This window comes from Nicotiana tomentosiformis, chromosome 8, assembly GCF_000390325.3.
Source record: "Nicotiana tomentosiformis chromosome 8, ASM39032v3, whole genome shotgun sequence".
NCBI lineage: Eukaryota > Viridiplantae > Streptophyta > Magnoliopsida > Solanales > Solanaceae > Nicotiana > Nicotiana tomentosiformis.
Window position 1 is genome coordinate 145,227,976 of NC_090819.1, and position 72,089 is coordinate 145,300,064.

General features: G+C 40.8%; 1 protein-coding gene and 1 long non-coding RNA gene across 5 annotated transcripts; both read left to right on the forward strand.

Moving 5' to 3' along the window:
• The first annotated feature begins 7,674 nt into the window (after positions 1-7,674).
• On the forward strand, positions 7,675-43,681 carry LOC138896996 (uncharacterized). Of its 3 annotated transcripts, none has more exons than XR_011410710.1 (2): positions 7,675-8,207; positions 34,772-35,491. XR_011410710.1 is itself a non-coding variant. In XM_070182945.1 (2 exons), exon 2 carries the CDS (start codon positions 38,341-38,343, stop codon positions 39,499-39,501), a length of 1,161 nt encoding a protein of 386 aa, XP_070039046.1. In that variant the 5' UTR covers positions 7,700-8,207; positions 36,362-38,340; the 3' UTR covers positions 39,502-43,681. The 3 variants fall into 3 exon arrangements, 1 of the variants encoding a protein (XP_070039046.1); XR_011410709.1 differs by lacking the exon at positions 34,772-35,491 and adding an exon at positions 16,987-17,345; XM_070182945.1 differs by lacking the exon at positions 34,772-35,491 and adding an exon at positions 36,362-43,681 and having other exon boundaries at positions 7,700-8,207.
• A 25,014-nt stretch (positions 43,682-68,695) lies between these two features.
• On the forward strand, positions 68,696-71,529 carry LOC104107221 (uncharacterized). 2 transcript variants are annotated; one of them, XR_011410711.1, is made up of 4 exons: positions 68,696-69,058; positions 69,150-70,352; positions 70,742-70,867; positions 71,342-71,529. It is a non-coding gene; the product is annotated as an uncharacterized lncRNA (long non-coding RNA). The 2 variants fall into 2 exon arrangements; XR_001971431.2 differs by having other exon boundaries at positions 69,150-70,867.
• The last annotated feature ends 560 nt before the right edge of the window (positions 71,530-72,089 follow it).

Here is a 72,089-nt window from a genome sequence, read left to right on the forward strand (position 1 = left end):
GCTTGAAAGCCAATATTTCATCTCTAAGAGTATCCATGTACCTGGGAGAGAAAAACGTAGCAATAAACTTTGCCGCCAATTCATCCTAAGTATGGATCAAATGATTAGGTAAGCGTTCCAACCAATATAAAGTTTTGCCCCATAGAGAGAAGGGAAAAATCCTTAGCATCAAAGCATACTCGAAAACATTTGTTTGCTTTCTCCCCCAATACATATCCACAAATCCCTTCAAATATTTATAAGCATTTTAATTTGGTGCACCAGTGAAAACGCCTCGTTTCTCAGCAAAGTGAGCATCACATTGGTAATTTGAAAGTTTCCCGCCCTAATACGATGGGGGGTTACAATACAAAACTTGCCCTAAAAAGTATTTCTCGTCTATTTATAGTGCCAAAAATGCCCTTTGGGAGATTCTACAGTCGCATAATTTCATGTGCGGTCCACACTTTTCTTCTCATCTTCAGTTGTGAGGAATTCTACACCCGCACAATTCCATCTGCGACTACACTTCAGCTTCCGAGGCCACACTTTGTCACTGCGAACAACATTTTGGTGAGGCTTCACATTTGGTTCTTTTTGCACCTTCTCTGAACTTTTCCAATCTTGCTAGTGCGACCAGCTTTTGTGGTCGCGCAATTGGGTGTGCAGATTGTGCTTCTTAAAAACTCTTATGAGGCTTTAGGTTTCCTTCTGTGGCCGCATGTGTATTTCTGTGGACCGCATTTTGGCCTACATTTTTCCATCTTGCCTTTTTGAGCTGGAATACTCCTTTTTGAGTTATATTTCTCCGTTTAGCTCCAACATGATTGCAATTTACTAAAGTAAAAAGGTACTAATAAGTGGTTAAAATCTATACTTATCAGCGAAGGAATGACTATTATTCCTTCAGTAATTTTTTATAGTTTAGCAAAATTTTAGACGATTCGGGTCCGGTCGCCCGGATGCATGCAGATGGCATGTGCTATAGCACACAAAAATCTGGGAATTGTGTGGAGTTCTAATTGTATGACCCTAAAATGCCAAAAATTGAGGTACGGTCATGGTGAGACGATGACTATTGTTCCTTAAGTCATTTCTTATGATCTGAATTTTTTTTAGGCGATTCGGGTTCGATCGCCTGGGTGCATGTAGATGGCATGGGCTTATAACACACGAAAATCTAGGAATCGGGCAAAATTCCAATTTTATGGCCCTAAAATGCAAAATAATGAGGAACGGTCATGGTGAGGTGATGACTATTATTTCATAGGTTATTTTTTATGGTCCGACGACGAATTAGGCGATTCGAGTCCGATTGTTCAGATGCATGCAGATGGTGTGGGCTAAAACACAAATATCTAGCAATCGGGCAGAGTTCCAGTTTTATGGCCCTAAAATGCTAAAAAATGAGAAACGGTCATGGCGCAATGATGAATTTCATTCCTTAAGTCATTTTGGATGGTCTTGAAAAATATTAGACGATTCGGGTCCGGTTACCCGGATGCATGCAAATGGCGTGGGCTATATAGCACACGATAATCTAGGAATCGGGGGGAGTTCTAGTTTTATGGCACTAAAACACCAAAAAATGAGGAACTATCATGTCGAGGCGATACCTATTGTTCCTTAGGTTATTTTTATGGCCCGAAAATTTTTTAGGCGATTCGGATCCGGTTGCGTGGATGCATATAGATAGTGTGAGCTATAGCACCCGAAAAACTGGGAGTCGAGAGGAATTCTATTTTTATGGCCCTAAAATGCTAAAAAACGAGTAACATTCATGTCGAGGCCATGACTATTGTTCCATAGGTCACTTTTTATTGTCCGACATAATGTTTTGCGATTCAGGCCTGGTCGCCTGAATGCACGCAGATGACATGGGCTATAGCACACGAAAATCTGAGAATCATGCGACATTCCAGTTTTATGGTCCTAAAATGCCACAAAACGAGGTACGGTTGTAGCGAATCAGTGACTATTGTTCTTTAGGTAATTTTTGATGTACCGACAAAATTTTAGGCGATTCATGTTCGGTCACCCGGATGCATGCAGATGGCGTGGGCTATAGCACATGAAAATCTGGGAGTCGGACGGAATTCCAATTTTATGGCCCTAAAATGACTAAAAATGATGAACTATCATGGCGATGTGATGACGATTTTTCCTTAGGTCATTTTTGATGGTCCAACAAAATTTTAGGCAATTCGGTTTCGGTCACCCGGATGCATGCAGATGGCTAGCACACAAAAATTTGGGAATCAGGCTAAAATCAAGTTTTATTGCCCTAAAACGCAAATAAACTAGGAATGTTCATGGGCAGGCGATAACTATTGTTCCTTAGGTCGTTTTTAATAGTCCGATAAAATATTAGGCGATTCGGGTCCGGTCGTCTGAATTCATGCATATGATGGGGGATAACATACGAAAATCTAAGAATCGGGCGGAATTCCAGTTTTATGGCTCTAAAATACCAAAAATTCAGAAACGATCATGCCGAGGTGATGACTATGGTTCCTTAGATCTCCTTTTATGGTCCGACATTCTAGTTTTATGGAACTAAAATGCCAAAAAATGAGTAACGATCATAGCAACGTAGCGACTATTGTTCCTTAGGTCATTTTTGTTGGGCCGAAAATTTTTTAGGTGATCCGGGTCCGGGTACCCGGGCCCATGTATGAGGCGTGGGCTATAGCACACAAAAATATAAGAATCGGGCGGAATTCTAGTTTATGGCCCTAAAATGCCAAAAAATGAGTAACTTTCATGGTGAGGCGGTGACTATTGTTCCTTAGGTCATACTTGATGGGCCGACAAAATGTTTGGCGATCCGGGCCCGGGTCCATGCAGGAGGCATGGGCTATAACATACGAAAATCTGGCCACCCGTCGCCATTCCAGTGTTATGGCCCTAAAACGCCAAAAAATGAGTAACAGTCATGTCGAGGAGATGACTATTGTTCCTTAGGTCATTTTTTATGGGACGACTCCGGGTTCGGGCGCTCGAGCCCATTCAGAAGGCATGGGCGATAGCAATGCAAAATACGGGAATCAGGCGGAATTCTAATTTTATAACCCTAAAACGCTAAAAAATGAGTAATAGTCATGGCGAGGCGGTAACTATTGTTCCTTCGACAATCCGGGTCTGGGGGCCTGGGCCCATGCATGAGGTGTGGGTTATAACATACGAAAATCTTAGGATCTCGCAAAATTTTGGTTTTATGGCTTATAAACACAACCAAAATGAGTAACGTCCACGTCGAGGCGGTGACAATTGTTCCTTATGTCATTTATGATTGACCAAAATGTTTTTAGACAATTCGGGACCTGGCACCTGGCCCATGCAGGGGGCTGTGGGCTATAGCACATGAAAATCTGTGAATCAGCCGGAATTCCAGTTTTATGGCCCTAAAAGGGTAAAAAATGAGTAACGGTCATGACGAGGCGATGAATATTATTCTTTAGGTTATTCTTGATGGACCGGAAAATCTGGAAATCGGGCAAAGTTCAAGTTTTATGGCCCTAAAATGCCAAAAAATGAGTAACGGTCATTGCGAGATGGTGACTATTATTTCTTAGGTCATTTTTGAAGGGCTAGAAAAATTTTAGGTGATCCGGATCCAGGCACCCGGGCCCATGCAGGAGGCGTGGTCTATAGCACACGAAAATCTGTCCACCGGTCACCATTCAAGTTTTATGTCCCTAAACGCTAAATAATAAGTAACGGTTATGGCGAGGCGATAACTATTATTACTTAGATTATTTTTGATGCACATGCTAAAATTTTATCGATCCGGGTCAGGCACCCGAGCCCAACACAGGAGGCGTGGGCTATGGCATATGAGAATTTGGGAATCGCGCAAAGTTTCAGTTTTATGGCCCTAAAACGGCAAAACAATGAGTAACGCTCATGGCGAGGTAGTGACTATTATTTATTAGGTTATTTTTTATAGACCGATAAAATTTTAGGGGATCTAAGACCGGGCACCTGGGCCCATGTAGGAGGCGTGGGCTATAGTACATGAAATTCAGGGAATCGAACGGAATTCCAATTTTATGGACCTCAAACTCCAAAAAACGATTAACAGTCGTGGAGAGGCGGCGAATATTATTCTTAGGTCATTTTTTTTGGGACGAAATCTTTTTAGGCGATACGCATCCGGGCGCATAGGCCCATACGGGAGGCATGGGCTATAACATACAAAAATTTGAGAATCTGGCAAAATTTCAGTTTTATGGCCCTAAAACACCAAAATATGAATAATGATCATGGAGAGGCGGTGGCTATTGTTCGTTAGGTCATTTGTGATTGGAAGAAACAAAATTAGGCGATCTGGGTCCGGGAGCCTGGGCCCATCCAGGAGGTGTGGGCTAAAGCACACGAAAATGTGGGAATCGGGTGGAATTCAAGTTTTATGGCCATAAAACCTCAAAAAACAAATAACGGTCTTGGCGATGCAGTTAGTATTGTTCCTTAGGTCATTTTTGACGGGCTGGAAATTTTTCAGGCGATTCGGGTTCGGGCATACGGGCCCATAAAGAAGCACGGGCTATAACACATAAACAACTAGGAATCGGGCGAAAATCAAGTTTTATGGCCCAAAAATGCCAAAATATGAGTAACGATCATGGCAAGATGGTGAATATTGTTCCTTAGGTAATTTTTTATGGGCAGACAAAATTTTAGGCGGTCCAAGTTTGGGCGCCCGGACCCATGTAGGAGGCGCGAGCTATAATATACGAAAATTTGGAAATCAGGCGGAATTCCCGTTTTATGGTCCTAAAACGCCAAAACACGAGTAACGGTCATGGCGAGGTAGTGATTATTGTTTCTTAGGTCACTATTGATAGGCCGGCAAAATTTTAGGTGATTCAGGTCCGGACGCGTGGGCCCATTCAGGAGGCGTGGGCTATAGCACACTGAAATCTAGCCAACGGCCGCCATTCCAGTTTTATGGACCTAAATCACCAAGAAATGAGTAATGGTCATGGCGCGGTGGTGACTATTGTTCATTAGGTAGTTTTGGATGGGCTGGCAAAATTTTAGGTGATCCAGGCCGAGGCACTCGGGCTCATGCAAGATGCGTGAGTTATAGCACAGAAAAATCAAGCCATCGACCGCCATTCCAGGTTTATGACCCTAAAACCCCAAAAACCTAGTAACGATCATGGCGACGCGGTGACTATTATTCCTTAGGTTATTTTTGATGAATGATAAAATTTTAGGAAAATCGGGTCCGAGCGACCGGGTCCATGCAAGAGGCTTGGGCTAAAGCACACGAAAATTTGGGAATCGAGTAGATTTCCAGTTTTATGGCCCTAAAATGCCAAAATTGAATAACGATCATGGGGAGGCGGTGACTATTATTTCTTAGGTCATTTTCAATGGGCCGGCAAAATTTTAGGTGATCCGGGTCCGGTAGTTCGAGCCCATGTAGGACGCGTGAGCTAGCACACGAAAATCTAGGAATCAGGAGGAATTACAGTTTTATTGCCTTAAAACACCAAAAAACAAGTAACGGTCATGGAAAGACAGTGAATATTGTTTCTTTGGTAATTTTTTATAAGCAGAAAAGTTTTTAGGCAATCTAGGTCCGGGCGCCTGGGTCCATGCGGGAGGCGTAGGCTATAGAACACAAAATTCTGGAAATCGGGCGGAATTCCAGTTTTATGCTCCTAAAATGCCAAAAACGAGTAATGATCATTGTGAGGAAGTTTATATTGTTCCTTACGCCATTTTTGATTGGTCGAAAACTTTTTAGGCGATCAGGGTCTAGGCGCATAGACCCATGCAGGAGGTGTGGGCTATAGCTAGGAAAATCTTGGAATTTGGTGGAATTCTAGTTTTATAGCTCTAAAACACCAAACAATGGGTAAAAGTCATGGCGAGGTTGTGAATATTGTTCCATATGTAATTTTTTATGGGCCAGCAAAATTTAAGGCAATCCAGGTCTGGTCTTCGAGGCCCATGCAGGAGGCGTGGGTTATTGCACACGAAAATCTAGGAATCAGGCGGTATTCTAATTTTATAACCCTGAAATGCCAAACTACGATTAACGATCACGGCGAGCCGACGACTATTGTTCCTTAAATCGTTTTGGATGGGCCAATTGTTTTTTAGGCTATCCAGGTCTGGGCACCCGGGCCCATGCAACATGCGTGGGCTATGACATACGAAAATCTAGGAATCGAGTGAAATTCTAGTTTTATTGCCCTATAAAGCTAAAAAATGAGTAATGGTCATGGAGAGATAGTGACTATTGTTCCTTAGGTCGTTTTTCATGGGCCAAAAAATTTAGGTGATCCGGGTTCCCGAGCCCATGCAAGAGGCATGGGTTATTGCACATGAAAATCTGGGAATCGAGCGGAATTCTAATTTTATGAACCTAAAATGCCAAAATATGAGTAACAGTCATTGCGAGGTGGTGACTATTGTTCCTTAGGTCATTTTTGATGGGGCAGCAAAATTTTAGGCGATCCGGATCCGGGCGCCCAGGCTGATGCAGGAGGCGTGGGCTATGCACACGAAAATATGGGAATCAGGCACAGTTCAAGTTTTATGGCCCTAAAATGTCAAAACATGAGTAACAATCATTGCGAGGTGGTGACTATTGTTCCTTAGGTCATTTTTGATGGGCCAACAAAATTTTAGGCAATATGAATCTAGGCGCCCGGGCCCATGCAGGAAGCGTGGGCTATAGCACACGAAAATCTGCCCACTAGTCGCCATTCCAGTTTTATGTCTCTAAATCCTAAAAAATGAGTAACGGTCATGGCGAGGTGATGATTATTACTACCTAGATCGTTTTTGCTACGCATGCAAAAAATTTGGCGATCCGGGTCCGGCATCTGAGTCCAAGTAGGAGGCATGGGATATAGCACAAGAAAATCTGGAAATAAGGCAGGATTCTAGTTTTATGGCCCTAAAATGCCAAAATATGAGTAACGTTCATGGCGAGGTAGTGACTATTATTTTTTAGGTTTATTTTATGGACTGATAAAATTTTAGGCGATCCGGGACCGGGACCTGGGCCCATGCAGGAGACGTGGGCTATAGCACACAAAATTTTAGGAATTGAGTAAAATTCCAGTTTTATGGACTTCAAACGCCAAAAATGAGTAATAATCATGGAGAAGTGGTGACTATTGTTCCTTAGGTTATTTTTTATGGGCCGGTAAAATTTTAAGCGAAACGGGTCCGGGCGCCTGGGCCCATGCGTGAGGCGTGGGGTATAACACACGAAAATTTACAAATTGGGCGAAATTATAATTTTATGGCCCTAAAACACCAAACAATGAGTAATGGCCGTGGAGAGGTGGTGACTATTGTGAGCACGTAAGTTTTGCCTAAAATATGAAATTACTCCTAAAAATCTCAAAAAATAGTTTTTAATTATATTATAGAATTTTAGGATTTTTTCTATATTTTACTTGATTTGTTTTGTGCGTATTTTTGTTTGGTGCATTTTTAGTAGCATTTTAAATCTAAAAAGAATAACAAAATTATTTTAATCTTTATATTTTTAAATCTTAATTGCATAATTAATTACATTTGTAAAAACTCTAAAATACCAAAAATACATTAGTAATTTTACATGCTCGGCCAACTCTTAGGCCCAATCTTTTCCAAATCCGCCCTATCCCATTTCATCTACCCGACCCGCCTAGCTAAGCTCCCTAACGACACCGTTCAACCCCAGAACGACGTCGTTGCCCCTTCCCCCTCATTAAAACAACCATATCTCCTTTTATTCTGATAGAGAACATCCCCACTCCCAGAAAATCCTAGCCGCCCCTTTATTCCCCATTTTCTCAAGAACGGACCTCCTCCAAAAAGATCTAAGAACCCTAGCCGCCACCCCTATCTCTTACACTCCTACCTCCTACACTTTCGCTTTCCAATTTCTCACCACCGGACACTTCTATAGAAAAAACACGGAATACGTAGTCGAATTTCGAAGCTTGGATTCAAATATCTTTAAAAAGAAAAAAGAGATCTGAAACGAAGGAAGAAAAACAGTAGAACTTGAGATTGAGTTTGACACTCAAAGCAATTCAAAAAACGACTGCTGTTTCTAGTGATTCAAAGAGTCCTTAATCATTTTTCTTGGTTTTAAAAACTGATTTTCATCTGGGATTGAAGTCGTTTCTGCTGCCTCTGTGTTGCCGAGTTCATTCATCAATTTGGACCTTTATTTTGGTCATTGTTTCGGCTGGTCTTTCTGCAATTAGGTATGTAATCGTTTTCCTAAGATACTCCGTTGATTATGAATGAAAATTTGAGTTGTTTTCGCGATGTTTGTGCCTAATTTCATGGATGGATGATTTTTGATGCTTAATGTGTGCTTTCATCAGTAGTGTTTGAGTAATCCGTATGATATTCAATGCTCTCAATCAAATGTGTTTGGATCTAACTTGCTAGTTGTTGATGACTGAAATGTGTTTCCTGTTGAATTCACATGATACGTGCTGATTCCAATCGAATATGCTTGGGGTACAATTTGTTAGATATTAACAGTTGCTTCATAATTTATTAATATTCGAAATTAGATTGTTAGATTTAAAGTAAACTCCACAGGAATGCCTTGAAGCTAGTCAAAGAAATATTCTGGGAAAAATTGCTTTGGCAATGTAATTGGAAATTTTCTCATGTTTAAATGTTTAGCCACTATAAATGAATAATTATTCACATGATAGGTTTAATAGGTTGAATCTCTGTATTTGTGGGTCTGCAATTGAAAATTCCTTGTATGTGATTAATCGAAACCATTTGTTATTTGGAATGCGAAGGTTCTGTTTGATCTTGTAAGAATTGAAGCTTTAAGTTCAGCAATAAGTTTAGTTACTGAATTGTTTCGACCATAGGTTGATTGGAAAATGAACTCGGGTGGAATAATTTGATCTTGTTAAGACCCAGGATAATTAATAAGTTATTTTATCTCTTGTAAATTAATAGATAATGATCACTCATGAACATCGTAGCTTGTTTTAGGCGCGATTAATAATAAATCATCGTGACTATGGGTACGGTTCCCGTGGCATAGTCATGATCCGTAAACCCCAATTCGAGTGCGCGTTTCACGCGACTTGACAATAACTTCAGATAATAATAATAAACATGTTGTTAATCGCGGGTGCGTTTCACGTGACGCGGTTCGCAGTGTGCCCAAAAATAATAAGTGCACGACATCGCGGCTTATTTAAATAAGTTCCATAAATATTAAAAGCGGTCAAAGGTAAAATGCACAATAGGTTTAAACACATGTAATAAATAAGATAATTAGGCCAAGTATTAATTGTTAAGCGACCGTGCTAAAACAACGGAATTCGGGGAGTGCCTCACACCTTCTCTCGGATTAACAAAATCTCTTTTCCGGTCTTCTGTGTTCGCGGACCATAAATAGAGTCAATTTTCTCGATTTGGGATTTTAAAATAAATCGGTGACTTGGGACACTATAATAATTATTCCAAGTGGCGACTCCGAATTAAATAAATAATATCATTTCGAATAATGTCACTTTAATTGGAAAAACTCCCCTACCCCCTCGAAAAAAAAGAGATGTGACAACTATTGTTCGTTAGGTCATTTTTGATTGGCCGACAAAATTTTAATCGATCTGGGTCCGGTAGACAGGGCCCATGCAGGAGGTGTGGGCTATAACACATGAAAATGTGGGAATCGGGTGGAATTCAAGTTTAATAACCCTAAAACCACAAAAAACAAATAACGGTCATGGCAAGGCGGTGAATATTGTTCCTTAGGTCATTTTTTATGGACCGACAAAATTTTAGGCTATTCGTATTCGGTCACCCGGATGCATGCAGATGGCGTGGGCTATAACAAACAAAAATTTGGGAATCAGGCTAAATTCAATGTTTATGGCCCTTAAAAGCAAATAAACGAGGAATGTTCATGGCGAGGCGATGGCTATTGTTTCTTAGATCGTTTTTGATGGTCCGATAAAACATTAGGTGATTCGGCTCCGGTCATCCGGATGCATGCATATGGCGTGGGTTATAGCATGCGAAAATCTAAAAATCGGGTGAAATTCCAGTTTTATGGCCCTAAAATGCCAAAAATTTAGAAACGATCATGCCGAGGCAATGACTATGATTCCTTAGGTCGCCTTTTATGGTTTGACATTCCAGTTTTATGGCCCTAAAATGTCAAAAAACGAGTCACGATCATGGAGACACAATGACTATTGTTTCTTAGGTCATTTTTGATGGGCCGACAAAATTTTAGGCGAACAGGTTCTAGGCGCCCGGGCCCATGCAAGAGGCGTGGGCTATAGCACACGAAAATCTTGGAATCGGGCGCAATTCTAGTTTATGGCTCAAAAATGCCAAAACATAAGTAACGGTCATGGCGATTCGGTGACTAATGTTTCTTAGGTCATTTCTCATGCGCCGACAAAATTTACGGGAATCCGGGTATGGATGCCCGGGTTCATGCAGGAGGCACGGGCTATAATATACGAAAATCTTGTCATCGGTCACCATTCTAGTTTTATGGCCCTAAAATGCCATAAAATGAGTAACAGTCATGGCGAGGTGGTGACTATTGTTCCTTATGACATTTTTGGCAGGACGACAAAATATTAGGTTTTTTGGGTTCGGGCGCCCGGGCCCATGCAGGAGGCATGGGCTATAGTATAGAAAAATCCGAAAATCGGGCGGAATTCTAGTTATATGGTCCTAAAACGCTAACAAATGAGTAACGTTCATGGCGAGGCGGTGACTATTGTTCCTTAGATTTTCTTTTATATGCCGACAATCCGGGACTTGGTGTGCGGGCCCATGCAAGGGGATGTGGGCTATAGCACATGAAAATTTGGAAATCGGGGGGAATTATTATTTTATGGCCCTAAAAGGCCAAAACCCGAGTAACGGTCATGGCGAGGCGATGAATATTGTTCTTTAGATCATTTTTGATGGACCGGAAAATTTTTAGGCCATCCTTGTGTGGGCGCCTAGGCCCATGCAGGAGGCGTTGGCTATAGCACACTAAAGTCTGGGAATAAGGCAGAATTCTAATTTTATTGCCCTATAATGCTAACAAACGAGTAACGGTTATGGAAATACATTGACTATTGTTCTATAGGTCATATTTGATAGGCCAGAAAAATTTAGGCGATCCGGGTTCGGTCGCCCGGGCCCATGCAAGAGGTGTGGGCTATAACATACGAAATTTGGGAATCAAGTGGAATTCTATTTTTATGGCTCTAAAAGGCCAAAAAATGAGTAACGGTCATGGCGAGGCAGAAACTATTATTCATTTGATCATTTTTAATGGGTAAACAAAATTTTAGGCGATCCGGGTCCGAGCGCCCGGGCCCAAGCAGGAGGCGTGGACTATAACATACGAAAATTTGAGAATCAAGCGGAACTCTAGTTTTATTGCCCGGTAAGGCTAAAAAAATGAGTAATGGTCATGGCGAGACAACGATTATTGTTTCTTAGGTTATTTTTGATGTACCAGAAAATATTTGGTGATCCGAGTTCGGGCCCCCGTGCCCATGCAAGAGGCGTGGGTTATAGCAAATGAAAATCTGGGAATCAAGCGGAATTCTAATTTTATGGCCCTTAAAGGATAGAAAACGAGTAACAGTCATGGCGAGGCGATGACTATTGTTCTTTAGGTCATTATTAATGGGTCTATAAAATTTTAGGCTATCCGGGTCCGGGCGCCCGGGCCCATGCAGGAGGGGTGGCTCCTAAAATGCCAAAAAATGAGTAACGGTCATTGCGAGTTCTTGATTGCAACTTTGTTCAACTGCCTGTAGTCGATGCATAACCGCATAATACCATCTTTCTTTTCACAAACAAAACTGGTGCGGCCCAAGGCGACATACTAAGCCTAATAAACCCCTTATCAAGAAGTTCCTGAAGTTGCTCTTTCAATTCTTTCAATTCAGCTGGTGCCATACGATACAGAGAAATAGAAATGGGCTGTGTGCCCGACACTAAGTCAATGCCGAAACCAATATCCTTGTCGGGTGGCATACCTGGCAGGTCTGCAGGAAATATATTCGAAAAATCTCGCACTACCGGTACTGAATCAATAGTAGGAGTGTCTGTATCAACATCTCTCACAAAGGCCAAATATGAAAAACAAAACCCTTCCCAAGTGACTATTGCTTCTTAGGTCGTTTTTGATGGGCTGTCAAAATTTTAGGCGATTCGGATCCAAGCGCCCGAGCCCATGCATGAGACGTGGGGTATAACACACGAAAATCTGTCCACCGGTCGCCATTCCAATTTTATGTCCCTAAATGCTAAAAAATGAGTAACAGTCATGGCGAGATGGTGATTATTATTACCTAGATTATTTTTGATGCACAGGCAAATATTTTGGCGATCCGGGTCTGGGTTGCCCGAGCCCAAGCAGGAGGCGTGGACTATAGCACATGAAAATTTGGGAATCATGTAGAATCCTAGTTTTATGGCCCTTAAATGCCAAAATATTAGTAACGATCATGGAGAGGCAGTGACTATTGTTTCATAAGTTGTTTTTGATGGACTGATTAAACTTTAGGCGATCCGGGACCGAACACATGGGCCTATGCAAGAGGCTTGGGCTATAGCACACGAAATATTGGGAATGAGGCGGAATTCCAGCTTTATAGACCTGAAACGTCAAAAAATGAGTAACAGTCATGGAGAGACGGTGATTATTGTTCCTTAGGTCATTTTTTATGGGACGGAAAAATTTTAGGCGATACGGGTCCGAGCGCCTGGGCCCATGCGGGAGGCGTGGGCTATACACACAAAAATTTGGGAATTGGGCAAATTCCAATTTTAAAACACCAAAAAATGAGTAATGGTTATGGTGAGGTGGTGACTATTGTTCATTAGGTAATTTTTGTTTGGCCGAAAAATTATAGGCGATCTGGATCCGGGTGCTTGGGCCCATGCAAGAGGTGTGGGCTATAGCACATGAAAATGTGGGAATCAGGTGGAATTCAAGTTTTATAACCATGAAACCACAAAGAACAAATAACGGTCATGGTGAGGTGGTGAATATTGTTCTTTAGGTCTTGATGGACCGGCAAAGTTTTAGGCGATCCGGATCCGGGCGCCTGGGCCAATACAAGAAGCATGAGCTTTAGCACACAAAAATCTGAAAATCGGACGAAATTCCAGTTTAATGGCCCAAAAATGCCAAAATATGAGTAATGACCATGGCAAGGCGGTGAATATTATTCTTACGTCATTATTTATGGGCCGACAAAATTTTAAGCCATCCAGGTCCGGGCGCCCGGGCCCATTTAGGAGGTGTGGGCTATAGCACAAGAAAATCTGGGAATCGAGCGAATTTTTGATTTTATGATTTTTAAATGCCAAAAAATGAGTAACGGTCATGGCTAGGTTGTATCTATTGTTCCTTAGGTCGTTATAGATAAGCCAGCAAAATCTAAGTAATCCGAGTTTAGAAGCCCGGGCCTATGTAGGAGGGGTGAGCTATTGTATACGAAATATGGGAATCAGGCGGAATTCCATCCTTTTGGCCCTAAAATGCAAAAAAATAAGTAACTCTCACGGAGAGGCGGATACTATTGCTCCTCAGGTTTTTTAATGGATGGAAAGATTTTAGGTGATCCGGGTCCGGGCACCCAGGCCCATACAGGAGGCATGGGCTATAACACACTAAATATTGGGAATTGGGCGAAAATCTAGTTTTATGGACCTTAAACGCCAAAACCCGAATAACGGTCATGGAGAAACACTGACTATTGTTCCTTAGGTCATTTGTGATGGGCCTGCAAAATTTTAGGCGATACGGGTTCGGGCGTCTAGGCCCATGGGGGAGGCGTGGGCTATAACACACGAAAATATGAGAATCGGGCGTAATTCCAGTTTTATGGTCCTCAAACGACAAACAAAGAGTAATATTCATGGCAAAGCGGTGACCATTATTTCTTAGGCTGTGGTTGATGGACCACCAAAATTTTAGGTGATCCAGTTCCGTGCGCCCAGGCCCATGCAGGAGGCATGGTCTATAGCAACGAAAATTTGGAAATCGGGCGAAATTCCAGTTTTATGGCCCAAAAATGCCAAAACATTAGTAACGATCATGGCAAGAGGGTGAATATTGTCCCTTAGGTCTTTTTTGATGGGCCGGAAAATTTTTAGGCAATCTAGGTCGGGGTGCCCGGGCTTATAATACATGAAAATTTTGGAATCGGATGGAATTCAAGTTTTATGGACAAAAAATGCCAAAACAATGAGTAACGGTCAAGGAATAGTGGTGAATATAGTTCCTAATGTTTTTTTTGATGGGCCGCTAAAATTTTATATGATCCAGGTCTAGGCCACCCAGACCCATGTAGGAGGTGTAGGCTATAGCACACGAAAGTTTTGGAATCAGGCGGAATTCTTATTTAATGGTCCTGAAACCCCAAAACACGAGTAACGGTTATGGCGAGGTAGTGACTATTTTACTTTAGGTCGTTATTGATGGGCCGGCAAAATTTTAGGCAATTCCGATCCAGGCGCCTGGGCTCATGCAGGAGGCATGGGCTATAGCACACGAAAATCTAGCCATCGGTCGCCATTCCAGTTTTATGGCCCTAAAATGCCAAGAAATGAGTAACGGTCATGGTGCGGTGGTTACTATTGTCCCTTAAGTTGTTTTTGATAGGTCGACAAAATTTTAGGAGTTCCGGGTCCAGGAGCCCAAGCCCATGTAGGAGGCGTGAGCTATAGCACACAAAAATATAGGAATCAGACGGAATTATAGTTTTATTGCCCTAAAACACCAAAAAATGAGTAACGGTCTTGGAGAGTCGTTCACTATTATTCCTTATGTAATTTTTATGGGCCGATAATATTTTAGGTAATCTAGGTCCGGGCACCTGGGTCCATGCGGGAGGCGTGGGCCATAGCCCACAAAAATTAGGAAATTGGGCGGAATTCCAGTTTTATGGCCCTAAAATGCCAAAACATGAGTAACGGTCTTGGTGAGGTTGTGACATTGTTCTATAAGTCATTTTTGAGGGACCGACAAAATTTATGCGATCTGAGTCTGGGATTCCGGGCCCATGCATGAGACGTGGGCTATAACACACGAAAATCTGACAATTTAGCGGAATTTAAGTTTTATGGCCTTAAAATTCCAAAAAATGAGTAATATGGCGAGGCAGTAACTATATTTCCTTAGGTCATTTTTATGGGCCTAAAACTAAGAATCGAGCGGAATTTTAATTTTATTGCCCTTTAAGGCTAAAAATGAGTAACGATCATGGAGAGGCTTTGACTATTGTTCCTTAGGTCATTTTTTAAGGGCCGAAAAAAATTATGCGATTCGGGTCCGGGCGCCCGGGCCCATGCAAGATGCGTGGGCTATAGCACACAAAATTATAGGAATCGAATGGAATTCTAGTTTTATGGCACTAAAAAGCCAAAACAACGAGTAACGATCAAGGGGAGGTAGTGACTATTGTTCCTTAGGCCGTTTTTAATGGGTCAACAAATTTTAGGCTATTACACTCCATGTTTTCATACGTGAAAGTTCGCCATAAGTAAATTGATGAAAGCTCGGAAATGAGATGTTACATCCTGCATTTTCGAACGTTAAAGTTTCATCGTAAGTTAATCGACGTAAACTCGAGAATGAGATTATTTTTAAATTATAAGTATTATACTATTTCAAACAAGGGATAAGTAAATTCGTGAAGGTGAGAGGGTAAACGTGTCAATTTAGGATAAAATACGGTTCGAGCTATAATACCCGGTATCTGTGGACTAGTGCCATATAAGGTACCACATGATCATGATGGTAAGGTGTATGAAGTGTCTTACAAGTGATTATGATTTTAAGTAATTTGAGATAATTCTTAATAATATGGGTAATTGGTTAATGGGAGATTAACTAGTTAATTAAGAGATTAGTGGATAATTAACGATAATCTTGGATAAGTTTAAAGAGCCCCCAACGTGGAAGCAAACCTTGCTCAAATGAATGACTCTTAATTCATATGATAAGGTGTCATATTTAGAGGCTAAGTCATCACCTAAGTGGGGGGCCCACCCACTAAGGCAAAGAATTTTCTGATTCACAAAGAAAGGTGAATTAGAATTAAGCAAAGTTACAGGTGAGGCTTCAGCAGAGAATTCATTTTGAATCTCTACAATTCAAAGAAGGCTTCAACAAAGATAATGTTGTAATAGTAACGTGAGTTACTTCAACAATTCAAACAAGATTTCTTAGCATCTTAGCAACGTGATATTTTACAATTTTAAGGGAGTACGATGCAATCTTTCTCAAGAATATCATACGGATTTTTCCCTACTCCGATCTTGCCGCCACGTGTTTTATCGCAATTGTTGTGTGTTAGAGGTATTGTCCATAGAACCGGCTCAGGTATGTTAAGGTTATCTCTTCTTTCTTTTTGGCATGATCCATACGATACAAATGAAACGAGCAAATGCACAACTTTCATAAATAACTCTATTCATAGAAGTATTAGAGATGCCTACGTTCTTGATTCCTCATGTGAATTATTATTATATCTTCTGTTTATGGGTCTCAGAAAAATACGTAGTTGATAAAGTTATTCGAAAGGCATATTAATCTTATGACATTCCGAGAAAATCTTATTAACGCACTCCTTATGCATTTCATGCATTTATACAAGTATATTAACCCATGACCAGATAGCATTATATACGCGTATATTATATGTATATGAGATATAGGAAAAGGTTATGTCGTTATATACGCAACACCACCTGATCAGCTGGTATACGTTGATGATTTGCCCACAGTGGTTGAGATGATATAATGGGATGCCCTCAGAGGCTTGATGATATTATGAACGCATATACCTATGTATGGTATGACATTTATACGTATAAGCATGACATTATATATATGAAATAGTTCACATAGTTATTCAGACTTACATGTTGAGTCTTTTACTTCATGCTTCTCTCATGTATATTATTTACTGATTTTTATTCCTTACATACTCGGTACATTATTTGTACTGACTTCCTTTTGCCTAGGGATGCTGCGTTTCATGCCTGTAAGTCCCGATATACAAGTTGAGAGTCCTCTAACTAGGCTATCAGCCCAGCAGAAGGTGTTGGTGCGCTCCATTTGCTCCGGAGTTGCTTATTTTGTCAGTACGATTTGGTCATATATTGATTAGTATGGCGGGGCCCTATCCCGACCTTTATGGTGTTTATCTACTCTTAGAGGCTTATAGATATATGTCATGTACGTGAAAGATTGTATGGCTTTGTCTGCCTATGTTTAGTGTACGAGTGATTATTTTGGTCTTATAGGCCCGTATGTCATATGTATAAGTTTGTATTACATGTTGGGTCATTCAATGTTGAGTGTTTCCTCATGTTTTATTCTACTTATCTCACGATAGCCTCTCCGGCTCATTTATCTATGATAGTATAATACGAAAGATACGTTACATTGGTACTCGGTTGCGTTAGGTATCGGGTGCCATCGCGGCCCATCAGTTTGGGTCGTGACAAAAGTGGTATCACAGAAGTTCTGTCCTAGGGAGTGTACAAGCCGTGTCTAGTAGAGTCTTGTTTATGTGTGTGTTGTGCACCACACTTATAAACAGGAGACTACAGGGCATTTAGGACTGTCACTCTCTCTTCTTACTCTAGATCGTGTGGTAGAGCTCAGTTATAAGAATTCAAACTCTTAAACTCTATTTTATTTGTAATACAACGATCCCTACATCCAAAAGACAGTTGGTAAGAGATTGACTATGACCGTGGAAGAGTTGGGTTAGAGGAACTCGATTTTTGCATGATGCTTATGATGAGTAAATGTAAGGTATTCAGTAGATCATGTATGTACTAAGACATGTAAAGCTTCTTGATAAGGGGCCTTAAGGCAAGAATATCTATCCACCCATATGGTGAAAAGAAATAAGAGATTTAGAAGATAGATACAAGTTTCAACAAGTAAAAGAAGCAAGGTGAAAGAGGGTACGAGCTACCCAGTTAATGAAGATTATCAGTATTACAGTTTAGGTAGAGAAATATAAGCCCTTTGAGTTACCTTCAACAATAACAGATGTATGTACAGTCGGTCACACCCATCTCAGTTATGCCCTATAGGAGCTAACAGATATGGTTTAAGAGAAGGACGAGATATCAGGATCTGGCTGGGGTTAGAGTAACCCAAAATGGTGGATGGATTATTTGCATTAGTTGACATTTCCAAAGGACATTGCAAATATGCTAATAGATCTCCTTGTGAGACACCTAGATGGTGCACTCTAGAATAGTACAGCTAGATATGAATACTAGAGTGTTCAAAAAATATTTTTTACAAAGATAGGTACTGAAAGTCTGGAAGGGATAAATATTACCTTAGTGTGGCTCCCGTCGCTAGTAGAGTGAGAATGTTAGGCAACCCGAAGAGCCAGTGGATGGAGCAAGGAGAGATAAAAACAAAAGAATGTCTTGTTGAAGTTTTCAGAATGAAGTGATAGCCAGAAATATTAGCAGGGAAATAAGAAGAGAGATAATGAAGCATTATGAGTAAGATATGATACATGGATGACAATGGTAGAAAACAAAATGACAGTATTACAGAGTCTATAGTCAAGGGAAGGAAAAGATGAGAGGTGACATGCCTTGAGACAATAAAAGAGTATAGGCCATAAAGTCATATCCTTATTTCAAAAAATTAGTTCGTGACTCTAACGTGATTACCAGAAGGAAAATTTAGACCCAAGAGTAATAGAAATCAGTATGGGTTAGTGAACAAGATATACTGAACATGAATTAGGGACTGAATGATCTGATAATAGTCGGCATCATGAGAATTTCAGATTGCGTTCCGGCGATAAAAGAATGGACGACAGAAGAATAACCCTTAAAAGTCATTCAGGAAGACGCTTCCCTAAAGCAAGCAATGTGAGCAAAGTTAAGCTTAAGGGACTATGTGTGCCAGTTACACTAAGTGTCACCCTCGTGGGTAAGAGATTTTGTTATCCTTAGTACAGAAGGATTACCGCAAGGCGGATAAGGGTCATCGATGATGTGAAAAGACACCAAAAAGAAAGAGGTAAAACATTTATAGGTAGATCGTCGTAACACTAAATCTTAGTACTCCCCTAAAGGGGAGAATATGGAGTGATGTGGCATTAAGTCAGGATTAAGTGGTCCTAGTAACTATGGAATAGTAAAGGAAGAATGCGATAAATGAGAAAGGAACGAGATTGCACTTATTCAAATCCTACGGATATGCTACGACTCCAGAACATTATGAAACCACGGCGTCAAGGAGAGGAAGTAAGGGTTCCTGCCCGAGATGTTATTAATAGATAAGGAACCAATGCAAGACATAAGTTAAGACAAAGGAAATAATCGAAGAAAGATTATGCGGAGTGTTGATATGAGAATGGGCCAACGAATAGTTAGTAGTTGATTCAGGAAGAGCCTAGTTATGGCTAGACAAGAGGATACAGACAAATCAACAGATCGTGCAAGATAAACATAGTAAATCCCAACATGGGGAATTCAGTCTCGCAAATATGACTTCGTGACCCTTGAGAAATATTTAGATAGGAGTTGGGGTAGTTAAAGGTACCGTATGAATGTTACGGAAATAAAAGAGAGTGCCACTGGGAAGACAGTCAAAAATATCAGCTCATAAGCAGCCCTACAAGCACAAGGGCGTGGAGGTAAGTAACTACGGATAATTATAGGCGAGGAAGAACATAAAAAATTCCATCAAGTATACGATGTAATATGCTCGCAGCTTTATAAGAGTCAGAGGATCCTCCCAAAGTACTATAATGAAATACAAGCTGAGGAAATAAAGAAGAAGGTTTCAACCTAAGCACAGTGACCTAAAGAGAAAACGGTCTTGTAAAAACAGTCTCACTACAACATTGTATGAACTCCATAAGAAAGTAGCACCTACCGTGGCTAGTGAACGGGAAGTAAAATCAAAGATAATACTCGAGATCATATGAGTTGCACGAAAATTCCGACATGCGTGGGAACTAAGATAAGCTAGTATGCACGCAATAAGGGGGCAGAAAGACCATGAAAAGTAATTGCTTACATTTAAAGAAAGTTGAGAAGGAACGAAAGAAATTATTTGATCAACGATCCAAAGTTAGTTACGTTATGAACACACTTAATATTTCAGAGTATTGTCTATGCAGCATATATGTTGACAATCATACAACCGTAGAAGACTCTGAAATAAGTTAAAAGAAAGAATTGAGTCCAGATCATAGACAAAGGATTGATTGTTAGAAGATTGTACCATGGATATTCCATAGCGCCCATGAAAGGCTAAAGTAATAACTAATACCAGGAGTCGTATATCATAATATAGCTTAAGCCTACATAAAGGCTGATCAGAAGGAAGAGGAAACTAAAGAGTTACATCAACTAAGTAAATCAGGAGTCTGATTATTGGACCCAGAAAATTATAGAAATCGTGATTGAGAACATAGCGAAATCACTCTTAATATCAGAGGTACAAGAGAGATAGTACAATAACCATATTCTATAACGGCTCTACGATAAAGCCAGTTAGAAGAATACCAGCCTCATAAGAAGTCAGTATGAAGTTCCACCGGATTGTGTATGCGCCAGAGGTGCAAGTATTATAATAGAGCTTCAAGTTGTTGATGTGAATCATACCTATGTGGAAGGAAGGTCATGAAAGAGATAGAAGATGTGATGCGAGATTTTAAGGTAAGTAAGGTAAATGTGAACAACGTATGAGATACTCAGGTGTAGAAGGTTGTGAATAATCTATACTTCAGATAAAGGGCTAGAAGCATTGGGATTCAGTATCCAGGAATGATAGCGGCGTCGTCAATGGCATGTTTTCCAGCCTATGGTTTCTAGGTATCGAGAAGTCTAATTAAGGGAATAAAGAAGAGTTAGAGACGATGTGATGTCTCGCTTGATGTTCCAGGATGAAATAAGGAAATCTGTGATGCAAGTAAGTTGAAGGAAGGTTGCGAGTAGTATAAATAGATATGTGCAGGTCGCAAGCTAAATTATGGTAAAGCGACCAGGTTTTAGGAAGACAGGAGTAAGGATAACAAAGGACGAGTGAGAAGGTGACGAGAATGGATAAGTCCTCGGGATTAAGCCCATGAAAACAAGAGAGCTAATGGTTTCTCTAAGTTATAGAAAGTTCAGTATAGCCTGAATGAACTCAAAGGAGTCTAATACTAGTAGAATTTAAAAGAGATGGAATGTTGCCCTGGTAGTAGAATGAGGGTTCAATTGTGATAAATGAAGGATGACGTTTGGGCCTTCGATTGAGTAATGAATTATATGAAATATGGTTATACCGACGTAACCAAGGGGGATTTCATGAATTGTACATGATTAAAATACCCACGCAAGGTGAATCACATTAGGATGCTATGAAATATGGTTATGGAAGCATGGTATCGCCCCAGGTCGATCAGTCTAATCATTTCAGATATTCCCTGATGAGACGTGAGCCATAGCAGCAGTATTACATAAAAGGTCAAGTTATCAGTGGTAGATTATTGATCAACATTAAGGTGAATCAACAATAGATGGATAAAAGTTACAAAGTATGAGATGAGATTAGGCCATCATTCTTAAGATGAACAGTAATGAAGAAGCGTAGCTTTATGCATATAGGATGAGCAACGAGAGTAACCTGGAGTTTGGTAGCACACCTAAGTAATAATAAACCGAAGTAAGAGTTATGGTATAGTATGACCTATTTAGATGTAGTAAAGCCATATGCACCCAGAGGGACAGCTTGTCAAAATTCTGTATATGTTCACAAAGTGAGGCCTAGAGATTGGCTAAAAGTTGGATGGAAGAGTCGCATAGGCGCACATACAAGAAAAAAGTCGTACAGACTGCATGATAGAAGATAGCAATAGTTACGAAATTGGAAGAATTCCGACCGCAAGTCATGGTGTGAGAAAGAGGCCTAAAGGGGGGAATGCCTTGGGCTTTAAATTTATTCACAGACAGTTGCCTAGATGAAAAGAAGAGTACTAAAGTATTCAGAAGACATAGGTTATGAAAATGATAAGTGCATTAGTCAACATTAGAGGACGAATGTTCCAAAGGGGGAATGATGTTACACCCCATGTTTTCATACGTAAAAGTACGCCATAAGTAAATTGATGAAAGCGTGGAAATGAGATGTTACATCTCGCATTTTCGTACGTTAAAGTTTCGTCGTAAGTTAATCGACGTAAACTCGGAAATGAGATTATTTTAAGATTATAAGTATTATGCTATTTCAAACAAGGGATAAGTAAATTCGTGAAGGTGAGAGGGTAAACGAATAAAAAAAATGATTTTCGTTGAAGGTTGTCAATTTGGGATAAAATACGGTCCGAGCTATAATACCCGATATTTATGGACTAGCGACATACAATATATTACATGACCATGATAGTAAGGTGTACTAAGTGTGTTAAAAGTGATTAGTATTTTAAGTAATTTGGGATAATTCTTAATTATGTGGGTAATTGGTTAATGGAAGATTAACTAGTTAATTAAAAGATTAGTGGATAATTAATAATAATCTTGGATAAGTTTAAAGAGCCCCCAACGTGGAAGCAAACCTTGCTCAAACGAATGACTCTTAATTCATATGATAAGGTCTCATATTTAGAGGCTAAGTCATCACCTAAGTGGGGCCCCCAACCACTAAGGTAAAGACTTCTCTAATTCACAAACAGAGGTGAATTAGAATTGAGCAAAGTAACGGGCGAGGCTTCAGCGGAGAATTCATTTTGAATCTCTACAATTCAAAGAAGGCTTCAGCAAAGATAATGTTGCAATAGTAACACGAGTTACTTCAACAATTCAAACAAGATTTCTTAGCATCTTAGCAATGTGAGATTTTGCAATTTTAAGAGAGTACGATGTAATCTTTCTCAAGAATATCATACGGATATTTTCCTACTCCGATCTTACCATCACGTGTTTTGTCACAATTGTCGTGTATTAGAGGGATTGTCCAGAGAACCGACTCAGGTATGTTAAGGTTATCTCTTCTTTCTTTTTGGCATGATCCGTACGATACAAACGAAATGAGCAAATGCACAACTTTCATAAATGACTCTATTCATAGAAGTATTAGAGATGCCTACGTTCTTGATTCCCCATATGAATTATTAATATATCTTCTGTTCATGGGTCTCAGAAAAATACGTAGTTGATAAAGTTTATCCGAAAGGCATATTGATCTTATGATATTCCGAGAAAATCTTATTAATGCACTTCTTATGCATTTCATGCATTTATACATGTACATTGACCCATGACCAGATGACGTTATATATGCGTATATATATATATATATATATATATATATATATATATATATATATATATATATATATATATATATATATATAGGATATGAGAAAAGGTTATGGCGTTATATAGGCACCACCACCTGATCAACTATTATACATTGATGATTTTCCCACAGTAGCTAAGATGATATTATGGGACTTACATGTTGAGCCTTTTACTCCATGTTTCTCTCATTTCTATTATTTACTGATTTTCATTCCTTACATACTCGGTACATTATTTGTAATGACGTCCCTTTTGCCTGGGGACACTGCGTTTCATGCTCGTAGGTCCCGATAGAGAGGTTGAGAGTCCTCCAAGTGGGCTATCAGCTTAGCGGAAGGTGTTGGTGTGCTCCATTTGATCCGAAGTTGTTTATTTGGTCAGTACGATTTGGTCATATATTTATTAGTAAGGCGGGGCCCTGTCTCGACCTTTATGGTGTTTATCTACTTTTAGAGGCTTATAGACATATGTCATGTACGTGAAATATTGTATGGAGAGGCGATATCTAAAGTTCCTTAGGTCATTTTCTATGGGCCGACAATATTCTAGGCAATCCGGGTACGGGCATCTAGGTCTATGGCGTAGCTATCACACACGAAAGTCTGCGAATCAGGAGAAATTCCAGTTTTATAATCCTAAAATTCTAAAAACGGGTAACGGTCACAGCGAGGTGGGGGCTATTATTGCATAGGTTATTTTTTATGGGTCGACAAAATTTTAGGTGATCCGGGTCCGGGCGCTCGGTTCCATGCATGAGACGTGGGCTATAGCACACGAAAATCTGAGAATCGGGCGGAATTCCAGTTTTATGTCCCTAAAACGCTAAACACTGAGTAACGATTATGGCGAGGTGGAGACTATTGTTCCTTAGGTCCTTTTTGACGAGCCGGCAAAAGTTTAGGTGATCCGGGCTCGGAGCCCGGGACCATGCAAGAGGCGTGGGTTATAGCAACAAAAATCTGGTAATCGGGCAAAATTCTAGTTATATGCTCCTAAAACGTCAAAAAATGAGTAACGGTCATGGCGAGGCAGAGACTATTGTTCCTCAAGTTCATTTTGATGGGCCAGCAAAATTTTAAGCGATCCCGGTCCGGGTGCCCGAGCCCATACAGGAGGCATGGGCTATGGCACACAAAAATTTGCGAATCTGAAGAAATTCGGGTTTTATGGCGAGGCGGTGACTATTGTTCCTTAGGTCAATTTTACTGGGCTGAACAAATATTAGGCGATCCAGGTTCGGGCGCCCCGGCCCTTGTTGGAGGCGTGAGCTATAACATACGAAACTTTAGGATCTAATTTTATGGCCCTAAAATGCCAAAAAATGAGTAACGGTCATGGCTAGGCGGTGAATATTGTTCCTAGGTCATTTTTTATGGGTTGACATAATTTTAGAAGGGTCCGGACGTCCGGGTATAGCACACGAAAATATGGGAATGAGGCAAAATTCAAGTTTTATGGCCCTAAAACACCAAAAATGAGTAACGGTCATGGTGAGGTGGTGACTATTGTTCCTAAGGTCATTTTTGAGGGGCCGAGAAAATTTTAGGCGATTCGGGTCTGGGCGCCCGAGCCCATGAAGGAGCTATGGGCTATAGCATACGAATATTTAGAAATCGGACCGAATTTCAACTTTATAGCCCTAAAATACACAAAATGAGTAACCATTATGACGAGGGAGTGAATATTGTTCTTTTGGTCGTTATTGATGGGCCGGCTAAATTTTAAGCGATTCGGGTCTAGGCGCCTTGGTCCATTTAGGATGTGTGAGCTATAGCACACGTAAATATGGTAATTAGGTGAAATTCTAGATTTATGGCCCTAAAATGCCAAATAAATGAGTAACTTTTATGGTGAAGCGGTGACTATTGTTCCGTAGGTCATTTTTGATGGGCCAACAATATTTTTGACGATCAGGTTCCGGGGCGTCCGGGTCCTTGTAGGTGGCTACAACACACGAAAATATGGGAATTGGGTGGAATTCCAATTTTATGGCTCTAAAATGCCAAAAATGAGCAACGATCATGGAGAAACAATGGGTATTGTTCCTTAGGTCTATTTTGTTGGGCCGATAAAATTATAGGCGATCCCAGTTCCGGCGCCCAGACCCACATAGGAGGCGTGGACTATAGCACAAGAAAATCTAAGAATCTGGCGGAATTCCAGTTTTATGGCCTTAAAATTCCAAAAAATGAGTAACGGTCATGGCGAGGCAGTGACTGTATTCCTCTAGGTCATTCTTGATGGGCCAAAACGTTTTTAGGCAGTTTGTGTCCGGGCGCCCGGGCCCACGCAAAAGGCGTGAGCTATAACATACGAAATTATGAGAATTAAGCGGAATTCTAATTTTATTACACTATAATGTTAAAAAACGAATAAAGGCTATGGCGAGGTAGTGTCTATTGTTCCTTAGGTCGTTTTTTATGGGCCGGAAATATTTAAGCAATTCGGGTCTTGCTGTCCGGCCCATGCAAGAGGCGTTGGATATAGCACCTGAAAATCTAAGAATGGACGAAATTCTAGGCCCTAAAAGGCCAAAACACGATTAACAGTCTTGGCAAAGCGATGACTATTATTACTTAGGTCATTTTTAATGGGTCAACAAAATTTTAGGCGATCCGGGTCCGGGTGCTTGGGCCCATGCAGGAGGGGTGGGCTATAACCCCCGAAAATATAAGAATTGGGAGGAATTCCAATTTTAGGGCCCTAAAACGCCAAAAGATGAGAAACGGTCATGGTGAGGTTGTGACTATTGTTCCTTAGCTAATTTTTTGATGGGCCGAAAAAAATTTAGGCGATCCGCATCCGTGCGGCTGGGCCCATATATGAGGCGTGGGCTATAACACACGAATATTTGAGAATCTGGAGGAATTATTGTTTTATGACCTTAAAACGCAAAACAATGAGTAACAGACAGGGCAAAATTGTGACTATTGTTACTTAGATCATTTATGAAAGGTCGACAAAATATTAGGCGATTTGGGTCGGGAGTCCGGCCCCATACAGGAGTCGTGGGCTATAGCACATAAATTATTTGGAATAAGGCGGAATTCAATTTCTATGGCGCTGACTGTTGTTCCTTAGTTCTTTTTTTATGGGACGGAAAACTTTTAGGCGATTCGGGTCTAGATGTCGGGGCTCATGCATGAGGCGTAAGCAATAGCACACGAAAATCTAAAAATCGGGAGGAATTTAATTTTTATGGCCTTAAAACTCCAAAAAAACGAGTAACGGTCACGGCGAGGCGGTAGATATTGTTTCTTAGGTTATTTTTTATGGGTCGACAAAATTTTAGATGATCCGGCTCCAGGCGTTCAGGCCCATGCATGAGACGTGGGCTATATAGCACACGAAAATTTGAGAATCGGGCAAAATTTCAGTTTTATGGCCCTAAAACACCAAAAAATGAGTAACGGTCGTGGCGAAGCAGAGACTATTATTCCTCAGGTCCTTTTTGATGGGCCGAAAAGTTTTTAGGCGATCCAGGTCCGGGCGTCCGGGCCCATGCAGGAGGCGTGGGGTATAACACAAAAAATCTGGGAATCGGGCGAAATTCTAGTTTTATGCCCTAAAATGCCAAAAAATGAGAAACTGTCATGGAGAGGCGATGTCTAATATTCCTTAGGTCATTTTTGATGGGACGACAATATTCTAGGCAATCCGAGTCCGGGCATCTGGGTCCATGTAGGTGGCGTGGTCTATCACACACGAAAATCTACAAATCAGGAGAAATTCCAGTTTTATAATCCTAAAATTGTAAAAATGGGTAACGGTCACAGCGAGGTGGTTGCTATTGTTGCATAGGTTATTTTTTATGGGTCGACAAAATGAGTAATGGTCATGTCTAGGCGGTGAATATTGTTTCTAGGTCATTTTTTATGGGTTGACATAATTTTAGTAGGGTCTGGACGCTCGGGCTATAACACACGAAAATATGGGAATGTGGCGAAATTCAAGTTTTATGGCCCTAAAACACCAAAAAAGAGTAACAGTCATGGTGAGGTGGTGACTATTGTTCCTTAGGTCGTTTTTTAGGGGCCGAGAAAATTTTAGGCGACCCGGGTCTGTGCGTCGGGCCCATGAAGGAGCTATGGGCTATAGCATATGAATATTTAGAAATCAGACCGAATTTCAATTTTATGGCCCTAAAACACACAAAATGAGTAACCATTATGACGAGGGAGTGAATATTGTTCTTTAGGTCGTTATTGATGGGCCGGCTAAATTTTAGGCGATTTGGATCCAGGCGCCTTGGCTCATGCAGGAGGTGTGCGCTATAGCTAAGGGTGGCAAGTGGGCCGGTCCAGGCCCGGCACCGCGGGCCAAACGAGCTTAACGGGCCAGGACCGTTTGGCCTGGTCTCGTGGCCCGGTCCTATGATTTGGGCCCGTCAGGCCCGGGACCGTATAGCCCGCCAGGGCCCGTGACCGGCCCGATCCCTTAGCGGGCCAAACGGTCCCAACAGTTATTATTATTATTTTTTTAAATAATAATAAATTTTAATTTTAAAAAATAAAATAAAATATAGCCGTTGGGCTGTCAAAAATAGTCGTTGGCTATTTATAAAATATCCATTTAAACCCCCCCCCCCAACTTTGTTTTTATCCCAAACTTTTTATAATTACACTTTTTCCCTATTTTCAACTATAAATACCCTATACTATATAATATATATATAGTATATAAGATGTATATATAGCTTATCGAATATAACTTATATATATATATATATATACATCTTATATATAGTATATAAGATGTATATATACCTTATCGAATATAGCTTATATATATACATACTATATATACATTTAATATATATATACTATACTATATATACATCTTATATATAGTATATAAGATGTATATATAGCTTATCGAATATAGCTTTTATATATATATATATATATATATATATATATATATATATATATATATATATATATATATATATATAAGATGTATATATAGCTTATCGAATATAGCTTATATATATATATACATCTTATATCGATATACTATATATATATATTCGATATTAAATATTGAATATTAAAATTTAGGTCACAATTCTATAATAAAATTTACAAAGCATTGCCTTAGATATTTTTTTTAACATCCTTTTGTCTCTAATATCTATTTAATATTTTTTTTTAAAAACAACATATGTTGGGCCCACTTAGCCCGTTTAGCCCGTGGGCCGGGATCGTTTAGCCCGGGACCATACAAAAAGCCCGTTTAGGCCCGGTCCTTTTTGGCTCGTTTAATTTGGGACAGGCCCGGGATCGTTTGGACCGGCCCACTTGGCCCGTTTAGGTCCGGGACCGGTCCACTTGCTAGCCCTAGCTATAGCACACGAAAACATGGTAATTGGGTGAAATTTTAGATTTATGGCCCTAAAATGCCAAAAAATGAGTAACGTTTATGGCGAAGCGGTGATTATTGTTCCTTAGGTAATTTTTGATGGGCCAACAAAATTTTAGGTGATCCAAGTCCGGGCGCTCGGGTCTTTGTAGGTGGCTACAACACACGAAAATATGGAAATTGGGTGGAATTCTAATTTTATGGCTCTAAAATGTCGAAAATGAGTAACGATCATGGAGAAGCAGTGGCTATTGTTCCTTACGTCGATTTTGTTGGGCCGATAAAATTATAGGCAATCCCGGTTCGGGCGCTCAGGATCACATAGGAGTTGTGGGCTATAGCACAAGAAAATCTAGGAATCTGGCGGAATTCCAGTTTTATGGCCTTAAAATTCCAAAAAACGAGTAACGGTCATGGCGAGGCAGTGACTATATTCCTCTAGGTCATTTTTGATGGGCCGAAAAGTTTTTAGGGAGTCCGTGTCCGGGCGCCCGGGACCACGCAAAAGGCGCGAGGTATAACATACGAAAATATGAGAATTGAACGGAATAAAATATAGAAATCTGGCGGAATTCCAGTTTTATTGCCTTAAAATTCCAAAAATGAGTAACGGTCATGACGAGGTAGTGACTATATTTCCCTAGGTCATTTTTGATGGGCCGAAAAGTTTTTAGGCAGTCTGTGTCCGGGCCCAAGCAAAAGGCGTGAGCTATAACATACGAAAATATAAGAAGAATTCTAGTTTTATTACACTATAATGCTAAAAAAACTAATAAAGGGTATGGCGAGGCAGTATCTATTGTTCCTTAGGTCGTTTTTTATGTGCCGGAAAAATTTAAGCAATTCGGGTCTGGGCGCCCGGCCCATGCAAGAGGTGTGGGCTATAGCACCCAAAAATCTAGGAATCGATGCAATTCTAGGACCTAAAAGGCCAAACAAATGATTAACGGTCTTGGCGAAGCGGTGACTATTATTACTTAGGTCATTTTTAATGGGTCAACAAAACTTTAGGCGATCCGGGTCCGGGTGCCAGGGCCCATGCAGTAGGTGTGGGCTATAGCCCCCGAAAATATAAGAATTGGGCGGAATTCCAATTTTAGGGCCCTAAAACGCCAAAATATGAGTAACAGTCATGGTGAGGTTGTGACTATTGATCCATAGGTAATTTTTGATGGCCCGACAAAGGTTTAGGCGATCCGGGTCTAGACGCCCGGACCCATGTAGAAAGCGTGGGCAATTGCACACAAAAATCTAGGAAATAAGCACAATTCCAAATTTATGGCCCTAAAATGCCCAAAAACAAGTAACAGTCATGGTGAGACGGTGACTATTGTTCCTTAGGTCATTTTTAATGGGCCGACAAAATTTTATGTGACTCGGGTCCGAGCGCCCGGGCCATGCACGCGGCGTGGGCTATATATAGTACCCGGAAATTTAGAAATCGGGCGGAATTCCAGTTTTATGGCTGTAAAATGCCAAAAAATATGAAACGATCATTGGCGAGGCAGTGACTATTATTTCTTAGGTCGTTTTTGATAGGCTGGTAAACGTTTAGGCGATCCGGGTCCCGGTGCCCGTGCCCTTCCGGGAGGCGTGGGCTATAGCACCAAATATATGGGAATCATGCGAAATTTCAGTTTTATGCCCCTAAATTACCAAAAAATGAGTAATTGTCATGGCGAGGCAAAGACTATTGTTTATGGGCCGACAAAATTTTAGGCGATCCGGGTCTGGGCTCTCAGGCCCATGTAGGTTGTGTGGGCTATAGCAAACGAAAATCTGAGAATTGGGCAGAATTTTAAATTTATGGCTCTAAAATGTCAAAAGATGAGTAACGGTCATGGCGAGGTGGTGACTATTGTTCCTTAGGTAATTTCTTATGGGTTAGAAAAATTTTAGGCGATCCGTATCTTTGTGCTTGGGCCCATACGGGAGGTGTGGGCTATAACACACAAAAATCTGAGAATCAGGAGGAATTCCTATTTTCTGGCCTTAAAACGCCAAAAATGAGTAACGAACAGGGCGAAATTGTGACTATTGTTACTTAGGTAATTTATGATAGGCTGGCAAAATTTAGGCGATTCGAGTTCGGGCGCCCGAGCCCATGCAAGAGTTGTGTGCTATACGAAAATTTAGGAATAGGGCGAAATTCAATTTTATGGCCCTAAAATACCAAAAAATGAGTAACGGTCATGGAGAGGCGGTGAATATTGTTCCTTAGTTATTTTTTGATGGGCCGAAATAGTTTTAAGCGATCTGGGTCCAGGCATCAGGGCCCATGCACGAGGCGTAGGCTACAACACACGAAAATTTGGGAATCAGGCGAAATTCAATTTTTATAGCCTTAAAACTCCAAAAACCAAGTAACGGTCACAACGATACAGTGACTATTGTTTCTTAGGTTATTCGTTATGGGTCAACAAAATGTTAGGCTATCCGGGTCCGGCGCTCGAGCCCATGCATGAGACGTGGTATAGCACACGAAAATCTGAGAATCGGGCAGAATTCCAGTTTTATGGCCCTAAAATGCCAAAATATGAGTAATAGTCATGGCGAGGCGGAGACTATTATTTCTCAGGTCCTTTTTGATGGGCCATCAAAATTTTAGGCGATCTAGGTCCGGGCGCCCAGGCCCATACAAGACATATGGGTTATAGCACACGATAATATGCGAATCAGGAGAAATTTCAATTTTATGGCCCTAAAATTCTAAAAACGAGTAACGGTCATGGTGAGGCGATGACTATTATTCCTTAGGTCATTTTTAATTGGCAAATAAAATTTTAAGAGATCCGGGTCTGGGCACCCGGGCCCTTGTTGGAGGCGTGGGGTATAGCATACGAGAATCTAGGATCCACTTTTATGGTCCTAAAATGCCAAAATATGAGTAACGGTCATGGCGAGGCAGTGACTATTATTTCTTAGGTCATTATTGATGGGTCGACATAATTTTGGGAGCTCCGGGTCCGGACGCCAGGGCCCATGCAGAGGCGTGTGCTATATCACACGAAAATTTGGGAATCGGGTGGAATTCCAGTTTTAAGGCCCTAAAACGCCAAAACAGAGTAGCTGTCATGGTGAGGTGGTGACTATTGTTACTAAGGTCGTTTTGGAGGGGCCGACAAAATTTTAGACGATCAGGGTCTGTGGGCCCGTGCCCATGAAGGAGCTTTGGGCTATATCATACGAAAATTTGGGAATTAGGCAAAATTACAATTTTATGGCCCAAAAACACAAAAAACGAGTAACAGTTATGGCGAGGCAGTGACTATTGTTCCTTAGGTCGTTATTGATGGGACGACAAAAGTTTAGGCAATCCGGGTACAAGCGCCTAGGCCAACATAGAAGGAGTGGTCTATAGCATACGAAAACCTGGCCACCGGTGGCCAATCAAGTTTTATGGCCCTAAAATGCCAAGAAATGAGTAACGGTCATGGTGCGGTGATGACTATTGTTCCTTAGGTCGTTATTGATGGGCCGATAAAATTTTAGGTGATCTAGGTGGGGCACCCGGGCCGATGCAGGATGCGTGGGTTATAATATAGGAAAATCAAGCCATTGGCCGCCATGCGAGTTTTATGGCAAAAAAATACCAAAAATCGAATAACGGTCATGGCGAGGCAGTGACTATTGTTCCTTAGGTCGTTTTTTAGGGGCCGGCAAAATTTTAGGCGAAACGGGTTCGGGTGCCCGGTGCATACAAAATTTTGGGAATCAGACGGAATTTCAATTGTATGACCCTAAAACGTACAAAAATGAGTAACGATCATGGTGAGACAGTGACTATTATTCCTTAGGTAATTTTTAATGGGTCAACAAAATTTTAGGCGATCCAGGTGTGGGCGCTCGGGTGCCCAGACCTAAAGTAACGGTCATGGCGAGGCGATGACTATTGTTCCTTAGTTCTTTTTGATGGGCTGAAATAATTTAAAGCGATCCGGGTCCAGGCGTGGTAGCCCATGCAGAAGGCGTAGGCTATAGCACACAAAAAATTGAAATCGACCGGAATACATATTTTATAGCCTTAAAACTCCAAAAAACAAGTAACGGTCACGACGAGACGGTAACTATTGTTGCTTAGGTTATTTTTTATAGGTCGACAAAATTTTTGGCGATCCGGGTCCGGGCACTTGAGCCCATGCATATGACCATCATGGCGAGGTGGAGACTATTGTTTCTTAGATCCTTTTTGATGGGACGGCAAAATTTTAGGAGATTCGGATCCGGGCGTCTGGGCCCATGCAGGAGGTGTGGCTATAACTCACGAAAATCTATGAATCTAGAGAAATTTCAGTTTTATGGTCCTAAAATTCTAAAAATGAGTAACGGTCATGGCGAGGTGGTGACTATTGTTCCTTAGTCATTTTTAAATGGCCGACCAAATTTTAGGCAATCTAGGTCCGGGCGCCTGGGCCCTTGCGGGAGGTGTGGGGTATAGCATACGAAAATCTATAATCCAATTTTAAGGCCCTAAAATACCAAAAAATGAGTAACGGACATGGCGAGGCTGTGACTATTGTTTCTTAGGTCATTTTTGATGGGTCGACATAATTTTAGGAGCTCCGAGTCTGGATGTCGGGCCCAAGCAGAGGCGTGGGCTATAGCACATGAAAATTTGGGAATCAGGTGGAATTCCAATTTTATGGCCCTAAAACGCCAAAACAGAGTGACAGTCATAGTGAGGTGGTGACTATTGTTCCTATTGTCGTTTTTGAGGGGCCATCAAAATTTTAGGCGATCGGGGTCCAGGCGCCCGGGCCCATGAAGGAGGAGTGGGCTATAGCATATAACATACGAAAATCTGGCCATCGTTCGCCAATCTAGTTTTATGGACATAAAATACCAAAATCCGAGTAACAGTCATGGCGAGGAGGTGACTATTGTTTCTTAGGTTGTTTTTGAGGGGTCGGCAAAATTTTAGGCGATACGAATTCGGGTGCTCGGTCCCATGAAGGAGTTATGGGCTATAGCATACGAAATGTTTGGAATCGGGAGGAATTTTAATTTAATGGCCCTAAAACGCAAAAAAGAGTAACGGTCATGGTGAGACAATGACTATTGTTCCTTAGGTTATTTTTTACGGGCCGAATTATTTTTACGTGATCCAGGTCCGGGCACCTGGGCCCATGCAGGAGGCGTGGGTTATAGCTCACGAAAATCTGGAAATCGGGAAAAATTCCAGTTTTATGGCCTTAAAATGCTAAAATATGAGTAACGGACAGCGCAAAACAGTGATTGTTGTTACTTAAGTCATTCATGATGGACCGGCAAAATATTTTGCGATTCGGGTCCTGGCGCCCGGGCCCATGCAGGAGGCGTAGCACACAAAAATTTGAGAATAGGGCGGAATTTAATTTTTATGGCCCTAAAATACACAAAAATGAGTAACGGGTAGGGAAAGTCGGTGACTATTGTTCCTTAGGTTTTTTTTCATGGGTCAAATTTTTTTTATGCAATCCGGGTCTGGGCGTTAGGGCCCACATAAGAGGCATGGTCTATAGCACACGAACATCTAGGAATCGAGTGGAATATTTAGTTTTATAGCCTTAAAACTCCAAAAATGAGTAACACACACGAAGAGGCGGTGACTATTGTTGCTTAGATTATTTTTTATGGAACGACAAAATTTTAGGCAATTTGAGGCGGTGGCTACTGTTCCTTAGATCGTTTACAATGAACCAAATACTTTTTAGGTGATTCAGATTAGGACTCTCAGGTCCATGTAGGAGGCGTAGGCTATATAGCACACGAAAATATGGGAGTCGGGAGGAATTCCAGTTCTATGGCCTTAAAACACTAAAACATGAGTAACAGAAGGGAGAAATAGTGACTGTTATTACTTAGGTCATTTATGATGGGGCAGAAATTTTTTAGGTGATTCGGGTCCGGGCGCCCGGGCCAATGCAGGAGGCGTGGGCTATAGCACACGAAAATTTGGGAATAGGGTAGAATTTAATTTTTATGGCCCTAAAATACCAAAAAATAAGTAACGGACATGACGAGTGATGAGTGGGGATTTTGATTACTGATTCGCACCTTTTTACTTTGCTTTTAGTCCGAAAGTGTTTAATTGAATACCCGAAAACTAATGAAATATGTTTAATTACAGGTGTAATTGGAAAATGAGCCATTAAGATGAAATCCAACTCAAGAAGGAGTGATCTGAACTCAAGGACAAAATCGGCACAAAAGCACAAAGTACGGACCGAAGATTGCGAAAGAAAGTTTATCAGAGTCCAAATGCAAAGTGCGGTCCGTACATGAAATGTGCGGTCGTAGAAGTTAAGCAAGATCAGAAGTTCAGAGAGTTCTCATTCCAAGCTCAAAGGAAGTGCGGACATCACAATTATTGTGTGGCTGCAGAAGTCAGCTACGCGGTCACACTCAGAAATGTGCGGTCCGCAGAAGAGCCCTGTGCGACCGCACTCAGAAATGTGCGGTCCATAGAAGAATCCTGTACGGCTGCACTCAGAAATGTGCGGTCCGCAGAAGAACCCTGTGCAGTCGTACCCAGAAAAGTGCGGACTACAGAATATGAGAGATACGGCCGCGGTTTAGAATTGTGCGGCCGTAGATTTAAATCCTGTCAAGACTGAAGTAGAGTGCGGACCGCACATGGAATTGTGCGGCCACAGAACCTCCGAAAAGGGCAATTTTGTCCGAAAATTCCAGCACTGTATAAATAGAATAGTTTCACCTTTTTAGGTTAACTTACGTACCTTTTGACATCAATAGCCATTTATTTTGCTTCTTTTAGTTATTTTTGCCATTGTGAGCTTTTTGAATATTAGTTTTATTATTTTAATCTTTAATATGGGTTTAATTATCACTTCTTCTTCTTCATCTCCTAATTTAAGCATGAGTAGCTAGATTTTTACTAGGGTTGTGACCCAGTCCTAGGGTGTGAACTTAATGGGTGCTTTATTTATTGCTTGTTTATGGTTGGTTGTTGATTATCTAGCCTAGTTCTTGCTTTTATTTGAAGATTTAATGGTTGCAAATATTATTTCACGCCTAATTGACTTGGTCTCTACTTGAGAAAAGGAGACTTAGTCTAGGAAAACTTGGCTAGTAAGAAATTGGGTCAATCGAGAGATTGATAAACTTAATTAAAGGGTTGAACCTAGAGATAGTACAACCCAACTTGAGCTTATTATCAACTGCTTTGTTCAACACCCATTTGGACTTGAGAAAGCCAAATTGGGCAAAATCACTCTCTGACCGAGAGGTATTGAGTGGGTACTTGAGTTTTGATAGCTATAATACACCCCGACCAAGATAAAGCTTTATGAATTACAACCCATTAAGAGAACACCTAGGTGAAGGTAATAGCCCTAGGCCTTTTTACCATTTGAAAAACAAACAACTATAATTTTCTAGTTTTAATTCTTAGTTTAAAATAGATTTAAAAACAAACCAACTTTTGCGAAAGTGTAATCCGAGATAATTCAAGCTCATTCACTCGAATATATACTCTTAAGCCCCATTCATAGCTCCCTGTAGAAAATCGACCCCGACTCCTTTTTGGGTACTATTATTGCTTCGACCGTTTCACAACCCCAAATAGAGGTGTGGGTTGGATGAGATCAAGTTTTGGCGCCGTTGCCGGGGAGAATAATAACGGATTTTGCTATATATTTGGTTTTGTATGTGAATTATCTCCTTTTCCTTCCTTGTTACTAATATGTGAGTATTGTAGGTGCATTGATGGCAAACAACGAGTTTTGAAACATAGTTGTGGGGGATGTGGACGTTGATGATGATGATGCAATGGATGAAGTCCCTCTTGAACCTCAAGCCAATAGATCAGGCCGACTGCCTCAAGACAATGTGCCCGTTCCACCCCCACCTCCACCACGAGCGGCTCCATACCTGGTGTTACCGAATGAAGGGTATGCAAGTACTATAGTCCCACCCCGTATTAGGGTGGGCAACTTTCAAATAACCAATGTGATGCTCACTTTGCTCAAGCAACGAGGGTTCTTCACTGGTGCATCGGGTCAAAATGCATATAAACATTTGAAGGGGTTCGTTGATACATGTTGGGGAAGCAAACAAACAAATATCTCAGAGGATGCTTTGAGGCTAAGGTTTTTTCCCTTCTCTCTACGAAGGAAAGCTTTATATTGGTTGTAACGTTTGCGAAATCATTTCATTCGTACGTGGGATGAAATTACGGAGAAATTTATTTCAAAGTACTTTTCTTCCGGGCACATGGCTATTCTTCGGGACGAAATTTTAGCATTCAAGCAAGATCCTAATGAATCACTACACGAGATATGGGAAAGATATAGGACAATGGTGAAAGAGTGCCCCAACAATGATATGACGGAAAACATGATTCAACAAACTTTTTATCGGGGGATAAATACTACCAACCAATGTGTAGTGAATCAACTTGCCGGTGGGAACTTCATGACTACGCCTTACGCGGAGGCATGTGAGATTTTGGATGAAATGGCGGATACTTCATCGGCGTGGCAATCTAGAGCCAATGTTCCACAAGGTGATCCAAATGTGATTCTTCTTAATAAAGAGTTACATGACCATGGGCAAGCAATAGCCGAGTTGACAACCACCATGAAACAATTGGAAAAGGCTCAAATTCAACAAGTGCAAAACCCGAGGCAAGTCAATGCTATGGAGGGAGTCAATATGATGGTAAACAAAACAAGACCAAGAAGTTCACAAGTGCAACAAAGAATGGACAATTTTGTGCAAGATGATAGTGGGTTTGATCAAGGCGATTCTTACAATGATCAAGATGAAGAGGTTCAATATGTGAACAACTTTCAAGGGAAAATAAACAACCACCAAGGCCCTAGTAAAAAACAATGGAGACCTTTGAATAATCAAGGCAATTGGAATTCTAGCAATTAAGGCAATTGGAATAGTGGAAACAATCAAGGCAATTGGAATTCTAGCAATTAAGGCAATTGGAATAGTGGAAACAATCAAGGCAATTGGAGTAGAATCTATAACCAAGGGAACTGGCAAAACAATAATCATCAGGGAAATTGGGAGGCAAAAACCAAGGCGCGTTGAACTACAACCAAGGAAATCGGGGGTCGGGTTTTCAAAGGCCCCCGATGTACCAACAACCAGCAACCCACCTCCTTATCCTTCTCATGGTCCTAATTCCTCCAACAATGAAATAGGTTGTATTGAGAACATGTTCAAGCAAATGATGGAGAAAGAATGTCGATTTTGATGCCCAACTTCCTTCACACAACACATCAATCTGTAACTTAGAAGTGCAAATGGGTCAAATATCTCAAGCTTTAAATTCGCATCCTAAAGGGGCACTACCAAGTGATACGGTAGTGAACCCGAAGGGTGGGAACACTACGAGGCATGCCATAGCCGTTGCTACAAGAAGTGGAAAAGGTGGGAATGCACCTACCTCAAGCCAAACGCAACTTGTCGACGATGAGCAAGTGGTAAAGGAAGAGGAGATCCCGAACAATATGGTACAAGCAAAAGATGAAGAGCGGATTGATATTGATAACACGGTGGAAGAGACTCAAGAGGATGTGAACCCGTCTAGGGATCATATGATTGACATACCAGAAATGGTAGTGCAAAAAACTAAGACACCATTGCCTAAGCCACATCCTCCCTATCCTTAAAGGCTTGCCAAGCAAAAATGGCGAGAATCAATTCAAGAAGTTCATTGATATGATGAAGAGTCTCTCTATAAATGTGCCATTAGTTGAAGCTTTGGAGAAAATGTCCGGATATGCTAAGTTTATGAAAGACTTGGTGATAAAGAAGAGATCGATGAATTTTGAAACTATCAAAGTCACTCACCAAGTGAGTGCAATTGTGCATTCGATGTCTCCAAAGTTGGAAGATCCCGGTGTTTTCACAATTTCTTGTACCATTAGAAGTGCCGAATTTGTAAAAGCTCTCTGTGACCTTGGGGCGATTATCAACTTGATGCCCTTTTCGATTTTCAAAACATTGGAAATTGGGCAACCAAGACCCACATATATGAGATTACAAATGACCGACCGTACAATGAAGAGACCGTTGGGGGTGATTGAGGATGTATTGATTCGGATTGACAAGTTCATTCTCCCGGCGGATTTTGTGATTCTTGATTGTGAAGTGGACTATGAGGTACCGAATATTCTTGTTAGACCTTTCCTTGCTACGGTAAAGGCTCTCGTTGATGTGCAAGTCGGTGAACTCACTTTCCGGGTGGGTGATGAAAAGGCGATGTTCCACGTGTGCAAATCTATGAGGCAACTGAGTAGCAATGAAGTGTGTTTGTTCGTGGACTTGGTGACCGATGTGATTATTGATGATACAAGTGCCACGATTAATGTGGGTGACATGTTGGAGGCCGTTTTGTTAAATTTTGATGATGAGGAAATGGATGACTTCATGAAATGTGTAAATTATTTGCAAGGGAATGGGTCATACGATTATGCACCACAGAAACTTTCCTTGGATCTCGAAAATAGGAAAACTCCTCCTACAAAGCCTTTAATTAAAGAGCCTCCTATCTTGGAGTTGAAGCCATTGCTTCCACATCTCAGGTATGAATTCCTTGGCCCTTGTTCTACTTTACCGGTTATTCTTTCCTCTTGTTTGACTAACGTGCAGGTTGACTCTATATTGGCGGTGCTTCACAAGAGGAAGAAAGTTATTGGGTGGACTTTGGCGGATATTCGGGGAATAAGTCGCGCATTTTGCATGCACAAGATTAATTTGGTGGAAGATGCAAAACCCTCCATTGAACATCAAAGGAGACTCAATGAAGCAATGCAAGAGATGGTCAAAAAGGAGATCATAAAGTTATTGGATGTCAGGGTTGTATACCCCTACTTCTAACAGTTCGTGGACTTATCCGGTGCAATGCGTTCCGAATAAGGGGGCATAGCTGTGGTCACCAATGATAAGAATAAGTTGATTCCAACAAGAACGATGACCAGGTGGAGAGTGTGTATGGACTATCTGAAGCTAAACAAAATCACAAGGAAAGACCATTTCCCATTACCCTTTCTTGACCAAATGCTTGATAGGTTGGCCGGCCGGGAGTTCTATTGCTTTCTAGATGGATGTTCATGCTACAATCAAATCCTTATTGCCCCGAAATATCAAGAGAAAATAACCTTCACTTGTCCCTATGGAACGTTTGCTTTCAAGCGGATGCCATTTGGCTTATGCAATGCACCGATAACTTTTCAATGGTGTATGATGGCGATCTTTATGGATATGGTAGAGGACTACCTTGAAGTCTTCATGGATGACTTTTCGGTAGTCGGGGTTCCTTTGATGATTGCTTGGAAAATTTGGATAAGATTTTGGCAAAGTGTGAAGAAACGAACTTAATGTTGTATTGGGAGAAATTCTATTTCATGGTCGAGGAGGGTATTGTCCTTGGCGACAAAATTTCGAAGAAGGGAATAGAGGTTGACAAGGCGAAAATAGAGGTGATTTCTAAACTTCCACCTCCAAAATCCGTGAAGGGCGTAAGAAGTTTCTTGGGTCATGCGGGGTCCTACCAGCGTTTCATAAAGGATTTTTCCAAGGTGGTGAATCCCTTGTACAAGCTTTTGGAGAAAGATGCTAAATTTTACTTCAATGATGATTGCATGAGAGCATTAGAATTGTTCAAGTTCAAGTTGACAATTACTCCCATTATCACCGTCCCGAATTGGAGCATTCCTTTTGAGCTCATGTGTGATGCTAGTGATGGGGCGGTTGGAGCAGTTTTGGGACAACGTATCAATAACATCTTTCATACGGTATACTATTATAGTAAGACAATGAATGATGCCCAAGTCAATTACACTGTGACAGAAAAAGAGCTCCTTGCCATTGTGTTTGCTATTGAGAAGTTCCGCCCGTACTTGATGGGTGTAAAAGTGATTGTCTACACGGATCATGCGGCACTTTGTTACCTTGTGAGAAAGAAATATTCCAAAGCCTGGTTGATGAGATGGGTGCTTTTGTTGCAAGAGTATGACATAGACATCCAAGACCGAAAAAGAAGTGAAAACCAAGTGGCTGACCACTTGTCTCGCTTGGAGCTGGAGGGGAGGCTGCATGATGGCCTTGAAATCAATGACTCCTTCCCCGATGAGCAACTCTTAGCCATTTCAATGAAAGAGGTGCCATGGTTCGCGGATCTAGCAAATTTTCTTGTGAGTGGTATTATCCTGGATGAGTTCTCTTCAAACCAAAGGAAGAAGCTCAAACAGGATTGTCAAGACTATTATTGGGATGAAACGCCTTTTCCAGATTTGTACGGATGGAGTGATTAGAAGATGTGTACCGGAGGATGAACAATGTAAAATTCTTGGGGCTTGTCATTCTTCTCCATATGGTGATCACCATGGTGGAGCACGAACGGCGGCCAAAGTGTTAAGTTACGGTTTCTATTGGCCCACTCTTTACAAGGATGCAAGTGATCTCGTCAAGCGTTAAGATGAATGTCAAAGGGCCGGTGGAATCTCAAAGAAAAATGAAATGCCCCTCACCACTATTTTGGAGATTGATATTTTTGATGTGTGGGGTATTGACTTCATAGGCCCCTTTGTGAGTTCTTGTGGAAATACCTACTTCTTGGTATCTGTTTATTATGTGTCAAAAAGGGTTGAGGCCGTTGCTCTACCCAACAATGAAGCAAGAAGTGTGGTGGCATTTTTGAAGAATAACATTTTCACAAGGTTTGGTACTCCGCGGGCTATCATAAGCGACGTGGGGTTGCATTTTTGTAACAAAGCTTTTGACACCTTGCTTAGCAAGTATGGTGTCACTCATAAAGTTACGACTCACTATCACCCTCAAGCAAGTGGTCAAGTGGAAGTCTCCAACCGGGAGATAAAGAGTATTTTATCCAAAACAGTGAATGCTAATCGGACGGATTGGTCAAAGAAGCTTGATGATGCACTATGGGCTTATCGGACTGCTTTCAAAACTCCTATCGGGATGTCTCCATACCATTTAGTGTTTGGCAAAGTTTGTCATCTTCTAGTGGAACTTGAGCACAAGTCCATGTGGGCTTTAAAGAAGTTAAATTTTGATTGGGATGCAGCTTCCACCTTGTGGGTTGCACATTTGAATGAATTAGATAAATTCTGGTACCATGCATATGCATGTTAGTCCTTGTACAAAGAAAGATCGAAGTAACTTCATGACAAATACATCTGAAACATGGAATTCGAGGTGGGTGATCTTGTTTTGTTGTTCAACTCACAATTGAAGAGGTTTCCCGGAAAGTTGAAATCCAAATGGAGTGATCCCTTTGAAATTATGGGTGTGATATCTTTTGGTGCATTGGACTTGAAGAATATAACTGATGAGGTATTCCGAGACAATGGTCACCGAGTGAAGCATTATTTGGGACAAGCTTATGATGGCCACATGGTGGCAGTGATTTATTTGAAGTGATGTAATCTGCGTCATGCCGCGACGTTAAATCAGGCGCTTCTTGGGAGGCAACCCATGTTTCTTTTTCTTGTTCTTTTTCTTCTTCTTTAGATAGGGTTTCTTTTGTGCTAACTGGTTTTGAAGTGTGTTTCAGGAATGATTGTGCTTTATAGGGATTGTGCTCAGAAAAATTGACTAATCATGGAAAAAGTGCGGACCGCACATGTATTGTACAGACCGCACAAGTCTTGTGCGGACCGCACAACTTGAGATGAAACATTGCACACTCTCTGAAGTTTGTTTGTCAGAGAAATGGCCATTGTACGACCGCACAAGGAAATCTGCGGTCCTCACCAGAATCTGCGGTCGCACAAGGAATTCTGCTGACCACAGATCAACAAAGGGTAAATGCCCATCAGGTAAAAGAGTGCGGACCGCAGAAAGAATTCTGCGGCCACACTCATCTCTTGAAATTTTGGCCAATCCGTTAAGTATAAATAGTATCCTTCACTTTACTATTACAACTTTACACTCTCGGAGAATCAAAACAAAGGCACAAATATTGCACTCAACAGAAGCACTCATTCTCCTCATAAATCATCATCTTTGATTTCTCCTCAACACCACTTCATCACTGGTATATTCAAATCATCCTTAGAATTTTTTAACTTTCTTAATTTAGTTGATAATTTGTTTAGTTATTTCCAATTGTCAAATTCATAACCATGTGGACTATAATTTGTGTTGGGTAAACTCCTAGTTGCTATATGGGGGATGGGTATTTGATTGATATACTTTAATTGTTACTACCATGTCCAAATTGTGCGAAAGAGTAGAAACCCTAGAATCTGCCCGATAAATTTTTGAATTGTGCGGTTCGCAGATCAGTAGGCTAAGGCATTTGGTGTAGAATGATTGTGTGGACCGCACTTGAAATTGTGCGGTCCACAGAAAATCAATTGCGGCAGTAGAAAAGTGTATGTGGCCGCAGATCAGAGAGTTGTCATTTTTGAATTTTCAATGTGCCGTCGCACCAAAAATTATGCGGACCGCACTTAAAATTGTGCGGACCGCAGAATCATCACTGTGGCCGCACTTTCAAATTGTGCGGTACGCACAACCCTATCTGCGGCTACACTAAAAAATATGTGGTCTGCACTTCCCCAACCTGCAACATATTTTGTTCTGCAAATTTTCTGCTTACCTGCACTTAACTAGAACTGACTCTTACTGCTATTTTGTGTAGAATATGGTTAGATCACGTGGTCGTGGTGATACATCAAAAGGGAGGGGTGAACCTTCCAAAGGCAGAGGCAAATTCACCTTACCCCTCTCCCTCCAAAAAGTGATCAGTAAGAAGGAAATAGCAGGCCGAGGTATATAGCTGGAGCCCTCTAAATCAAGTTCATATGCCCCGTCTAGGAAAGCATCAGAGGGTGACTCAATGCAAAGGCAGTCTGTTGTGCAATCACAGTCACATCTTCCCCAGGACAGATACCGACTGAGAAATGATCCTACCTTTTCTAAGAGTACTTCTGAGGGGTCGGAAGGGAACAATCAGGCTTCAGAGCCTTTAGCTACACATGCTCCCGACACACCAGCTACTATAGTGGAGGTGGATGAGATCTCAAATGATGGTCGGGGGGGGGGGGGGGGTGATACCAGAGTTGCAGGACTGGAGAGGTCAAAAAAGAAGGAAGTTTGGGAAGATAGGTTTATGAGCCTGACTGCATTCAACAAGTTCCGAGAGTGGTGGTCGCAGAGATCGCTCACTCTTAAGCGATAGTTTGTGTTAAAAGATCTGGATAGATACAACCCAAATGTGTTAAGACAATTTCAGGAAAGAAAAAGGTGGACATGGTTCACTCAAAGTGTAGTGGATGTTAAAGAGCACTTGGTCCGGGAATTTTATGCCAATTTGGCACACATCAAGAAGGGGACAAAAGTGACAAAAATGAGGTTTGACTAAACCACCCTGAACACATACCTAAGGTTGGAGGATGTGGAGCCAGTGCAATACTTGGAAAAGCTAGCTATGGGAGATGCAGCTCTCCCATGGCTAGCTGAGCTTATGGTAGCTCCGAGACCACCACCACCGTGGATCACAACAAGGATTCCAATTCAGCGGAACACCCAGAATTTTGAGGCAAAAGGATGGCAGACGTTTGTGTGTAGCAGAATAGACCCATGCCGGAATGAAACAAATCTACCAATCCCACGAGCAGTACTAGTCGCCTCAATCATGGCCGGGTACCCAATCAATGTGGGTGTCGTGATGTCGGTCAATATGTCCTTGGTTCCCAGGCAAGGTGACACCTCCTACCCGTATCCCAACACTATCACTGAGTACCTCACAGATGTGGGGGTGGAACCAAGGGATTTTGACACTAAGGTGAAGGCGAAGAAGCCTTTCTCATGGTATTCGTTGATGGATGGTGGAAACCCAAAAAAGAAGGGTCAGCCCTCTACTACTGTAGGCCAGTCTGATGAGCCTGTCGGGGTAGCTGCTAGGACAGTTGACATGCCATCTACTTCAGCAGATCCTTCTGATAGTGCAGCAGCTATGCCTCCTCCTCTTTCTTCAGGTCCTTCAGCATCAGTGCCTTCCACATCAGTTTTTAAGTCGGTGCCCATGACCGCTCATCCACTATCTGCGCATATAGCCACTACAAAGCTGACTGACATATCCAATGCTGTTGCAGCACAGTCATCCATCTCGGCACCCCAGATTCCTTCGATAGTGGAGGACACATTGAAGAAGATCTTGGAGAACTAGAAAACCATCATGAACACCCTGGTAGCACATGGCACAGTGATTGAGGATCTCGGGAAGCAGGTAAAGAAAATGAAGAAATCCCATGCGTCCAAGAAATCAGTTGACAGACTGATGATAAAGGTGACTAAAATAGCAGCAGCTGGTGACCTTCCATTTGACATGTTGATAGGGATAGACCCGACAACACCAGTAGATCCAGCCACACCATCAGCACCAACTGGCCAGTCTGAGGAGCCAGACATGGCTTCCGACACTGCTGAGGCGGTGCACCAGATGTTCACCAACCCAGTTACTCCCAGAGCCGAGGATGATGAGATCCAGTTAGAGGAGACTGAGGGCGGTGACACTTCTATGGACACAGAGATGTCCAAGGCCACATAGGGAGTCCTCTTTACTCTTACCTTTCCTTATTCTTATTTTGTTAAGCATTGAGGACAATGCTTATTTTTATTCAGGGGGTGGAGTTTATTTGATATTTGGATATTTGACATTTGGTTTGTAATAACCGATAACATTTTCCTCTTTCCTTTTATTTATGTATATATTCTTCCCTCTTTCTCTATTGATGTATATATTCTATCTTTTCTCTCTCATTATGTACATTCATTTATGACTTTAGTAGCTTTCTTTGTAGCTTCTTTATTTTGTTTTCTTATTAGTATATGTTTAATTTTGTAGCTTTTTTTATGTTTTTAGTAGTCAATAAGCCTTTAATTTTTTTAATGTCACGGTTCTTTCCAAAGGAAGTTTTTGTGTGAACCGGATGATTCTTCCCAACGATGGATGGCGTGACAACCTTCTTAAGGGATTGAGTTCGTTTTTGAGGTTTATGTAAGAATAGTAGTAGTAATGAATAAAAGAGTCAAACATGCTTCACTTGGTACCAGCACACTTAACTACGTGCTTATGTTTAAAAACAAGTTTTTCGGGAAATAAGTAGCTCTAATTAGCGACCTTGTGACTCTTGCGTTGATTTAGGAAATCATCGAGTGGTTTAGTCGAGCCATAGTGATTTTCAATCTTGAATATGGTCGTTATGGGCCCTCGACTCTATCCTTTTTAACATTCCAGCTACGTGAGAGGTGAGATGATTTTGTTGCAAGTCCAAGTACCTGTGCAAATAATCTAGAACTTGCCCCGAATGTGTTTCAAGGCAAAATTTTAAGTTTTGCTACGCTTGAGAAGTGATTGTAGGCTCTCCTTGACCCGCTTGAAATTTCCCATGACCCACCAAAGTTGTTATACCTAGTCAATCCATTTAAGCCTAAAACTTTTCTCATTTGATAACCATGTTACAAGCCTTTACCCATTTTGTAGTGACCATCTCTTGGCACCCGAGCTTTTCTTAACACTCTTGAAAAATAATTGGCTAAAACATAAGTTTGGAGGAGAGACGAGGAGTTTGAAAAAGGTATCAAGGCACAACAAAGAGAGAAAAGAAATGAAGAAAGGGGAAGGCAAGAAAAAAAAAAGAACAAAAAAAAGTGAATAAGTTAAAAGATTGAAGGGATTTCAAAGAATGGTAATGATGCAAAGCATGGAGAAAACAAAGAAGGAGAATGAATATCATGACCAAGAAAGAGTGATGCTAAGTCTCTCTAGTTCCCCTAAGGAAAAAAAAATGCCTCAAAGAGTAGGCGAAGCATGCGCCGATAAGAGAAAATGGAGAGCTTAAGGAAAGATGAACCCGTTCTATCCTAGTATATCAAACCTTAGTCCAAAAGCCTTCATTACATTCCCAAAAAGCCCTACATGATTTCAAGCCAAGTGAGCTTACATTAGTGGTAATTTACATGAGGGGCAAGCTGATGGTACTTAAAGTCGTACTTGCAACATTCTTTTGAGAGAGATGAGCGAACCTTTCACAAAACTTTGAATTGAGTGCTACATTCTTAAGTGAGGTGCAAATGGAGAGTAGAAGAGGAGGAGTTTGGGATCCACAATGACCTACATGAAAGTGCGAGCTTCCTTGATGAATTAAGTCAACTCTTGATGCTCGAGTGTCACATTAAAACTATTTGTGCTTAAAAGTTCAATCCATTTTGCCTTGTTAATAATTCATGAGTGTGTGAGTAATTGTTGGTCCCAATTGAGGTGTGATTGATGCAATTTTTAATTGGCTGGAATAGCTCTTAACTTGGGGAGGTGGGAATTACTTTATTTGCTTGAGGACAAGAAAAAGGTTAAGTTTGGGGGAGTTGATGAGTGGGGATTTTGACTGCTTATTATCACCTTTTTACTTTCGTTTTAGTTCGAAAGAGTTTAATTATATTCCCGAAAATTGATGAAATATGCTTAATTGCAGGAGTAATTGGAAAATGAGCCACTAAGATGAAATCCAACTCAAGAAGGAGTGATCTGAACTCAAGGACAAAATCAGGCACAAAAGCTCAAAGTGCGGACCACAGATTTTCATCTGTGTCCGCAGGTTGCGAAGGAAAGTTTATCAGAGTCCAAATGCAATGTGCGGCCACAGAAGTTAAGCAAGATCAGAAGTTCAGAGAGTTCTCATTCCAAGCTCAAAGGAAGTGCGGACCGTACAATTATTGTGTGGCCGCAGAAGTCAGCTACGTGGTCGCACTCAGAAATGTGCGGTCTGCAAAAGAGCCCTTTCCGGCCGCACTCAAAAATGTGCTATTCGCAGAAGAACCTCGTGCGGCCACACTCAAAAATGTGCGGTCCGCAGAAGAATCCTGTGCGGCCGCACCCAGCAAAGTGTGGACCGCAGAATAAGAGAGATGTGGCCGTGGTTCAAAATTGTGCGTGCGGCAGGTTTAAATCCTGTCAAGACTGAAGCAGAGTGCGGACCGCACATGGAATTGTGCGGCCGCAGAACTCCGAGAAGGGCAATTTTTCACTTTGAAAATTCCAGCACTGTATAAATAGAATAGTTTCACCTTTTTAGGTTAACTTACGTACCTTTTGACATCAGTAGTCGTTTACTTTGCTTCTTTTAGTTATTTTTGCCATTTTGAACTTTTTGAATATTAGTTTTATCATTTCAATCTTTAATATGGGTTTAATTATCACTTCTTCTTTTTTATCTCTTAATTTAAGCATAAGTAGTTAGATTTTTACTAGGGTTGTGACCCAACCCTAGAGTGTGAACTTAATGGGTGTTTGATTTATTGCTTGTTTATGGTTGGGTGTTGATTATCTAGCCTAGTTCTGGATTTTATTTGAAGATTTAATGGTTACAAACATTATCTCATGCCTAATTGACTTGGTCTCTACTTGAGAAAGAGATACTTAGTCTAGGAAAACTTTGCTAGCAAGAAATTGGGTCAATCGAGAGATTGCTAAACCCAATTAAAGGGTTGAACCTAGAGATAGTACAACCCGACTTGAGCTTATTATCAACTACTTTGTTCAATACCCATTTGGACTTGAAAAGGACAAATTTGGCAAAATCACTCTCTGACCAAAAGGTATTGAGTGGGTACTTGAGTTTTAATAGCTATAGTACACCCCGACCAAGAAAATAAGCTTTAAGGCTTACAACCCATTAAGCGAACACCTAGGTGAAGGTCATAGCCCTAGGCCTTTTTGAAATTTGAAAAACAAACAACTATAATTTGCTAGTTTTAATTCTTAGTTGTCATTCTTAGTTTAAAATATATTTAAAAACAAACCAAATTTTGCGGAAGTGTAATCCGAGATAAATCAAGCTCATTCACTCAAATATATACTCCTAAGCCCCATTCATAGCTCCCTATGAAAAATCGACCCAGACTCCTTGTTGGGTACTATTATTACTCCGACCGTTTCACAACCCCAAATAGAAGTGTGGCTTGGACGAGATCCACGAGTTGGTGACTATTGTTCCTTAGGTCGTTTTTTATGGGTTGAAAAAATTATATGCGATACGGGCATCGGGGCCCTTACAGGATGTGTGATCTAACACACGAAAATTTGGGAATCGGGCGGAATTCAAGTTTTATGGCTTTAAAACTCCAAAACATGAGTAACGGTCATGGAGAGGCGGTGACTATTGTTCCTTAGGTCATTTTCTAAGGGTCGACATAATTTTAGGAGATACGGGTCTGGACTCTCGGGCCTATGCATGAGACGTGGGTCACGAAAATCTGGGAATCGGGTGAAAATCTAGTTTTATGGCCCTAAAATGCCAAAATATGAGTAACAGTCATGGTGAGGTGGTCACTATTGTTCCTTAGGTCGTTTTTTAGGGCTGTCAAAATATTAGGCGATCCGGGTTCGGACACCTGGTCCCATGAAGGAGCTGTGGGCAATAGCATACGAAAATTTGGGAATCGGGCGGAATTTCAATTTTATGACCCTAAGACGCAAAAAAATGAATAACGATCATGACGAGTGTAAGCACGTAATTTTTTGCCCGCACATTAAATTTATTTTTAGTATTTTTAGAATATGTTTTTGAGTTTATTTCTATAGGATTTCACTCTATTATTAATTTTAATTCTAGTTTTTAAAGAATAAAAATTGAAAACTACAAAAATAGTTTCATCCTATTATGCATTTTTATTTTTTCTTAAAGTCATTAGTATTATTTCAAATCTATTATGGTTTAACATATTTATCTCTATCTTTGTCTTAATATAATTTCTATGGAAAAAAAAAGAACACAAAAATAGTCTTATTTGTTACCTCAATGTATAATTTTAGTATTTTTGCAATTAGAACAATCTTATTTAATTAGCATGAATTAATAGTAGTAGTATTTTATTATTTTTAGAATTCAAAAATTGTCCAAGTTTTGATCTTTTTAGCCCAAATTGAGGCCCAAATTTTGGACAACCCAAGACCCATCAACCCAACCCACCATACCCTTTTAATCTTAGCCTTCCATCCTTAACAATCCAAAGGTCCATATTAACTCCCACACCCCACATATAAGCTTGATTTTAAGAAGAACCTTAGAAACCTAAGTTAAAAAAAAACTGCGCAGAAAAGAAAAAGAAAAGGCTAAGAACACAGAGAAAACGGATTTGAGAACAGGTGAAGAAAGCAGATAGGGGATCTGGAGAACAAAAGAAAAACAGAGGAGAAGAAAACATATCTAGAGAACGGCAAAAATATTCAACAACTTTCAGCCATACAAGCCAATACCAAACCACTATTTCCAACACCATAGACCTCCCATTAAAATCCCATAGCAGTAGCTCACCTTCCTTCCTCCATAACCAGTCATTGAAACCCCCCAAAACCACCTTCTTCCCCAACCAAACTCCAAAAACGCAGCAGCTAACTAATCCATGAAACAGCCATTAAAATGCAGCTTTGAAGCACCGCTGCTTCAGAAAATTCCAGTCACCAAAATCACTGAAAGGCAGATCCTCCACCTCAAAAACAACTGCTAAAAGGTCCAAAAGCAGTCCCAAAAAAGTCTCCGGCGAGGTCTTAGTTTGTCTTATCCTTGAATAATAATAATTTGCTCATAATTGAAATACTTTGTTAATTTTTCTTTTGATTTTTTTTAGAATAGTTTATGACCTAAACCAATAGAAACAGTAACAATATGATTGAGTTGGACCTTGATATTAATTTTTAGAGTTGCAAGGTTTTGTTCTGAGTTGATTTAATCGAATGATTGGCCGTAAATGAAGTTAGCAGGCCATGGGGAAGTAATTTTGATATTTGAAAATGTTGGACCTTTTGATTTAAGCTAGTTTGGGCCAAAATAATTTTGTCAAGTCCGATGGCATCACAAGCTACACCCCTTTCTACCCACAATGTTATATCCATAAATCATGCCTTACAATAATTTCAAATTAATATGGGATAAACGTCTCTAAACACCATAGTTTACTTTAGGCGCGATTAATAAATCAGTGTGACCATGGGTACGGTTTCCGTGGCATGGCCACGATACATAAATCCCAACTCAAATGCGTGTTTCACGCGACTTGACCATAACTTTAAATAATTTAATAAATAAATAAACATATTATAAATCGCATGTGCATTTCACGTGGCATGGTTTACAATGTGTACCAGAATGACAAGTGTACGACATCGTAACTTGTTCAAAAATAACTCCGTAAATACAAAAGGCGGTTTAAATATTTAATTAAAAGCGGTTAGAGATAAAATGCATAATAGGTTTTAAACATGTAATAATCAGGCAATTAAGTCGAGTGTAATTTGTTAAGCGACCGTGCTAAAATCACGGAATCCGAGAATGCCTAACACCTTCTCCCGGGTTAACAGAATTCCTTACCCGTTCTTCTAGTTTTGCGAACTTTAAAACAGAGTCAAATTTTCTCGAATTGGGATTTAAAATAAATCGGTGACTTGGGACACCATAATGATTATTTCAAGTGGCGACTCTGATTAAATAAATAATCTATTTCGAATAATGTCACTTTAATTGGAAAAACTCCCATATCCCTTCGGAAAAAAGGAGATGTGACAACGAGGCAGTGACTATTGTTCCTTAGGTCGTTATTGATAAGCCGGCAAAATTTTAGGCGATCCTGGTCCGGGCGCCTAGGCCCATGCAGGAGGAGATGGCTATAGCACATGAAAATCTGGACACCGATCGCCACTCCAATTTTATGGCCCTAAAATACCAAGAAATGAGTAACGGTCATGGCGTGTGGTGACTATTGTTCCTTAGGTCATTTTGGATGGGCTGGAAAAAATTTAGGCGATCCGAGTCGGGGCACCATACCAGTTTTATGGCCCTAAAACACCAAAAATCGAGTAACGATCATAGTGAGGTGGTGACTATTATTCCTCAGGTCCATGCGTCCAGGCCTATGCAGGAGGCATGGGCTAAAGCACATGAAAATTTAAGAATCGAGTAAAATTCCAAATTTATGGCCTTAAAACGCCAAAAATGAATAACGGTCATAGTGAGGTTGGGATTATTGGTCCTTAGGTCATTTTTGATTGGCCGGAAAATATTTAGGCAATCCAGGTTTGGGTGCCCGGACCCATGAGAGAAGCGTGGTCTATTGCACACAAAAATCTAAGAATCTGGCAGAATTCTAGTTGTATGGCCCTAAAATGCCAAAATTAGTAACGGTCATGGTGAGGTTATGATTATTGTTCCTTAGGTCTTTTATAATGGGCCACAATAATTTTAGGTGATCCGGGTCCGAGCGCCAGGGCCCATCTAGGAATCGGGCAGAATTCCAGTTTTATGGCAATGCCAAAAAACGAGTAACGGTCGTTGGCGAGGCAGTGACTATTGTTCCTTAGGTCGTTTTTGATGGGCAGAAATAATTTAAAGCTATCCGTGTCCGGGCTCCCAGGCCAATGCAAGAGGCGTGAGCTATAGCACACAAAAATATTGGAATCGGGAGAAATTCCAATTTTATGGCCCTAAAATGGTAAAATATGAGTAAATGTCATAGCGAGGCGGTGACAATGTTTCCTTAGGTTATTTTTTTAAGGGCCGACAAAACTTTAGGCGATCTGGGTCCGGGCGCCCGGGTCCATGTAGGTGGCGTGGTATAGCACACAATAATTAGGGAATTAGGCGGAATTCTATGTTTTTGGCGCTAAAATGCCAAAAAGTGAGTATTGGTCATGGCGAGGCGGTAACTATTGTTCCTTAAGTCATTTTTATGTGTCGAAATCTTTTTAGGTAATCTGAATCCGGGCGCCCGAGCCCATGCAGGAGGCCTAGGCTATGGTTGTGCATTTTTTGGGTTAACCCACAAATCCGAACTGATCTGTGTTATTTGGATTGGATTTTAGCTCCTTAGATCGGTTTTCGGATCTTTAATTTAATTATTGTGGATATCGGATCAGATGCGGTTTGGCTCAATTTAAATCCAAACCGTTCTGAAAAATCAAAATTTATATTTTACATATAAAAGGGAGGAGTGCTCTTTTAAAAATTCTAAGATTTCTTTATTTCTCTCTCACTATTTTTGCCTTTTCTTTCCTTTGAATATTAAAAGTAAAAGATATGGAAATGGATGAGTTTATTTACTGAAAATGGTAGGATATAGCATATTAAAATTATTTATTTTAGGATCTTAATAAGGCGACAATCCAAACCGAAATCCGAAATATTTATCCGATCCAAATATCAAAATCCAATCCAATCTGAGTTAAATTTTTTCGGATTCGGATTGCAATTTACAAAATCCGAAATTATAATCCGAAAAGTGCTAAATCCGATCCGATCCATGAACATGCCTAGTGGGGGCTATAACACACAAAAATCTGGGAATCGGGCGAAATTCAACTTTTATGTCCCTAAAATACCAAAATATGAGTAACAGTCATGGCAAGGCGGTGACTATTTTTATAGCACACAAAAATCTGAGAATCGGGTGGAATTTCAGTTTTATGGCCCTAAAATGCCAATAAATGAGTAACGGTCATGGCGAGGCAGAGACTATTTTTCCTTAGGTCCTTTTTGATGGGCCAAAAATATTTTAGGCGATCCGGGTCAGAGCGCCCTGGCCCATACAGAAGGCATGGGCTATAGCACACGAAAATCTGGGAATGTGGAGAAATTCCAGTTTTATGACCCTAATATTCTAAAAACGAGTAACGGTCATGGCGAGGCGGTGACTATTGTTCCCTAGGACATTTTTAATGGTCGGTAAAATTTTAGGCGATCCGGGTCCTGGCGCTCGGACCCTTATAGTAGGTGTGGGCTTTGCATACGAAAATATAGGATCCAATTTTATGACTCTAAAATCCAAATAAATGAGTAACGGTCATGATAGAGTGGTGACTATTATTCCTTAGGTCATTTTTTATGGGTCGACATAGTTTTAGGAGATTCGGGTCTGGACTCCTGGGCCCATGTAGGAGGCATAAGCTATGCACACAAAAATCTGAGAATCAGATGAAATTCTAGTTTTATGGCCCTAAAATGCCCAAATATGAGTAACGCTCATGGTGAGGTGGTGACTATTTTATCATGGAAAGATGGTAACTATTGTTTCTTAGGTCATTTTTCATGAACGATAAAATTTTAGGCAAATCGGGTTCGACCGTCCGGGCCCATGCAGGAGCCTTGGGCTAAAGCACACGAATATTTAGGAATCTAGCAGAATTCTAGTTTTATGGCCATAAAAAGCCAAAACCTGAGTAACGGTCATGGTGAGGTGGTGACTATTATTCCTTAGGTCAATTTTGAGGGGCCGGAGGGGCTGGAAAATTTTTAGGCGATCCGTATTCGGGCGCTCGGGCTCATGAAGGAGCTATGGGAAATAATAGCATACAAAAATTTAGGAATCGGGCGAAATTTCAATTTTATGGCCCAAAAATGCAAAAAGCGAGCAACTGTCATTGCGAGGCGGTGACTATTATTCCTTATATTATTATTGATAGGCCGGAAAAATTTTAGGCAATCCGGTTCCGGGCACCTGGGGCCATGCAGGAGGTGTGGGCTATAGCACATGAAAATCTGGCCACCGGTCGCCATTCCAATTTTATGGCTCTAAAATGCCAAAAGATGAGTAACGATCATGGCGCGGTGGTGACTATTGTTCCTTAGGTCGTTTTTAATGGATCGGTAAAATTTTAGGCGATCCGGGTCGGGGCACCCAGGCCTCATGCAGGATGCGTGGGTTATAGCACAGGAAAATTAAGCCATCGACCGCCATACCAGTTTTATGGCCCTAAAACACCAAAATTCGAGCAACGATTATGGCGAGGAGATGAATATTGTTCCTTATATCATTTTTGATGGGCCGACAAATTTTAGGCGATCCGGTTTTGGGTGCTCGGACCCATGCAGGAAGCGTGGGCTATTGCACAAAAACATCTAGGAATGAGGCTGAATTCTAACTTTTTGACCCTAAAATGCGAAAAAAGAGTAACGGTCATGGCGAGGCGGTGACTATTTTTCCTTAGGTCATTTTTAATGGGATGAAAAGTCTTTAGGTGATATGGGTTCGAACGACCGAGCCCATGCAGATGGCGTGGGCTATAGCACACGAAAATCTTGGAATCAGGGAAATTCTCATTTTATGGCTCTAAAATGCCGAAAAACGAGTAATGGTCACTTGAGAGGTAGTGACTATCATTCCTTAGGTAATTTTTTATGGGTCGGAAAATTTAAGATGATCCGGGTATAGGAACCCGGGCCCATGCAGGAGGCGTGGGATATAGCACACGAAAATCTGGGAATTTGACGAATTTCCTGTTTTATGGCCCTAAAATACCAAAAACTGAGTAAATGTCATGGAGAGGCGGTGACTATTGTTAGTTAGATCATTTTTGATGGGCCGACAAAATTTTAGGTGATTCGGGTCCGGGCGCGAGAGTTCATGTAGGTTGAATGGGCTATAGCACTCGAAAATCTAGGAATTGGGTGAAATTCCGGTTTTATGGCTCTAAAATGTAAAAGTAATAAGTAACGGTCATGGAAAAGCGGTTGATATTGTTCCTTATGTCATTTTGGATATGCCGGAAAAATATTAGGCGATCAGGATCCGGGCGTCCGGGCCCATGCATGAGGCGTGGGTTATAGCACATGAAATATGAGAATCGGGAGAAATTCCAGTTTTATGGTCCAAAAATGCCAAAAAATGAGTAACGCTCATGGAGAGTTAGTGATTATTGTTCCTTAGGTTATTTTTGATGTGCCGACAAAACTTAAGACAATTCGGGTCCGGTTGCCTTGATGCATATAGATGGCGTGGGCTATAGCACATGAAAATCTTGAAATTGGACGGAATTTTAGTTTTATGGCCCTTATACGCGAAAATATGAGGAACGGTCATGGAGAAGTTATAACTATTGTTCCTTAGGTCATTTTTGATGGTCCGGCAAAATTTTAGGCGATTCGAGTCCGGTTGCCCGGATGCATGCATATGGTGGGCTATAATAGCACACAAAAATTTAGGAATCAAACGAATTCCAGTTTTATGGCCCTAAAACGCGAAACAATGAGTAACGGTCATGGTGAGGCGGTTACTATTTTCTGTAGGTCATTTTTTATGGGCCTGTACAATTGGAGGCGATTTGGGTCCGGGCGTTCGGGTCCATGTAGGAGGCGTGGGTTATAGCACACGAAATTCTGGCCACCGATCGCAATTTCAGTTTTATGGCCCTAAAAGGGCCTAACAACGAGTAACGGTCATGGCGGGGCAGTGACTAATATTCCTTAGGTAATTTATTATGGGTCGGAAAAAATATAGGTGATCCGGGTCCGGGCGCTGGGATCCATGCAGCAAGCGTGGGCTATAGCACACGAATATTTTGAAATCAGGCGGAATTCCAGTTTTATGGCCCTAAAACACCTAACAACGAATAACGGTCATGGAGAGGCAGTGACTATTATTCTTTAGGTCATTTTATATTGGCCGAGAAAATTTTAGGTGATCCGGGTCCGGGCGCTCGGGTGCATGTGGGAGGCGCGGGCTATAACACACGAAAAATTGGAAATCAGGTGAAATTTCAGTTGTATGGCCCTAAAACGCAAAAAATATGATTAACGGTCATGGCGAAACGGTGACTATTCTTTCTTAGGTCATTTTTTATAGGTAGGCAAAATTTTAGGCTATCCGAGCCGGGGCACCCGGGCACATGTAGGATGCGTGGGTTATAGCACAGGAAACATCAAGCCACCGGCCGCCATACCAATTTTATGGCCCTAAAACACCAAACATTGAATAACGATCATGGCGAGGCGGTGACTATTGATCCTTAGGTCATTTTTTATGTACGATAAAATTTTAGGCAAATCGGATCTGAGCATTAGGGGCCCATGCATGAAGCTTGGGCTAAAGCACGCGAAAATTTAGGAATCGAGCAGAATTCAAGTTTTATGATCTTAAAACAACAAAAAACGAGTTACGATCATGGCGAGGCGGTGAATATTGTTGCTTAGGTTATTATTTATAGGCCAACCAAAATTTTAAGAGATCCAGGTCCAGGCGCTCGGTCCCATGCATGAGACGTGGGCTATAGCACACTAAAATTTGAGAATCGGGCGAAATTCTAGTTTTATGACCCTAAAATGCCAAAAACTAAGTAACTGTCAAGGCAAGGCGGAGACCATTGTTCCTTTAATCCTTATTGTTGGGCTGGCAAATTTTTAGGCAATCCGGGTCCGGGCACCCGGGCCTATACAGGAGGCATGGGCTATGCACACGAAAATCTGTGAATCAGGAGAAATTCCTGTTTTATGGCTATAATATTCTAAAAATGAGTAACGGTCATGGAAAGGTAGTGACTATTGTTCCTTAGGTCATTTTTAATGGGCCTACAAAATTTTATGTGATCCGGGTCCGGGCTCCTGGACCCTTGCAGGAGGCGTGGGATATAGCACACGAAAATTTAGAATAAACTTTTATGGCCCTAAAATGCCAAAAGATGAGTAACACTCATGGAGAGGTAGTGACTATTGTTACTTAGGTCAGTTTTGAGGGGCCAGAAAAATTTTAGACGATCCCGATCAGGGCGCCCTGGGGCCGTGCGGGTGCTATGGGCTATAGCACACGAAGAAATAAAATCTGGCGAAATTTCAATTTCTTGGTCGTAAAACGCAAAACAACGAGTAGCGGTCATAGCGAGGCAATGACTATTGTTACTTAGGTCATTTTTGATGGACCAAAAAAAATTAGGAGGTGTGGTCCAGCCGCCTAAGCCCATCTAAGATGTGTGGGCTATAACACACGAAAATATGTGAATCGGTGGAATTCAAGTTTGAAGGCTCTAAAACGCCAAAAATCGAGTAATGGTCATGAAGAGGTAGTGTCTATTTTTCCTTGGATTGTTTTTGATTGGCCAACAAAATTTTAGGCGATCCGGATCTAGGCGCTCGAGCTCATGCAGGAGGCGTGGGATATAACATACGAAAATTTGGGGATCGGGCAAAATTCCCGTTTCATGGCCATAAAACGCCAAAAGAAGTAACTGTCATGGTGAGGCGGTGACTATTGTTCCTTAGGTCATTTTTGAGGGGCCGGAAAAATTTTAGGCGTTCCGAGTCCTGGCACCCAGTCCCATACAGGTGGCGTGGGCTATAGCATACGAAAATTTGGGAATTGGACGAAATTTTAGTTTTATGGCCCTAAAATGCCAAAAGTGAGTAACCGTCATGGCGAGACCGTGAATATGTTTCCTTAGGTCATTTTTGATGGACCGACAAAATTTTAAGCAATACGGGTCTGGGGGACTAGGCCTATGCAAGAGGCATGGGATAGGACACACGAAAATTTGAGAATCAAGCGGAATTCCAGTTTTATGGCCCTAAAACACCATAAAACAAATAATGGTCATGGCGAGGTGGTGAATATTGTTCCTTAGATAATTTTTTAATGGACGACAAAATTTTAGATGATCCGGGTACGGGCGCACGATTTCATGCAAGAGACGTGGGCTATAGCACACAAAAATATGGGATTTGGGCGGAATTCTACTTTTATGGCCCTAAATAGCCAAAAATGAGTATCGGTCAAGGAAATGTGGTGACTATTGTTCTTTAGGTCATTTTCGATGGGCCGACAAAGTTTTACGTGATCCGGGACTGGGTGCCCGGGCCCATACAGGAGGCATGGGCTAGCACACAAAAATTAGGGAATCGGGTGGAATTCCAGTTTTATTGTAAAACACTAAAAAATGAGTAACAGCCATTGAGAGACTATGACTATTGTTGCTTAGGTAATTTTTGATGGACTGACAAAATTTTAGGCGTTCCGGGTACGGATGCAGAAGGTGTGAGATATACCACATGAAAATATAGAAATCGGGCTGAATTCCACTTCTATGGCTCTAAAATTCCAAAACCTGAGTACCGGTCATGGCGAAGCGGTGACTTTTGTTCCTAAGGTCATTTTGGGGGGACACAATATTTTTTGACAATCCGGGTTCTGGTGTCTGGCTCATGCAGGAGAGCACACGAGAATCTGGGAATCAGGCGAAATTCCAATTTTATGGTTATAAAATGAGTAACGGTCATAGTGAAGCGGTGACTATTATTCCATAGGTCATTTCTTACGGGCCTACAAAATTGTAGGCGATTCGTGTCCTGGCATCCGAACCTATGCAGAAGGTGTGGGCTATAGCACACGAAAATCTGGCACCAGTCGCCATTCCAATTTTACGGCACTAAAGTGTCAAACAACGAGTAACAGTCATGGCAAGGAAGTGACTATTATTAATTAGGTCATTATGGGATGGAAATATTTTAGGCGATTCATGTCCGGGCGCCGAGGTTCTTGCAAGTGGCGTGGACTATAGCACACGAAAAACTTGAAATAGGACAAAATTCCGGTTTTAAGGCCCTAAAATGCCAAAAAACGAGTAATGGTCATGGAGAGATGGTGACTATTGTTCATTAGGTCAGTTTTGATGGGCCGGCAAAATTTTAGGTGATCCGGATCCGGGCGCCTTGGCCCATGCATGAGGCGTGGGCTATAAGCACACGAAAATCTGAGAATTGGGCAGAATTTCAATTTAGTGGCCCTAAAATGCCAAAAAATGAGTAACGGTCATGGAGAGGCAGTGATTATTATTCCTTAGGTCATTTTAGATATGCCAGCAAAACTTTAGGCAATTCTGGTTCGGTCACCCTGATGCATGTAGATGGCGTGGGCTATAGCACACAAAAACCTTGAAATCGGGCGAAATTCCAATTTTATTGCCCTAAAATGCGAAAATACGAGGAACGGTTATGGAGAGGTTATGAATATTATTCCTTAGGTCATTTTCCTGGTCCGACAAAATTTTAGGCGATTCAAGTCCTGACGCCCGGATACATGCATATGGCGTGGACTATAATAGCACATGAAAATGCGGGAATCACGCAGAATTCAAGTTTTGTAGCCCTAAAAGGCGAAAAATAAGGAACAGTAATGGTGAGTCGATGACTATTATTTCTTAGTTCGTTTTTGATGTTCCGACAAAAGTTTAGGCGATTCGAGGCGTGGGCATAACAAATGAAAATTTTGGAAACAAGAGGAACTCTAGTTTTGTGGCCCTAAAACGCCACGAAATGAGTAACGTCCATGGTGAGGCGGTGACTATTATTTTTGGTGGACCGGAAAACTTTTAGGTGATCCAGGTCCGGGCGCCCCGACCCATGCAGGAGGCTTATAGCACACAAAAATCTGAGAATTGGACGGAATTTTAGTTTTATGGCCCTAAAATGCCAAAACATGAGTAACGGTCATGACAAGGCGGTGACTATTGTTACTTAAGTCATTTTTGTTGGTCCACCAAAACTTTAGGTGATCCGGGTCCTGGTGCCCGGGCCCATACAGGCGGCGTGGGCTATAGCACATGAAAATATTGGAATCATGCAAAATTACAGTTTCATGGCCCTAAAACGCCAATAAACTAGTCACAATCATGGTAAGGCGGTGACTATTATTTCTTAAGTCATTTTTACGGGCCGACAAAATTTTAGGTGATCCGGGTGGGCGCATGCAGAAGGCATAGGCTGTGGCATATGAAAATTTGGGAATCGAGTAGAATTCATATTTTATGACCCAAAAACGCCGTAAGCAACAATCATGGCGAGGCAGTGACTATTATTCTTTAGATCATTTTTATGTGCCATCAAATTTTTAGGTGATCCGAGTTCGGGCTCCCGGGCCCATGTAGGAGGCATGGGCTATAACACACAAAAATCTAGTCACCAGTTGCCATTCTAGTTTTATGGTCATAAAACGCCAAAAAATAAGTAACAGACATGGCGAGGAGATGACTATTATTCCTTAGGTTATTTTTTATGGTCCGAAAAAAATTATGGTGATCCGGGTCCAGGCGCCCGGGCTCATGTAGGAGGTGTGGGCTATAACATACGAAAATCTGAAAATCAGGCAGAATTCTAGTTTTATGACCATAAAATGCCAAAAAATGAGTAAAGATCATGGTGAGGCGGTGACTATTGATCCTTACGTTGTTTTTTATGGGCCGACAAAATTTTAGGTTATCTGTGTCCGGGTGCCCGGGCCCATACAGGAGGTAAATCTGGGAATCAGGCAAAATTTCAGTTTAAGAGCCCTAAAATTCCAAAAACGAGTAACGGTCATGGAGAGGCGATGAACATTGTACCATAAATCATTTTAGATGGGTCGGCAAAATGCAGGAGAAGTGGGCTATAGCACACGGAAATTTTGTCATCGGTGGCCATTCCAGTTTTATGGCCCTAAAATGCCAAAAGACGAGTATCGGTCATGGCAGGTGGTGACTATAATTTTTTAGGTCATTTTATATGCGCCAACAAAACTTTAGGCGATCCGGGTCCGGACGCCCGGGCCAATGCAGGAGGCTTGGGCTATAGCACATGACAAACTGGCTACTGGTTGCCATTCCGATTTTATGGCCCTAAAACTCTAACAAATAAGTAACAGTCATGGAGATGTGGTGACTATTATTGCTTAGGTCATTTTTGATGGGTCGTAAAAATTTTACGCGATCCTGATCCGGGCTACAGCCCATGAAGGAGGCGTGGCACACAAAAATTTGGAAAATCAAATGGAATTCTAGTTTTATGGCCCTAAAACCCCCAAAATACGAATAATGGTCATGGCAAGGCGGTGACTATTGTTCCTTAGGTCGTTTCTAATAAGTCCTGCAAAATTTTAGGTGATCTGGGTCTGGACGCCTAGGTCCATGCAAGAGGCAATGGCTATAACACACGAAAATCTGGGAATCGGGCGGATTTCCAATTTTATTTCCCTAAAATGCCAAAGAAATGAGTAACGGTCATGGCGAGATGGTGGCTACTGTTCTTTAGGTCATTTTAGATGTGCCAGTAAAATTTTAGCGATCTGGGTACGGGCGCCTAGGCCCATGCCTCAGGAGTGGGCTATAACACAAGAAAATCTAGGAATCAAGTGGATTTCCAATTTTATGGCACTAAAAGGCCACAAAATGAGTAACAATCATTGCAAGGCGGTGGCTATTGTTACTTAGATTGTTTTTGATGGGCCGGCAAAACTTTAGGCGATGTGGGTCCAGGCGCTCAGCCCACGTAGGAGGCGTCGGTTTTAGCATACGAAAATATGGCCACTGGTCGTCATTCCAATTTTATGTCCCTAAAACGCCAAAAATAGAGTAACGGTCATGGCGAAGCGGTGACTATTATTCCTTAGGTCATTTTTAATGGCCCGGAAATTTTTAGATAATATGGGTTCGGGCGCTTGGGCCCATGTAGGGGGCGTGGGCTATAGCACACGAAAATCTTGTAACTGGTCGCCATTTCATTTTTATGGCCCAAAAATGCTAAAAAAATGAGTAATGGTCATGGAGAGGTGTTGACTATTATTCCTTAGGTCATTTTTGATGGGCTGGTAAAATTTAAAACGATCTGGGTCCGGGCACCTTGGCCATTGTGGGAGGCGTGGGCTATAGCACACGAAAAATTAGGAATCGGGCGGAATTTATGAGGAATCGACAAAATTTTAGATGATCCGGGTCCGAACGCCCAAGTCCATACAGGAGGTGTGGCCTATAGCACACGGAAATCTGGCCACCGATCGCCATTGAAGTTTTATCGCCATGAAATGCTAATAAATAAGTAACGGTCTTGGCGAGGCATTGACTATTATTCCTTAGGTCATTTTTCGTGGGCCGACAAAGTCTTTGGCGATCCGGGTTTAATGCCCTGGCCCATGCAAGAGATATAGAAACGGTTATGGAGAGGCGATGACTATAGTTACTTAAGTCATTTTTTATGGCCCGATAAAATTTTAGGCGATCCAGGCCCAAGCGCCCGGGCCCTTCTTGAAGGCGTGGGCTATAGCACATGAAAATCTAGAAATCGGGCGGAATTCTAGTTTTGTGGCCCTAAAACGCCAAAAGATGAGTAATGGTTATGGTGAGGTTGTGACTATTGTTCCTTAGGTCCTTATTGATGGGCCGGAAAAATTTTAAGCGATCCGGATCCGAGAACCCGGGCCATGCAGGAGGCGTGGGCTATAACGCACGAAAATCTGGGAATCGGTCACCATTCTAGTTTGTTTGACCTAAAATGCCAAAATATGAGTAACGTTCATGGTTAGGCGGTGACTATTGTTCCATAGGTCATTTTTTATGGGCCTGAAAAATTTTAGACGATCCGAATCTGGATGTCCGAGTCTATGCGGGAGGTGTGGGCTATATCACACGAAAATCTAGACACCGATCGCCATACTAGTTTCATGGCCCTAAAACGCCAAAATCAAGTAACAGTTATTCCCTAGGTCGTTTTTGATCGTTTGGAAAAAAATTAGGCAAACGGATCCGAGCGCCCTGGTCTATGCAGGAGGTGTGAGCTATAACACACGAAAATTTGAGAATCTAGTGAAATTTTATTTTTATGACCCTAAAACGCCAAATAATGAGTAACGGACATGGAGAGGCAGTGATTATTTTTCCATAGGTCATTTTTGATGTGCCGGCGAAACTTTAGGCGATTCAGCTCAAGTCACCCGTATGCATGTAGATGGCATGGGCTATAGCACACGAAAACCTTGAAATCGGCGAAATACTAGTTTTATGGCCCTAAAACGCGAAAATTTGAGTAACGGACATGGTGAGACGGTGACTATTGTTCCTAATATCATTTTAGATGGGACGGCAAAATTTTAGGCGATCTTGGTCCATGAGCTCGGGACCATGCAGGAGGCATGTGCTATAGCACATGAAAATCTATTAATCGGGCAAAATTCCAAGTTTATGACCCTAAAATGCCAAAACCCGTGTAACGGTCATGGCGAGGCAGTGACTATTGTTCCTTAGGTTATTTTTTATGGACCGAAAAACTTTTAAGTGATTCGGGTCCTGGCGTCGGGGCCTAAGCAGGAGGCGTGGGCTATATAGCATACGAAATGTGAATTTGGCGGAATTATGGTTTTATGGTCCTAAAACACCAAAAACGAGTAACGGTCATTGCGAGGTGGTGACTATTATTCCTTACGTCATTTTTTATGGTTCGGAAAAATTTAAGACGATCTGGGTCTGGGCGTCCGGGTCCATGCAAGAGGCAATGACTATTGTTCATTATGTCATTTGTGATGGGATATAACACACAAAAATCTGAAAATCAAGCGGAATTCCAATTTTATGGCCCTAAAATGCCAAAAAACGAGTAACGCTCATGGAGAGGCGGTGACTATTGTTACTTATATCGTTTGTGATGGGCCGACAAACTTTTAGACGATTCAGGTCCGGTCCCCGAATGCATGCAGATGGCGTGGGCTTTGGCATGCAAAAATTTGGGAATTGGGCGAAATTAGGCGATTTAGATGTTGTCGCCCGGATACATGCAAATGGTGTGTGCTATAGTTCTTTAGGTCATTTTTGATGGGCCGATAAAATTTTAGGCTATCCGTGTCCGGCCGCTGGGCCCATGCAGGAGGTATGGGCATAAGAAAATTTGGGAATGAGGCATCATTCTATTTTTATGGCTCTAAAACGCTAAAAATGAGTAACAGTCATGGCGAAGCAGTGACTATTGTTTCTTAGGTCATTTTTGATGGGCCAAATAAAATTTTAGGCGATCCGAGTCCGACCGTCCGAGCCCATACAGGAGACGTGGCCTATAACATATGAAATTTGGGAGTCGGATGGACTTCTAGTTTTATGGCACTAAAATGCCAAAAACGAGTAACGATCATGACAAGGCGGTGACTATTGTTTCTTAGGTCATTTTTTATGGGCAGGCAAAATTTCTGGCGTTCCAGGTCGAGGCACCCGGGCCCATGCAAGAAGCGTGGACTATAACTCAAAAATCTGGGAATCGGGCGAAATTCTAATTTTAATTCCCTAAAATGCCAAAAAATGAGTAATAGTCAATGAGAGGCGGCGACTATTATTCCTTAGGTCAATTTTTATGAGTCGGAAAATTTTCAGCCTATTCAGGTCCGGACGCCCAGGCCCATGCAGGAGGCACGGGCTATAGCACATGAAAATCTAGGAATCGGGCGAAATTCCAGTTTAATGGTTCTAAAATGCCAAAAAATAAGTAACGGTCATAGAGAGGCTGTGACTATTGTTCCTTAGATCATTTTTATGGGTCGGTAAAATTTTTGGCAATCTGGGTCCGAGCGCCCTGGTCCATACATGAAGCGTGGGCTATACCACACGAAAATATGGGAATCAGGTGAAATTCCAAGTTTATGGCCCCAAAACACCATTATAACAAGTAACTGTAATGGCGATGCAGTGACTATTGTTTCTTATGTCATTTTAAATGGGTCGACAAAATAAAAGGCAATCTGGGTCCGGTCGCCTGGGCCTATGCAGGAGGCATGTGCTATAGCACATGAAAATCTGGTCACCGGTCGCCATTCCTGTTTTATGGCTCTAAAATGCCAAAAAATGAGTATCAGTCATAGAGAGGCGGTGATTATTGTTCCTTAGATAATTTTTTATGTGCTGGCAAACTTTTAGGCGATCCGAGTCCGGACGCCCAGGCCCATACAGGACTTGCGGCTATAGCACACAAAAATCTGAGAATCGAGAGGAATTCCAGTTTGATGTCCCTAAAACACCAAAAAATGAGTAACGGTCATGGCGAAGTAGTGACTATTGTTCCTTGGGTCAGTTTTGATTGTCCGAAAAAATTTTAGGCAATCCGGGTCCGGGTGTCAGGGCCCATACAGGAGGCGTGGGCTACAACACACGAAAATTTTAAAATCAGGTGGAATTCTAGTTTTACGGCCCTAAAACTAGGGGTAGGCATCGGTCGGTTTGGTTCGGCTGTGAATATTATCGGTTTAGCATATCGGTTATCGGTTTAGAACTTATCGATTATCGGCTAATCGGTTATCAATGTTATTGGTTTACCCTATAAGATAATAAGAAGCATATTATATAATGCACATGGACTGAACTTCAATCACTGAAGTTTGCATAATCAGATTCCAAGCATAGCCATTTCGCCATTCTATTTTTCTTGTAAAAAGCATACTTTTGTTTTACTCATCGCAAGTTGCTTACTTGACCATAGGATACCATTTGCATGTTCCCTCCATTTTTCATATTACAAACAAAGAAAAGGAAGTAATGAAGTAAGGAATAGTTTTACATAATGTTGACCTGCAGTTAAGCAATCAAGAAAATAACAATTCACTGGAGTCTGGACGTCACAAACGGTATCTTGTAGCTAATTCGGCTAGTGAATAAAGGAAGAATAATGAATGTTAGGGAGGTTATATCCTACCTCAAATCATTCAAGAAGCTCAAAATTAAATTTCAAGAGTACATCTCACTACTACCATTAATGGAAAGAAGAGTGAAGACTTGCGGCTGAGAAAAGTTAGGAGAAAACGAGAATGAACTGAAGGCTGAAGTAAAAACACTAAATACGGGCTATCGGTTATCCGAGGCCCAAACCGATAATTCAATAGTAAAAACACTAAATTGTTATCGAACCATTAACGCAATAACAAATATCGATAACTCAATAAACCTTTTTTGGTTCGGGCTATCGATTTTATTGGATATATGCCCAGCCCTACCTAAAACGCCAAAATACGAGTAATGGTCATGGCGAGATAGTAACTATTGTTCCTTAGGTTATTTTTAATGGGTCGGTAAAATTTTAGGTGAATCGGGTCCGGACACCGTAGCCCATGCAGGAGGCGTGGGCTATGCACACAAAAATTTGGGAATCAGCCAGAATTCTAGTTTTATGAACCTAAAACGCCAAAATACGAGTAACGGTCATGCCGAGGCGGGATTACTGTTCCTTAAGTCATTTTTGATGGGTCGAAAATTTTTTAGGCGATCTGTGTCCGGGCATCCGGGCCCATACAGGAGACGTGGGCTATAACACACGAAAATTTAGAAATCGGGCGAAATTTCGGTTTTATGGCCCTAAACGCAAAAAATAAGTACGACTGGTAATGGCGAGGCGACGGCTATTGTTCCTTAGGTAATTTTTTTATGGGCCGACAAAAATGTAGGCGTTTCAGGTCCGGGCGTCCGGGCCCATGCAGGAGGCGTATAACATAAGAAAATCTAGGAATCGAGCGGACTTCCAGTTTTATGGCCCTAAAACGCCAAAAAATGTGTAACGATCATGCATCACGACTAGAAATCAGACCTATGGCATCTATTTTCTTGCAACAGATTTATAACCGTTGCCATAGCATACATAAGAATATTGACTCAATCCGAACACTTTCAATACTAAACCGTGACAATAGAGGAATAATTGTTCCTGTAGATCTCTATATTGGAACGATTATTATAACCGTACTAATAGGTTCTCTTATGGTTAGGGGTGGGCGTCCGTCGATGCGGTGCGGTTTGCAAGAAGTTCGATTCAGTTTATTCGATTTTCGGTTATTATTTTGGTGTACCGATGTCACGATCCCAAATCCACTAGTCGTAATGGCACATAACCCAACCCGCTAGGTAAGCCAATTAACCTCTAACCAATTCCAATAATAATTAATAAATCGGTTAAGTAAAAAAATATCTGAATCTTATACATTCCCAAAGGACTGGTAGTACAAATCATGAGCTTTTAAGAATAGAATTTACAAAGCTGAAATGAAATAAATACATCGTCTGTTTGAAAAGTACATAAACAGAGTTTTATAGATCTAAGACTACCACGAACAAGGGGGAGCTACAACCGGGACGCAGGTACATCTTCAATCCAGCTCACATCGAACATAGGAACATCAGCAACCAACATCTGCACGCAAGGTGCAGAAGTGTAATATGAGTACAACCGACCCCATGTACTTAGTAAGTAACAAACTTAACCTTAGGTTGAAAGTAGTAACGAGCTAACACAAGGTCGGGTCCAATACCAATATCCTACAACAGTTCATAATAACATAATACAAGTAATCAAAAATGTATCTCAGAAGTAAAATGCTCAGCTCGTTCACAGTTCCAGAAGATAGTCATGCTTTTCAAGTATCTTAATGAAAATCCAAATCTTTTACCGAAAATGTCAAAAATATGAGTAAGTTTGAAAACTTTTCCAAATACCCTTTACACAATAAATAAGATGTTTCATTTTCTTTCTAGATAGCAAGTGTGAAATACCTCTTTATGCCCACATATCAATGTGTGTAAAAAAAAGTCATGAATGACGTGATATCGTACAACATGAGGAAAAATGCATCTCTATACCTGTATGTCATGTGTGCATGCCAATACCATGTATCTCAAAGATGAATCATGTACTCACACTCTCAGAGTACTCAATCTCACTGTCTCATACTTTTCACTCATCATGCTCAACCACTCGGTACCGTATATGGCCCATACGGCCTATGGAAGATCCATCCCAGAATATATACATCACTGACCATCAGTCACTCAGTACCGAGGAAGGCCAATCCGGCCCCATGGAGAAGATCCATCTCTAGTTATATAAATGCTTCAGACAAGATCCATGTCTAGGGAAGATCCATCCCTCAATATAATCAACCGCGTTCAATGGGGGTGTGTACAGACTCCGGAGGGACTTCTACAGCCCAAGCGCTATCATAAGCCAGATTCAGGCATAAATCAATATAGCTTGTTGTGGCGTGCAACCCGATCTAATAACTGTCACTCATAATCAGGCTCTCGGCCTCACTCAGTCATCAATCTCTCTAGTCCCACTTACGGGTTCATAATTTCATGAAACTAGTCCGACAACAATGATATGATGTATCAATAAATAACAACTGAGATTGAGATATGATATGAATGCATGAATATGACTGAGTACGAAATATCAATGAAATCAGTGAAATGACAGCGAGAAATGACCACTATGGGTCCCAACAGTATTGGCATAAAACCTAAACATGATATCTAGCATGATTGACAGCTCAATTACTTTATCACACGGTGAAAATACGAATATCAACAAAATAGAGCCACTATACAGTGCCATGGAAATAACGGAGTCCTAATTCACATTTTGCTCTAAAAAATAAACCAAAAGCAAAACCAAGAAAAACGTCGCACACACATAGATCTACGGAGATAGAGCCCTAAAATGTTTTAGGTTATCTCTATTCTCTAAACAATCATTCTGGCAAACCGTCTTGGCAGCATCACTGACATCGTCGTCATTTGCGGAAGATTCATAATTTCGTATATTAGAAGTTTGATTATCCTGATATCCGTTAGAATCAAATATCTCATTTGTCTCTTACAATTTTTCTTAATGATGACCAGCCTTTAAAATCCCTAATTATAGGAATTTTTTGAGATTATTTATTTATGTATATAAGTGAATAGATAGAGGTAAAGACTTAGGTAGTCCCTTAAGTATGCAATAGGCGTATTTTTGTTCCTACCTAAGTCACTTCTTGTGAATAGATATATGTGTATATTTTATTGTTAATTGGGAGTTGAAAATGAATTTTGGCTTTCTACTCTATGTGGGTAGGTGTAAGGTCTGCGTACACATTACCCTCCTTAGACCCCTTCTGAAATTTTACTGGGTTCTTGTTGTTGTTGTTGTTTATTTTTTGAGAAACAATTGCTTTCTTGAATGAGGACAATTCTTTTTCCTATTGTCAATTAGTTATAAAGTTCCTATGTATATTTTTTTGGTTGAATCTATGTCGCTTTCGAGAAAATTGTGAATTATCGTTTTGGCATGATATTATCTACCTTAGCATGTGCTATGTGATTTAACTAGAGCAGATATTGAACAGGTTAGCGGTCCTCTAAGTTTTATAAAGCAAATTCAGAGAATCTAGAGCCAGGTAAGTGGTCCTCTATGTGTTCACATTTAGATGGAGAGAATATTATGACTTTTCAAAGGAGGGGATATGCCATCTTCATGTTTTATAGTTGTTCTTGAGTTATGTATTGCTTCAAAATTAATTGTAATCAGTAGTATAAATATTTGAATACATCTCTTTTATGTCTCTTTGGGGAGTAATATTAGGAAGACTTTGATTATATCAATTGTTAAGTTGTCCAAAGAACTAAGTGGCTTTAAGAATTAACTTATGTGTCACTTATTAATGACTTTTATTTTGATTTTAGTTAGTCACTAATTTAAAATTTACATAGCATTTCTCCATATACATTTCCCCTTCTTGATATACCTACCATTCTCCCTTCTTCTAGTTTGTAAATTACTGTATCTCTTTTATTTTTTCTACAGATTCTATCCATCAGTACTAGAACTCATAGATTTAGAGAAATGCTTTAGCAGAAATTCAAAGATACAACATTAAATATGTACTTAATGAAGTGTATTATCCTATTTTCTTGGCCTCGGATTCTTGGATATTATGCGTCATTACTCTCAGCATTCACACATAGCATTTGGCAAAGTCATGGTCAATTGGGAGAAATGCTTTACACTTTCTTAAAGTTGATGAAAGAGACATTTAGCACATAATGATCAGATGAAATTAGACAAAGCTAATAGCCTTGGATAAATTTGCCCTGTCATTATGCATGCAGATATTTGTAAAAATGTTTCCTCCTGGTGGTTTCAAAAATTTACCTTGATGAAATAGTGATAAGAAGAATCTTTGAGTACATAATTGGATGAGTTCTTTGGTTTTAACTTCTATATTTGCACTTTTTGCAAGAACTTTTAATTGATCTTCATTGACTCTACTCATTAGTTAGCATGGCTTATTATAAATTGTTTTTACAGCTGAATGCTCCTGATAGATTTAACATCTATAGTGTCGGTCTCATATTCCTACGAATGGTGAGTTTCAACTCAAAATCTATTAAATGTTAGCTCCTTTGAATATAGGTTTGAAGTATGGCCAGAAATAGGAACTTCGACCATGCTATGGATATCAACCTAGAAACATAATGAAAAATAACTGACACTTTAGCAATATTGAGCAGTGCTATTAAAGGAAAAAAATGAATCTATCTACGTAGAAATGGTGCTGTAATTTTTTCTTTTTCATTTGCCAATCTATTGTTTCTTAAAATTGATGTGTATGTATCAGTATTTTAACTCAAGCATTATACAAAAGTACTACTCCATAAACTTTTATAAGGTGACTCATGAAGCATAGAAAACGAGGCTGAAACTTTCTTAGTCATCTATCTAATTTGTATGGATTGGATGCTTTGGATGCTTAGGGTTATGCAATCCAGCTACCAGGATAAAGGAGCTTCACAATATAAGCATCTGCTCCATCTCCTTGAAAAGTTATCGGATCTTGAAACTCTAGGACAGTAGAGTTCCATCTCCTTTTAACTATTCTGGTATTCCATCTCCTTTCAACTATTCTAGTACTTTTTTCTGTATGATATTGTATTTTAGATCTACACTGACATATTGTTTACATATATAGTTAAGCATTTTTGCTGCAAGTAACTTATTAAATATGTTGTCACAAGATATATAGGTAATATAAAGTGGTACACTTGAAGCATGTGGAGTTTTGAGTGCTCCCTTGGTTGTGTTGATTCAATTTCGTAGCTATGGAAAATTTTATTACTGATGGTTATAATGGAAGAAAACATTATTGGTCTTTATGATGGTTACTGCTTTTTCAGGACAGATTTGCAACGAACGATCTCTCTTACAAAATGCCATATGCATGTAATGTCTTTAGTTTATCTTTGGGTTTGCTTTGAATTTGAATTTGGGAAACTTTATTGACTGCTTTGAGTGTTCTTTAGTACTCAAATTGCACTATTAAAGTTTTACTAAATCAGTTATTTTTATTTTTACAGGTGGATTGAATGAGCAAAGAGTGAATGAAGCGTCAAAGGCACTACTTAGAATTATGGGATTGTTCTTAAAATTATTCGTGTATTAGAATCTTTTAGGAACCTTTTATGTTGTAGTATGCTTTTGAATTGTACAATATTATAAATTTATTTTTTTACAAAGTCATAAGAAACCCTTGCAATAGCCTCAACAGATTGTTTCAATAGCATCAAAAAACCGTTGCAATAACCTTATAAATCGATGCGGCAGTTCCTAATAACGATTGCAATCTGTAATTTAAACCGTTGCTTAAACTGATATTGCAACGGTTTATACTCGTTCCATTTGAATGAGCAACCGTTGCAGTAGATAAGCCTATTGCAACTGTTGTCGAACCGTTGCCACAAGTCTTCTATTGTAACGGTTATGCAAACCGTTGCAACAACCATTGGCGTAGACCTATTGGCACGGGATTTGATGAAACGGTCTATAAAGCGTTACAATTGGTCTATTGCGACGGTTTTCCTACCTATTGCACCGTTTTTAGAGTCGTTGTCATAGGAATTTTCTAGTAATGATGGTTGACTAATGTTACTTAGATCATTTTTGATGGGCCTGCAAGACTTTAGATGATCAGAGTCCGGGACGCCCGAGCCCATGCAGGAGGCATGGGCTATATGGCACACGAAAACCTGGCCACCAGTACCCATTCCGATTTTATAGTCCTAAAACGCCAAAAAAATAAGTAACGGTCTGAGGCGGTGACTAATA

Excerpts from the sequence above, each read along its gene's own strand:
- LOC138896996 (XM_070182945.1), top strand. The coding sequence starts at position 38,341 with ATGATGAAGAGTCTCTCTATAAATGTGCCATTAGTTGAAGCTTTGGAG.